A 72089-nucleotide genomic window follows, 5' to 3' on the forward strand; every position below is an offset into this window, starting at 1 on the left:
CTATTCAGTGTTTATATTGTCAGTACATTGTGTACTGTATCTATTCAGTGTATATATTATCAGTACATTGTGTCCTGTATTTATTCAGTGTTTATATTGTCAGTACATTGTGTCCAGTATCTATTCAGTGTTTATATTGTCAGTACATTGTGTACTGTATTTATTTAGTGTTTATATTGTCAGTACATTGTGTCCAGTATCTATTCAGTGTATATATTGTCAGTACATTGTGTCCTGTATTTATTCAGTGTTTATATTATCAGTACATTGTGTCCTGTATTTATTCAGTGTTTATATTGTCAGTACATTGTGTCCAGTATCTATTCAGTGTATATATTGTCAGTACATTGTGTACTGTATTTATTAAGTGTTTATATTGTCAATACATTGTGTACTGTATTTATTCAGTGTTTATGTTGTCAGTACACTCCACTCACTAAACAAGCATCATGCTTCCTCTACAGTCGACTCTCACTGCCACACTGTCGGACAGGGTATAATAGATGACAAGAACCGTAGTTATTCACGTGACATTTATTGCTAGATGTAGGGTATGTGCAAAAATGTTCAACTCTGTGAACAGGGTAGAAGACCAGAGCGGGGCGCGGCATTGGGTAGAAAGGGCGATTGGTGTCATAGTGGAGTAGTGAGCAGGGTAGTGGTCGGGGTGAGAGATAGAGTTCAGGGGAATGGGCGGGGCGAGGTTGTTGTTCAGGATAGTGGGCGGGGTGAGGGTGTTGTTCAGGATAGTAGGGCGGGGTTAGTGTTGGTGGTTTAGGATAGTTGGCGGCGTGAGAAATGTTGTTCAGGATAATGGGTGGAGCGAGGGTGTTGTTCAGGATAGTGAACAGAGTAAGGGTGTTGTTCAGGATAGTGGGCGGAGCGAGGGTGTTGTTCAGAATAGTGAGCAGAGTGAGGGTGTTATTCAGGATAGTGGTCGGGGTGAGAGATGTTGTTCAGGATAGTGGACGGGGTGAGATATGTTGTTCAGTATAGTGGGTGGGGTGAGAGATGTTGTTCAGGATAGTGGACGGGGTGAGATATGTTGTTCAGTATAGTGGGTGGGGTGAGAGATGTTGTTCGGGATAGTGGGTGGGGTGAGAGATGTTGTTCAGGATAGTGGGTGGGGTGAGAGATGTTGTTCAGGATAGTGGGTGGGGTGAGAGATGTTCATGATAGTGGGCGGGGTGAGAGATGTTGTTCAGGATAGTGGGCGGGGTGAGAGATGTTGTTCAGGATAGTGAACGGGGTGACATAAGTTGTTCAGGATAGTGGGCGGATAGAGATATGTTGTTCAGGATAGTGGGCGGGGTGAGAGATGTTGTTCAGGATAGTGGGCGGGGTAAGAGATGTTGTTCAGGATAGTGGGCAGGGTGAGAGATGTTGTTCATGATAGTGGGCGGGGTGAAAGGTGTGGTTGAGGATAGTGGGCGGGGTGAGATATGTGGGAAGACAGGGAAGTTCAGAACCGAAGACTGAAATCGACGAAGGTGGGAATGTGGCAGGGACATGGCTGTTGGTGCACAGATAAGAGGGTCTGTGTTGAGTGAACAAGTTGAATGAGAGGAGTTATTGCAGGCGGAGTCGTCCTATTGCACGAGTTCCCGGGAAGGGGCTAAAGTGGCGATATCTAAGGTGATTCTGTCCTACTGGGTCAGATCTGCTGGAATAACTGTACTAATCAACTCCGATGTGATGGACAATCACAAAACCGAGGGCAGTCATTATGTCAGTGCCGGCGTGTCCCCACGAGGGTCATCAAATGTATTACAACGCGGCCGCCACAGCATTTCATCAGCGGGTGAGATAATGTGAAAATATGGTGCCAGTTTATGTGACAAGATCAGTCCGTGTCGCCCTCTTGCGGATGTTTGTTGAGTCTCACTACCAGACACGAGGCCGCATTAAACACTACTGACAGAGCAGCTAACTCTGAGTCTACATCCAAAGAATGTTCACAGCACTAGGTTTTCAAAAATGCACAAACGCAAAGGTGGGAGAAGTCTCATCTGAAGCCTATCTGTCCACGCCTACCTACACCTGGTGACAGCGTTCAACCCACACAGGGAGCTAGTACATGGAGTTCCCATCAGATACAGATGAAGGTACATCCATTGGTTGGGTGAATCAGGATATAGGGCTACCTATCTTAACGTTAAAGCTGCTTCTTTCCGAAAGGATCGGGAGGAAGTCCTTGAAATGCACGTGTCAGCGCATGCGCGGAGTAGTACATGCCAACAGTTCCACAAAGAACACCTAGTATTATAATAGTCACATCCAACGCACGGTCAACCCGCGACAAAGTCGTCCATTTTATTTTGAGATGAAAGTAGCAGGGCCACACGAAGGACAGCATGGTTCCCGTGAAGCTCCCGATCAGGCCCATGAGGAGGGCGAAGTGTGGGATGAAGATGGCGAGCACTGTCGTCACCAGGACCAGACCAAGCCGGAGACCCAGGGCCCACACCTTCAGCTGAAAGTTGTCGTCGATGCACGGCGAGAAGGGCGTGGTCGACTTGCCTTGGAACATGGACGTCTGGATAAGATCGACGGCTGCGAAGTATGGTAGGGGGTAAGATAACATCGCCTTCGCCACGAGGATGAGGTTGACCACGATCTTGAAGGACTGGGTGGGAAGGTTGTTGGTGATGACTTCTTTGGTGGCAAAGCCCCACGTCAAGAATCCGACGTAGGAAAATATGACTTTAAAGATGGCCGCTGCCACGTGGGTCCAGTGCATCATGCAGCTAAACTTGGATCTGTCCGTCAGGTTGCCTTCCAGCGTCGGGAGGAATATTTGTGAGGTGTAACTAAAGACGACCACGCCAAGAGAAATGGGGAAGGTCCAGATATCGATACGAACCTGGACATCGCTCCAGCGCCACTCGCGGACCCGCGTCAAGCAGTACAACAGGATCATAGCATTGATGAGCATATGGGCCACGGAGCACCAGAAGCTCAGCCAGGACACCCGTCGGAGACTCTGGAGGAACGCACACGCGAGCAGAGGCACTGTGCTGACCATGATCCACGAGCTGAGGTCCAGAGGGCTATCCGGGAAGCTTCCGACAATCAGATCTCCGCATAGCAGGACGTACAGGATACACGTCATCAACAGCTCAATGATCTGGGCACAGTTGACAAGACGGGCGCCATAGCGGGCACCCCACACGTGCTTGGCGATGTCCACGTAGCTGTGTCGCACCCGCACACGTCGACCCTGTTCGTCTTCTTCGTACAAGCAGTTGACGAGGATCTTGCCTGTGTGGCAGCAGATGTATGCTATCACAACCATGGCAACTAGCGCCCAGTACCCTCCCTGCAGTACGGCATAGGGGAAACTCACGATGAACATGCCCTGTAAGAGGAAACAGAGTGTATATAATACATTATTACATTTACATATTATATCTGTATTTTCATTGGTTGATAAGGGACCTTCCTTAAAGTGAGTGAGTATGGTTTTACGCCGCTTTTAGCAATATTCCAGCAATATCACGGCGGGGGACACCAGAAATGGGCTTCACACATTGTACCCATGTCGGGAATCGAACCCGGGTCTTCGGCGTGACGAGCGAACGCTTAAGCCACCAGGCTACCCGACCGCCCCCAACCCCCCCCCCCCCCCCCCCCCCCCCCCCCTTCCTTAAAACACGGTATTGCCCTGAGACCCACACTGACGCCCAGCGAGCAAAAGAGTAATTTAACCATTGGACTCAAAGGAGATATGTTCTCAACCAATCAGGGAGAGCGTAACACCTTGTTATGCCTCATCTCCTGTGACTTCCCGTATAATCTGATTGTTGAATTTGAAATATTCTTGTTTTTAAATTATGTAATAAAACAATTATTGACCACAATTCGTGCAATATAATATTTAATGGACCCAATAAACTGATATTGATTTCGGCTGTTGGGCCGATAAAACAAGGTATTGCCCCCAAGAATGGTCAATAATTGATAAAAATATAGAAAATGCGACGAGATTACCTTACAATGAACGACTGTGATGCTTTGCTAATATGGTGTACATAGCTTTGAGACACATTTACACCTAAAATACGTTTGTTTGTTGTTGAACGCCGCGCTCAGCAATATTCCAGCTATATGACGGCGGCCGTAAATAATCGAGTCTGGACCAGACAATCCATAATTGACATCATGAGCATCGATCTACACAATTGGGATACGATGATATGCATTAACCAAGTAAGCGAGACCAGTTTTAATCCAGATCTTCACGGGTTCAGAAAAAAACGTGATTCTATATACCTTAAGCACTGAATCATCTCGAAGTGACGCTTAGAAATTCCCGGCTATTGTAGTGTATATAGTTTACGATAAAATGCGTAGAAGTGTTTACCGTAAGCCCTGAATCACTTCGCAGTGGCAGGGGCGGTTGGGTAGCCAAGTGGTTAAAGCGTTGAATCATCATACGCATGGCCCTCGATCAATTTCCCCATATGAGTACAATGTGAAGCCACTTTCTTGTGTCCCCCGCCGTGATACTGATGGAATATTGTTAAAAGCGGCGTAAAACCATACTCACTCACTTTTCAGTTGTAATACTGAACACATTGGTAGGTAAGACATGCACATTTCTTATGATATTATTTGATTATTTGATTATTTAATTGCTATGACATATTACCCTCTCCTCCATACTACTCGAATATATCGGTAACTGAAACACAGAATGATGGAAGTAACCCATTCTATACATCATAATGATGTCGCAGATCAGTGAAGTTGGGAACCATCATAAATATTAATGGCAATATGGCAACATGCGCGTTATCGGTAGGAACGAAAAAAACGCTCAGCAGGCCCTGGATAAATCATCTGCGCAGAAAAATGAAATAGGATTGTTTGCGCGCATCAACATGAATGAGGTATGATATGTGAAGTGGCATGTTAACCATATCTTGCAGCCGAGCCAAATATACAAAATTGTGAGTAAACAAGTGCGAGTCTAGTCTTCAAAAGTAATTTAAGGCCTGTTCCAAAGTATTCATGTTGCTCGTGACTCTACTTTCAGATATACTGGTAAGGGTGGGAGGATTATATTTTATAAGTTTTATTTCTAAAGTAGGTAAACAATTTTGAAAAGTAATCTTTATTCCTATGTGAACTCTTTTGGTCGCATCCCTTGCGGCTCCAAGTGTCCACGGGCATGGTTACTACGACTAGATTCCCCTGTTATTCATCCACATTGAACACAAGTTCAAGGTGAACACAAATAAAGAACAGACTATAATCCTCCAGCCCTAATCTCCCTATAGTGCAAATATGAAATCTGAGTTGCAAAAGTATCTTAACAGAGCCACATAAATATTAAAAACATGTTATGGGAGGGGGCAATTTTAGAGGCACCCGTGAAGATCCGGGGTAGAATAGGTCTTCGGCAATCCATGCTTGCCGTAAAAGGCGACTGTGCTTGTTGTAAGAGGCGACTAACGGGATCGGGTGGTCAGGTTCGCTGACTTGATTGATGCATGTCATCATATCCCAAAGGCGTGGATCGATGTTCATGACGCCAATCACTGGATTGACTGGTCCAGACTCGATTATGTACAGACCGCCGTCATGTAGCTACAATATTGCTGAGTGCGGCGCCAAACAACAAATAAACAAACAATTTTAGAGGCGAGCGGGTCATAAGAAACAAAAAATTCTTAACGTTTTGTATACTTTTTTTCATTATTGATGTGTGAGCGTCTGTGTTGTAAAGCATGTAGTTTTGATGCTGGGGATGCTGGATATGCTATTGGGGATGTCGTGCTGAACCTACCTGAATGGCGTTTGTGACGTTCCAACCCGCCTGCCACTCGGAGATCTTGTTGCGCGGGTGGGAGGATACCTCCACCTCGTCCGCCTGCTCCATATCATCCTCTCCCCCCTCCCTGCTGTATCCCCTCCCCAGGGACGCCAGATTGTGACCGGTCCCGTTCTCCAACACCGACATCTCTCGCTCCGACTCGGAACACTTGGCGAAGTTGACTGTCTCCTCGGTCGTCCGCGCACGACGTGGAAGGAGTGAGCGAGCAGACTGCACGAGACCCAGCGTCCGGTTCCGCCATCCTCCGGACTCCATACTCCCCCCGCCCCTCTCCGCACTCGTCAACGTGTTCAACGACACCAACTTCATGCTGTACTTCTGCAAGACAGAAACAGAACGTCTACATTTATAAAAATGACAAATGAGTGAGTGAGGGAGTTGTATTTAACGTCACTTTGAACAGTATACCAGTCATATTACGGCGTGTCAGCTTGACGTGGGAGGAAGAAAGTCCGCAGTGATGCAGGTCTCAGACGTTAACCACTTTGGTCAAGCCCACGAGCACGGGTATGGTGCTGAAAACCCCAGAAAGATAATCTGGGCGAACCGGGATTCGAACCCACCATCATAGGTTTCTGGCATGTCCAAGGGACCCGATTCAAATTGGGCACAGCAAATTGGGCGCCTTAGACGCCTTATTGATAAATGTTACGACATAAGATGTGATACCAAACTCAAATAGCAATACAGTTTTAAAGAGCAGCATGGCGTGAAGTGTAGACGCGTGCAAGGTGAATGTAAATAATCCGCGAAGTTTTATTTCTGTTTAACACATCAAATGAGTTCCTTATATTACTGTTACACGCTTACACTCGTAGACTTGCCTAATCATTCTATATTTGAGTCGGACTCCTTATATAAATTAATTCCCTGTGGTCTAGGAGACAGACTACGTCGTCATGCACTATTTGGGTTAATTCATGTAATTTTTGAAGATGAGTTGATGAGTTTCTGGTTTAGGTCCAGACACTTCCGGTTAAACGACCTTCACCTCAGCGCATCAAATCTTGGTAGCCCGTGAATGTAATTATTGCTATGCGTGAAATGATGACAGATTAAAGTAGATCGTAAAACTAGGCTCCAGCTGATTAGCAGTCTCAGCAAGATTGATTGAAATCATTGAAAACAAACCACATCCATTCATCTTGTATAGTGCATGTCAAGCAGGTGCGACTACACGAAAACACAACGGAAAAAAGTCCGCTTCACACAGACAAAGGAAAAAGCCTCTACCGAGAATAATTAAATCTATTAAGATCCGAATTATGATACCCTCCAATGGTTGATATGTTGATAGGCAAAAGATATCTTTCACATATAGAGGTGGTACCTGACCCTCCTCCCATGAATCCTGAATTCATCCAATTTTCAAGTCTCATCCCTGCATCCCGAATACGACTTAACACAAATGTCAAAAGCATTGGGAAAAGGGTGCGATTTGAAGTAAAATTCCTGAAATAACTATCGAATAAATAAATATTTATAACAGATACTTTATAGTACACCATAGATATGTAATACATGTTGAATCTGCGTATCAAATACGATTTTCTTTCCGTCCCAAGTGCACCAAGTCTAAAAAGACCCCTGAATCCCGCGTACAAAAATGGGGGTGGCAGCCTCATATATGATATGGGCTTAAGAAATAGAAACTGACTTTGTCTGTTTAATGCATATAGGTATTTGACGTATTGTCTATGTATCTGGAAATGACTGAAAGGAATGAGAAACAGTGTATCCCGTCAGTCTGGTATCCTATTCCACGTGATCGCGCGCAGCAAGAACACCATCCATCATGATGCCAACTGGCTACTCAAGCTGGATATTTGTTGAGACATCACGGGCATCGAGCCAAGAGTCTGGCTGCCTGACTGACAAGGCTACATGTACGACATACTTGCTTTATAAATAGTGGTGTGTGGTATAAAGGGAATAACAGAAATCATGGTGGCTTTATCGTTAATGATGTTATTTCACTCGAGAATGTCGACATCTCATATTTGACAACAAATCATACTCCTTTGGTTTATGTGCTGTACGCCTCGTGTTGCGCAATAAACTAGGCCTGTGATCTGTCATTATACAGGCTATTATCTGTTTAATGGTAACAATAGATTTTACGGCAAGACAATATGTTGCGACAGGTTTAACAACGAGAGGAAATTGAATACCACTGCTAACATGGCAAAATACTCAGATAACATTTTAAGCAGAAATATGTAAAAATAAAAATGAAATAACTATTGACCAGATGTCTTCACAAAAAACAGTAAACAAAGTAAAGAAATGTGTTTTTATAACTGAAAAAAAAACAATAAAAAGATCATGATCAACTTCGGGTTTCATCTTCCACAGCAAGATGGATGTTCCACATGCTTTGCAACCCCTTTAACCAACAGAGCTTATAACACATGTTATATACCCCCCCCCCCCAAAAAAAAAAAAAAATTAAAAAGAAAAGAAAAGTGGGGGGATATCCGAAAATAACAGATGATTGCAGAAATATAAAGAGGTATCGAGTGATGGTAATGGTGGATACGAACATGAAAGGAGTAGGCGATCAAGAGAACATGTTGGTGGTGTATTGTCAGGGTGCAAACAACCAAGAAAGACGACAAGGGTGTGTAGTAAAAAAAATCAACGTTTGAGATGAACTGATCAATAATGGGTTATGCCCTCACGATTGGTCAAACATTCGTTTATACGGCGTGGCATGGTCCTAATCAATCTCAAAATGATAATTTGAGAGAGCCTTGTCCACTCTTCGTAGTGCGTGGCCTTTGACGTCGACGTACACGTCCCCGATCATGTCCATGACGTTCTCCGTGGTGGAAAGGTCAGGACTCATGGCTAGCCATTACGTTCTGTTTTGCTGCTGGAGGCAGACAGTTATACCTGAAAGGTGGGCACAAGCGTTTCGCCTTGAAAGACAAAACGTTGACCAGCATGGCGCTCAAACGCCACAACTATTGGCACCAGTATGTTGTCTCTTTAGTACTGTCAAATGATCCTATGATCAATATGAAGTATGAAGTTCTGGCAGCCATAGGGATCCTAAATCTGCCATGTTGCCTAACGTTGACGTTCGCATGTCATGACTGACGGAAGCCCAACGCAACAACGCCATCGGCGGAGAACCATCTTCAGCTTTAGCCAGGTTTTAACACGCAGCACCAAACATTATTACAAAACTGTGGAACCGTTATCAGACACACGGGACAACATGGGACCTACCCAGATCCAGTCGACCACGTGTCATTACTAGAGCACAGGACTGATTCATACGGATACGTCACTTACATTAAAGAACCACCACAGCCACCTATACAACTTCGGCATTACCACGATTGCGTAGGATATCAGCACAGACAGTAAGGAATCGTTTATGCGCTGAAGGTATTCGCGCTAGGCGACCAGTTCGAGGTGTCATTTTACGGACCTGCATCGTCGGCTGCGACGTCAATGGTGTCAAGGTCACAGAGTATCGCCACCACTGCAATGGGCACAAGTTTAGTTTAGTGAGTCATGTTCTATGCTTCGCTGCGTGGGTGGTAGAATATAACTGGTATACTGGTATAACCGTGATATAACTGGAATACTGTTAATAGCGGCGTTAAACCCAACTCACTCACTCACTCTACAGGAACACAGACATTGTGTACAGACCGATTCCTATCAATAATGCCTTCTGCAGTAGTACACACATTGTCCACGGAACGATACCTGCCCATGCTGCCTTCTACAGGAACACAAACTTTGTCCACGGAACGATACCTGTCCATGATGCCTTCTAGAGGAACTCAAACATTGTCTACAGAACCATGCCTGTCCATGATGCCTTCTACAGGAACTCAGAAATTGTCTACAGAACCACGCCTGTCCATGATGCCTTCTACAGGAACTCAAACATTGTCTACAGAACCATGCCTGTCCATGATGCCTTCTACAGGAACTCAAACATTGTCCACGGAACGATAAATGTCCATGATGCCTTCTACAGGAACTCAAACATTGTCTACAGAACCATGCCTGTCCATGATGCCTTCTACAGGAACTCAAACATTGTCTACAGAACCATGCCTGTCCATGATGCCTTCTACAGGAACTCAAACATTGTCTACAGGACCATGCCTGTCCATGATGCCTTCTACAGGAACTCAAACATTGTCTACAGGACCATGCCTGTCCATGATGCCTTCTACAGGAACTCAAACATTGTCTACAGAACCATGCCTGTCCATGATGCCTTCTACAGGAACTCAAACATTGTCTACAGGACCATGCCTGTCCATGATGCCTTCTACAGGAACTCAAACATTGTCTACAGAACCATGCCTGTCCATGATGCCTTCTACAGGAACTCAAACATTGTCTACAGGACCATGCCTGTCCATGATGCCTTCTACAGGAACTCAAACATTGTCTACAGGACCATGCCTGTCCATGATGCCTTCTACAGGAACTCAAACATTGTCTACAGGACCATGCCTGTCCATGATGCCTTCTACAGGAACTCAAACATTGTCTACAGGACCATGCCTGTCCATGATGCCTTCTACAGGAACTCAAACATTGTCTACAGGACCATGCCTGTCCATGATGCCTTCTACAGGAACTCAAACATTGTCTACAGGACCATGCCTGTCCATGATGCCTTCTACAGGAACTCAAACATTGTCTACAGGACCATGCCTGTCAATAATGACTTATACAGGAACACAAACATTGTGTACAGACCGATTCCTATCAATAATGCCTTCTGCAGTGATACACACATTGTCCACGGAACGATACCTGCCCATGCTGCCTTCTACAGGAACTCAAACATTGTCTACAGAACCATGCCTGTCCATGCTGCCTTATTCAAGAACACATACATTGTCTACAGAACTTTTCCTGTCAATAATGTCTTCTACAGGAACACAAACATTGTGTACAGAAGGATGTATGGTGGCACCGCCTACTATGTACACGCCCTCGGAAGCTGACGGGGCTGAACAATTCCACATACTGTGGCGGAGGTTCCCTGTTTCTTGTGGAATACCTGATACGATTACAAATGATCAATATTTGTTTCACATCTAAGCTGTATGTTGTGTGAGCGTGCGGCGGAAGCTTATCTAGAATGAACTTTACAGAGGCAGGGTTAGTGCATATTAGTGGTTCAAATGTTGCAGTGGTGTGTGGAGAGGGACGTTTTGCTGTAAGGATATATAACTATGTCAGTGATAATTCCTACACTCTTTGTCCTAGATGTGTCTTTCCACTTACAGTTGTCTGATGTGTAGCTAATGTGTGTGTAGCTAGTGTGTATCCGTTGTGTGTGTCACTTATGTGTGTAGCTAGTGTGTATCCGTTGTGTGTGTCACTTATGTGTGTACCTAGTGTGTAGCAGATATGTGTGTGTCAAGTATATGTGTCACTTATTTTAGTAGATAGTGTGTAGCTGATATGTGTGTCACTTATGTGTGTAGCTAGTGTGTAGCAGATATGTGTGTGTGAATTATGTGTGTCACTTATGTCAATTATGTGAGCAGATAGTGAGAGCAGATAGTGTGTGAGAGACAACACCTGATATGTGACATAATAGAATGAGAGATAAGACCTGATATGTGACATAACAGAGTGAGAGACACCTGATATGTGACATAATAGAGTGACAGACAACACCTGATATGTGACATAATAGAGTGAGAGACACCTGATATGTGACATGATAGAGTGAGAGACAACACCTGATATGTGACACAACAGAGTGAGAGACACCTGATATGTGACATCACAGAGTGAGAGACACCTGATATGTGACATGATAGAATGAGAGACAACACCTGATATGTGACATAATAGAGTGAGAGACACCTGATATGTGACATAATAGAGTGAGAGACAACATCTGATATGTGACATACCAGAGTGAGAGACACCTGATATGTGACATAATAGAGTGTCAGGCACCTGCTATGTGACATAACAGAGTGAGAGGCAACACCTGATATGTCACATAATAGAGTGAGAGACAACATCTGATATGTGACATAATAGAGTGACAGGCACCTGCTATGTGACATAACAGAGTGAGAGGCAACACCTGATATGTGACATAACAGAGTGAGAGACAACATCTGATATGTGACATAACAGAGTGAGAGACACCTGATATGTGACATAACAGAGTGAGAGACACCTGATATGTGACATAATAGAGTGAGAGACACCTGATATGTGACATAATAGAGTGAGAGACACCTGATATGTGACATAATAGAGTGAGAGGCATCTGATATGTGACATAACAGAGTGAGAGGCATCTGATATGTGACATAACAGAGTGAGAGACAACATCTGATATGTGACATAACAGAGTGAGAGACACCTGATATGTGACATAATAGAGTGAGAGACACCTGATATGTGACATAACAGAGTGAGAGACACCTGATATGTGACATAACAGAGTGAGAGACACCTGATATGTGTCATAACAGAGTGAGAGACAACATCTGATATGTGACATAACAGAGTGAGAGACACCTGATATGTGACATAATAGAGTGAGAGACACCTGATATGTGACATAACAGAGTGAGAGACACCTGATATGTGACATAACAGAGTGAGAGACACCTGATATGTGACATAACAGAGTGAGAGACAACATCTGATATGTGACATAACAGAGTGAGAGACACCTGATATGTGACATAACAGAGTGAGAGACAACATCTGATATGTGACATAACAGAGTGAGAGGCATCTGATATGTGACATAACAGAGTGAGAGACACCTGATATGTGACATAACAGAGTGAGAGGCATCTGATATGTGACATAACAGAGTGAGAGACAACACCTGATATGTGACATAATAGAGTGAGAGACACCTGATATGTGACATAACAGAGTGAGAGGCATCTGATATGTGACATAATAGAGTGAGAGACACCTGATATGTGACATAGCAGAGTGAGAGGCATCTGATATGTGACATAACAGAGTGAGAGACACCTGATATGTGACATAATAGAGTGAGAGACACCTGATATGTCACATAATAGAGTGAGAGACAACACCTGATATGTGACATAACAGAGTGAGAGACAACATCTGATATGTGACATAACAGAGTGAGAGACACCTGATATGTGACATAATAGAGTGAGAGACACCTGATATGTGACATAACAGAGTGAGAGACATCTGATATGTGACATAACAGAGTGAGAGACACCTGATATGTGACATAACAGAGTGAGAGGCATCTGATATGTGACATAACAGAGTGAGAGACAACATCTGATATGTGACATAACAGAGTGAGAGACACCTGATATGTGACATAACAGAGTGAGAGACACCTGATATGTGACATAACAGAGTGAGAGACACCTGATATGTGACATAATAGAGTGAGAGACACCTGATATGTGACATAATAGAGTGAGAGACACCTGATATGTGACATAATAGAGTGAGAGGCATCTGATATGTGACATAACAGAGTGAGAGGCATCTGATATGTGACATAACAGAGTGAGAGACAACATCTGATATGTGACATAACAGAGTGAGAGACACCTGATATGTGACATAATAGAGTGAGAGACACCTGATATGTGACATAACAGAGTGAGAGACACCTGATATGTGACATAACAGAGTTAGAGGCATCTGATATGTGACATAACAGAGTGAGAGACAACATCTGATATGTGACATAACAGAGTGAGAGACACCTGATATGTGACATAACAGAGTGAGAGACACCTGATATGTGACATAACAGAGTGAGAGACAACACCTGATATGTGACATGATAGAGTGAGAGACACCTGATATGTGACATAACAGAGTGAGAGGCATCTGATATGTGACATAATAGAGTGAGAGACACCTGATATGTGACATAACAGAGTGAGAGGCATCTGTTATGTGACATAACAGAGTGAGAGACACCTGATATGTGACATAATAGAGTGAGAGACACCTGATATGTCACATAATAGAGTGAGAGACAACATCTGATATGTGACATAACAGAGTGAGAGACAACATCTGATATGTGACATAACAGAGTGAGAGACACCTGATATGTGACATAATAGAGTGAGAGACACCTGATATGTGACATAACAGAGTGAGAGACATCTGATATGTGACATAACAGAGTGAGAGACACCTGATATGTGACATAACAGAGTGAGAGGCATCTGATATGTGACATAACAGAGTGAGAGACAACATCTGATATGTGACATAACAGAGTGAGAGACACCTGATATGTGACATAACAGAGTGAGAGACACCTGATATGTGACATAACAGAGTGAGAGACAACATCTGATATGTGACATAACAGAGTGAGAGGCATCTGATATGTGACATAACAGAGTGAGAGACACCTGATATGTGACATAACAGAGTGAGAGGCATCTGATATGTGACATAACAGAGTGAGAGACAACACCTGATATGTGACATGATAGAGTGAGAGACACCTGATATGTGACATAACAGAGTGAGAGGCATCTGATATGTGACATAATAGAGTGAGAGACACCTGATATGTGACATAACAGAGTGAGAGGCATCTGTTATGTGACATAACAGAGTGAGAGACACCTGATATGTGACATAACAGAGTGAGAGACAACACCTGATATGTGACATGATAGAGTGAGAGACACCTGATATGTGACATAATAGAGTGAGAGGCATCTGATATGTGACATAATAGAGTGAGAGACACCTGATATGTGACATAACAGAGTGAGAGGCATCTGATATGTGACATAACAGAGTGAGAGGCAACGCCTGATATGTGACATAATAGAGTGACAGACAACACCTGATATGTGACATAATAGAGTGAGAAACACCTGATATGTGACATAAATAGAATGAGACAAGAGAAATCAACATTAAAAATTCAAATAGTTTTGCATAGGAACGGTTATTCGTGGACGAAAACCAAAAACACAGCCATATCCTGAAGCTGAAACGATTGAAATTGAAACACTCACATATAAATCATTTTTACGAAATTGCGGGTAAAGTCTCTTTGCTACTTAACACACAATAGGTGTCACTGCCAGCAACATCGTAGGGTTAGAAAATCCAATGAGCATCACAGCAGTACAGCAGTTTTGACATTTATGGTCACAATGGCCGTTTTTAATAAATTGAATGAGTAGAATATTGCAGGTGAGGTGAAATGGGGTTTAACGTCGCGTCCAAGATTATTGCACTTATATAGCGACGTGCATGGACGTGTGTGTGCTTCTGTGGCTGCTTGTACTAGTCCGGACTGATGCCGATTTATAGTGCTAGCTCACTGAGATACCATGCCGCGGTTTAACATGAATACCCCACTCAGACACAGTATACTGACTCCGAGCCGACCACACCTTGTTTTAGCCCCTTAATGCCGAGCGCCAGACAGGGTAACAACATGTACTATCTTTAAACGTCTTTTGGTGTGACACGGCCGGGGATCGAACCCCGGACCTTCCGCTCTCCGGGCGGACGCTCTACCATTAGACCACGGAGGCGGTCGTAGAATATGGAAATTATCATTGACTTTATATTAATAAATCAGAGTGTGGCCCTGCCGTCGAAGAGGTTGTAATTCGCTGTGCAGAGTTGCGTCCCATTTGCACGCCAGAGTTCTATGATTGTAGGTTCGAATCCCGGTTCGCCCCGATTATGTTTCTAGGTTTTTCAGCACCATACACGCGCTCGATGGTTTCACCAAAATGCTAAACGTTTTAGAACTGCATCACTTCGGGCTTCCCCCCACATTAAACTGACACGCCGTGAAATAACTGTTCAAAGCGGCGGTAAATCCAACTGACTAACTCACTCATATTTCGGAAATGTCGGCATGTACCAAGGGATCTTTTCTGTAAAAGAGATGACTGATACATGACGCCAGTCTTGTCAATCGGGTTCATTCAGAAATGTGTACCAGAATCAAGCAAATGTCAAGAGTTTCGAGAGAAGATTTTGTCTATATGTAAGCGTTCTGCATATCAACATTATGTTTACACAACATGCGTATGTCCAAGCTAAAAAGACAAAAATGTAAGAACAAATCAAAGTAAAGTAAATTGCGGAAACTACAGCCAAACATTAAGAGGAACGTGATTAGGCTGTTCGTGTCTTTGATTATGGTGCAAGGTGAATCTTGCTCCCCGTTTATCTTGAATCGGGAGATAATTGACGTCAATCTGATCTAGATGTAATGGATGCGAGCATTAGCCCTGGAACTCGGGACTTACCGTCGATGGAGTCACAGAGCTGTTGTTGCCATCGTCGTGATTGAGCCGGAGTTTGCGATGACCGACCGTTCGCCGGCGAGTCTGTGGTGTCCTGTGCCTCAGCAAGTGGCAAGTGAAAAGTGGGTGACCTCTAGATGTGATTGAGAAACTGACGGGCAGCGATGGAGAAAGTTGTAGTCCAGATCGATGCCGAACCACCCTCTCCCTGGCTCCCAGCGCTCCTCTCAGTGCTAGTAATTACCACCAGTCTTGACGAAGAGACGTCGCCAGCTGCACGGCTCCGTATTGGAGCTCCTGATATTGCCCTTGCTCTGACGCGGGCTCAACCGTATCGACCGTACCATTCCAATAAACTCACGACAAAGTTGTCGTCCAAAAATTGACGACTAGGGGTTTAAAGAATGGGTTGCAATGTCAATTAAGCGAGAAGAATTGACGTGGTTCGATTAAATAGTTGTTAATAATGATAGCTCGGATGCTGGGGCTGTCAGACTGCGGTGAGGTATGCACACTCTGGCGTCTTGGTTGCGGGCTGGTCGTATAATGACATCATGTGTCACAACATCGGTGGTACCATGTATTGGAGATGCGTGGGTGGCGCGGAATAAGTACGTGTGTGGTGGTGGGGGTGTGGTGGGGGTGTGGTGAGGGTGTGGTGGACCGGGGCTGTGGGTGGGCTGTTGGGGATGGGATGGTTCTCAGGATGGTTGATTGTTGTCAGTTGTGGAGATAGAGGATGGGTTGTGAAGACGGAGGGTGGGCTGTGAAGACGGAGGATAGGTTGCGAAGGCGGGGGATAGGTTCTGAAGGCAGGGGATGGGTTGTGAAGACGGGGGGGTTGGTTGTGAAGACGGCAGATGGGTTGTGAAGGCGGTGGATGAGTTGTGGAGATAGAGGATGGGTTGTGAAGACGGGGGATGGGTTGTGACGACGGAGGATGGGTTGTGAAGGCGGTGGATAGGTTGTGAAGACGGGGGATGAGTTGTGGAGACGGCGGATAGGTTGTGAAGACGGGGGATGAGTTGTGGAGATAGAGGATGGGTTGCTAAGACGGAGGATGGGCTGTGAAGACAGGGGGTGGGTTGTAAAGGCGGGGGCTAGGTTGCGAAAACAGGGGATAGGTTGTGAAGACCGGGGATTGGTTGTGAAGACAGGGGATAGGTTGTGAAGGCGGGGGCTAGGTTGCGAAAACAGGGGATATGTTGTGAAGACAGGGGATTGGTTGTGAAGACAGGGGATAGGTTGTGAAGGCGGGGGCTAGGTTGCGAAAACAGGGGATTGGTTGTGAAGACAGGGGATAGGTTGTGAAGGCGGGGGCTAGGTTGCAAAAACGGGGGATGGGTTGTGAAGACGGGGGATGAGTTGTGGAGATAGAGGATGTGTTGTGAAGACGGAGGATGGGTTGTGAAGGCAGGGGATTAGTTGTGGAGACGGGGATGGGTTGTGAAGACGGGGGATGAGTTGTGGAGGCGGAGGATTGGTTTGAAGACGGGGGATGGGATGTGAAGACGGGGGATGAGTTGTGTAGACGGAGGATTGGTTTGAAGACGGGGGATGGGTTGTGAAGACGGGGGATAGGTTGTGAAGACGGGGTGGGTTGTGAAGACGGGGAATGGGTTGTGAAGACGGGGATGGGTTGTGAAGACGGGGGATGACTTGTGGAGACGGAGGATTGGTTTGAAGACGGGGGATGGGTTGTGAAGACGGGGGATGAGTTGTGGAGACGGGGTGGGTTGTGAAGACGGGGGATGAGTTGTGGAGACGGGGATGGGTTGTGAAGACGGGGGATGAGTTGTGGAGACGGAGGATTGGTTTGAAGACGGGGGATGGGTTGTGAAGACGGGGGATTAGTTGTGGAGACGGGGTGGGTTGTGAAGACGGGGGATGAGTTGTGGAGACGGAGGATTGGTTTGAAGACGGGGGATGGGTTGTGAAGACGGGGTGGGTTGTGAAGACGGAGGATAGGGTGTGAAGACGGGGATGGGTTGTGGAGACGGGGGGTGGGGTGTGAAGACGGGGGATGAGTTGTGGCGATAGAGGATGGGATGTGAAGACGGGGAATGGGTTGTGAAGACGGGGGATGTGTTGTTGAGACAGAGGATGGGGTGTGAAGACGGGGGGTGAGTTGTGGAGACAGAGGATGGGTTGTGAAGATGGATAATGTGTTGTGCGGATTGAACATAGGTTGTAGAAATGGCTGACAGTTCGATGCAAAAACTGGCCGTGTAAATCTGAGATACGAGGTAACCTGGGATAAATTTAACATCGTGCAAGCAATTTAATGTACCCGAAGACTTGAGTTTGTAGAAATCATAGATTTATTGGGGACAAAACTGTAAATTTCTGGACAGTTGAAGAATCGAAACAAGAAGTACAAATAGTGCACTGTGCCTCCATGCACTGGGAACAACTTGGGCAGCTCGAGACTGTGGTGACGCCACGTGGCATATTCCGATATGGAGATGTCAACCTTCTCCGCCACGACAGTGTCTTCGGCGCCTGCACCGCTGTAACGAGTTACGACCGCTTCTACACCGGCGCCGCTTCCTGGTATCAGAGCCACGACCGTGAACTCTCCTTCTCCCGCGCTCCCTCCGCCGCTTCCTACCGTCACGCCACTTCCGCTTATGTCGCTTCCGGCGCCGACAGGAATCTGCAATGTTGGAACTCTGGGTCAGCGGGACATATGTCAGTATATGAGCGCTAGTCAGCGGGACATATGTCAGTATATGAGCCCTAGTCAGCGGGACATATGTCAGTATATCAGCGCTAGTCAGCGGGACATATGTCAGTATATCAGCGCTAGTCAGCGGGACATATGTCAGTATATTAGCGCTAGTCAGCGGGACATATGTCAGTATATGAGTCAGCGGGACATTCATTCATATATCAGTACTAATCAGCGGGACATATATCAGTATATCAGTACTACCGGGGCATATGTTGAGGATTCATCAGTGTTTTTTTTCAATATAGGAAATACCAACCGAGTCTGACTTAATCTGTATTAGGCAAGTTTGGTTTGATTTGGTTTGTTTGTTGCTTTACGCCGCACTCAGCAATATTCCAGCTATATGACGGCTATATGGCGGCGGTCTGTAAATAATCGAGTCTGGACCAGACGATTCAGTGAAACTTGTGAAACGTGAAACAGATGCCGTTTGACTGGAACTTGACTTGGAGGTATAAAAAGATTAATCGTTATTAGACAGTGACCTAACCAAATACCATGCTGACACCACACGCAAAATGGATAATTTGTGATGGCTGACTGTTGCCTCCTGGTGGTTTGAACATCACACATACCGTACAATGGCCATTACTGTGAGACTCCGGAGTTTCAGGAACAAATCAAGCTTGTGTGTTACTGTGTTCAATGCGTCTAATGGAATGCTTCCTGAAACTCTCTTGGATGTTTGTTTGTGCTGATCAGTATTGATGTGACAGTAATTATATATTCACAGAATGGTTGTTCTTGTAACAGGCATCTGTGTGTTTTGATTTGATGGAACATTGTTTCCGGCAGTAATTTGCTTACTTATATCATTGGGTATGACATATATGTTTTTATGTTATGTTGACTGATGTGGTCACTATTTGACGATGTTGACTGATGTGGTTACTATTTGTCGATGTTGACTGATGTGGTCACTATTTGACGATGTAGGCTGATGTGGTCACTATTAGACGATGTTGACTGATGTGGTCACTATTTCACGATGTTGACTGATGTGGTCACTATTTGATATTGTTGACTGAGATGGTCACTATTTGATGATGTTGACTGAGATGGTCACTATTTGATGATGTAACGGAGATGGTCACTATTAGACGATGTTGACTGATGTGGTAATTATTAGACGATGTTGACTGAGATGGTCACTATTTGACGATGTTGACTGATGTGGTCATTATTAGACGATGTTAACTGATGTGGTCATTATTTGACGATGTTGACTGATGGGGTCACTATTAGACGATGTTGACTGATGTGGTCACTATTTGACGATGTTGACTGATGTGGTCACTATTTGACGATGTTGACTGATGTGGTCACTATTTGACGATGTTGACTGATGTGGTCATTATTAGATGATGTTGACCTGCCTTTGCTTGTGTTTGTGACGGGTGCCTCCGGTGGGGCAAGATAAGCTCATCTTTGATAGTGATCAATAAACATATGGTCATGATATACTAGTAGTCGGTATTGTACCGAGGACTCTAGTTTTTAGCATAGATTTCTTATGATCATTGACATATGTATATTTTTCGTCGCTTTTATTTGCATTCCCAGTTTTATCTGAGTTTCTTCTGTTATTCCTTGGGATATCTAGTGGTTAAAGCGTTCGCTCGTCACGCTGAAGACCCGGGTTCGATTCCCCACATGGGAACAATGTGTGAAGCCCATTTCTGGTGTCCCTTGCCGTGATATTGCTGGAATATTGATAAAAGCGACGTAAAATCCAACTCACTCACTCACTCACTGACTGATATTCCTTATGTACAGATGGTATAAAGATATCAACATCTTTGGGGTAGTTTCGTATTAAAATACAAGAAGGTGACTAAGGGGGGCTAACCTCTGCAAGCTGCGCGCGCACCTTGGCACCCGCGTCGCTCTCGAAGAGGGGGACACGCTGTTCCCCCATTGGGTGATGGAGACTCTAGGATGCTCCTGGACCGGACTCGGAAGCGCCGTCGGCGTCCGCATCTACGTGGTCTGCATGCGCCCCACGCTGTCCACGGCCCTACGAGACAGTCCACTATGGGAGGAAAGGACATACAATGATGTAGTGTGAGTGAGTGAGTGTGTGAGTAAGATTTATAGTCGCATCGGCAAAATTTGACCCACAATATGATAAAGGAGACACAAAACAACATGAGCATGTGAAAGCGACTCCCTCGCGTGTTAAGACTGATAGTAAATATCTTCATGTACATATAGTGTGCTACATATGTTTTATCGCCGTAATGCCGAGCGCCAGGCAAAATGACAGCAAGTACCACCTTTTAACGTCTTGACACGGCCAGAGGATCGCACTACCGACATTCCGCTATCCTGCCAAACGCACTACGGTATCTTCACGAGGCAGGGGAGTTAACTGACTATAAAAGTCCAGTTTCCACTCTTGCCGAACTAGGCTAGAATTATAGAGTTGTATTTTGGCTGGACTAACGGGTCAATGCATAGTGCAATCAACATCGCTTAACGATTCGTTCGTAAACTGCCGTGCAGACTTCAGTCGATTGCAGGATTTGCAAAGCATATGTACCGCCAAGTCGGCGTCAACAGATATTTTCCAAATATTTGTTTGTAATCAAGGTGCTCATGTGATTGATGCACTTCGTGAAGTAAGACCTGTTATATCACAATATATAAATTGATTACCGATCAGATCGTCTTGCCTGGGCGCCGCCATTTTGTTTGACGCAAATGCAAGTGATATGAGAGGCGGAATCTGTATGGTCAATAGGAGGGGCATAGAAGGGACATAACTCGATGCCAAGAAATTCCAGCCGAGTTCGGCAAGGGTGAACACTAGACTTTTACAGCCAGTGAACTCCCTTGCCTCGGGAAGATGCAACACGGAGGCGGTTTGAACCGGTAGGGAACATTATTGTGCACTGACTGACTGACTGACTCACCTCTACTTCTACACTCAGACGAGTAGTTGGCGAGGTGCAGGCCGGTGGGGCAGGAGTCGATGCAGTCGCCCCTGTGGGCTATGCGTGGGCGGTAACATCGCGTGCAGTACTGGCGTGTGAAGCAGGTCCGGCAAAAACTCACTTGACATTCTGAGAAAACAAAATCATACCCAGCAAAGTCGATCTCAAGTCCGACAGGTGACAGGTGGACTTTTAGATACACACAGGTGGACCTCCGGGTACATACAGGTGGACCTTAAGATACACACAGGAGGACCTTCAGATACATACAAGTAGACCTTCAGATACATACAGATGGACCTTCAGATACATACAGGTGGACCTCACATCCAGGTGGACCTTAAGATACACACAGGTGGACCTTCAGATACATACAGACAGACCTTCAGACACATACAGGTGGACCTTCACATGAAGATACATTTTGGTTTCAAAGGTATTCTGGTACATGTAGGTTAATTCACAGGTTCATATAGATTGAGTTACAGGTACATACATGTTGATTTACAGGTACATAGAGGTTGATTTACAGGGGAAGATACATCCAGGTTGATTTACAGGTTCGGGTACAAAGATAGTGATTTACAGGTACAAAGGTGACTTAAAGGTGCTTAGAGGTTGATTTACAGGTACATACGGGTTGGTTTACAGGTACATACAGGTTGATTTACAGGTACATTCAGACCTCAAGGCAGATATAGGTTAGCTTGAAATTATCTCCAGGTAGGTTTCCACTGATTCTCCTACGAGCAAGAGGCAACTTACTGACGCATCTGTTGTGGAAGTGTTGGCGGACTCCGAAGTACCCTGGAGGACAGCTGGGCGTGCACATCCCCGTCTGGCGCATGTTCCGGCGGTACAGGAACAGGAAGTAACGTCTCTCGCATGTCACACAGCCGTTGACAGCGGAACACGACGTGCATCCACGAGGACACATTGGATAGGGCCCGACCACAGCTGAAACACACAGAGATCATCAGGATACATATCCAAGCTCCTACCAAATGCCAACTGATATTCAATAACGATTTTCTTGTTGCAATAGGGGCATGGATGGGCCAGTCGTCTGAAGGCGCTGTAATTCGCTATGCAGAGTTGCGTCCCTTGGGAGGTCAGAAACCTATGATCATGGGTTCGAATCCCGGTTCTCCCTAAATATGTTGCTTGGTTTGTCAGCACCATACCCGTGCTCATGGGTTTCACCGAAGTGGTAAACATCTGAGACCTACACCACTTCCGTCTTTCCTCCCACATTAAGCTGACGCAACGTTATATAACTGGAATACTGTTAAAAGCGGCGTTAAACAAAAACTCACTCACTCATCTTGTAAAAATGTGACAAAATCTGTACACGAAACAAATAGAGCTGAAATAAACATGAACAAACGATAAATCCCAACATATTTATGAACAAATTGCAATCCGGGATAAAAGCTTAAAATACGCGTGGTCATGACACAAAGATTACTTAATTTACAGTTTCATAGAGACCCATTTTAAATATATACTCTTTTTGGTGGTCAGTTTTATAGTCAAAACATGAAATGGCATACAGTAAACTACAGTAATGACGAACTCAAAGTGACCACTTATAGGTTCTATATAACTGTACTTTGTTATTAGCATTTCGACTGTGAGACATCTTGGATCAGTCACGTTTCCTCACAAACATGCTCGTTCCGTTATATCTTGTAAAATGTATGACAAATAGTCGGGACCTAAAAACCCTGTTCGTTATATTCGTCAGTTCGTTGTAAGTGTGTTCGTTATAAACGTAGTTTACTGTATATAGAGGGAATAACCTGCAGTGGCATACTGGCTTGGAACACATATAACATTATTGAATATGACCCCTTTTTCCAAATGTTGCCCTAAGCTAACTTAAAATACATTTCATTTGATTTGTATGGGGGTGGGTAGGGTTTATATTCTAGATGTATCCAACCAAGTATTTATTTACTGAGCACCATCAAACAATTTTAACGTTTGAGCGTTTTTCACTGAACAAACACTTAATCCTTTTACCACTGCCAACAAACTATTCATTTTGGGCATATTTCTGAACAATTCACCCCCACCCCACTACCCCCACCCCATCTCTCATCAAGGAACCAAATGGATCTAAAACGTTGTGGTGAAACCCACGAGTACGGGTAGGGTTCTGACAAACCTAGAAACATAATCGGGGCGAACCGTGAAGTAAATGAACACTGAGCTAAACTATATAGGCCATGAAAATACCACTAGACATAAGAACATTATTCTTATCCCTTTTAACAAAATGAGTGTCATGAGGGGGGTAAAATAACGCTAAATCTATGTTTTAAAACATTGCCAGGAAGTACAATGATGAATGAACGAGAAGAGGCCAGCTTTAGTGTGGTCTGTGATTAGTCCAGACTTGATACTGAAGCTAAAACCCATGAGGTTCCCATAACCTATAAAACCGAGTTGACACAAATGACCCCGCATACATCGTTCTATAACCTATAACTGCCAAGTTGAGTCAAATGACCCCGCATACATCGTTCTATAACTTATAAAAACCGAGTTGAGTCAAATGACCCCGCAGACATCGTTCTATAACCTATAACTGCCGAGTTGAGTCAAATGACCCCGCAGACATCGTTCTATAACCTATAAAAACCGAGTTGAGTCAAATGACCCCGCAGACATCGTTCTATAACCTATAACTGCCGAGTTGAGTCAAATGACCCCGCAGACATCGTTCTATAACCTATTACTGCTGAGTTTGGTCAAATGACCCCGCAGACATTATCGTTCATTGTCAATTAAATCAAATTTTACAGAAAACTGTGTTTTGAGGATGTAAAAACATTTTCAACGGTCCAATTGACAACAGTTATATTTATTGATATTCATTATTGCGTCGTACAGTCAACCGCCTATTTTGTTTGTTAGATTACAGTTGACTGATTCCGTTAGTAGTTTCAGTAGGGCATTGTACATACAGCCTTACAGATCAGAATGCATAGGTGAAGTTGCAACATACTCCTGTGTACAATCCTATGGCCTTGTCATGCCAGTCTGGTTCATGTGAGAATATTACCAGTCAAAATGATTTTGTAATGTAGGTTTTTAAATTAGAGGTATAATTGATCTTGATGTTAATAGAGTTTCTATGTTTGACCCTCCTACAAAGATTCATCATTGTAAATAGGAAGTAGTGAAAAGTCAAAGTATTCATAAAAGCCAGAAGTATTCCAAGGCACAGACGTGGGCTGTTTCTAATAAGAGTACACATCTTACACCTACTGGGAGCATACAGTCGCGGGGCCAAGGGTGCATGGTCGAACCACAGTGCACGTCGTGACTCATTTCTGAAATATCGGTTGAAACACTCAACTGGCGTTAACACTTAAGTGGTTTTAAAACTTGAACCTTGTATTTGGGATTTGGGGATGCAGAACTGTTTTAACCTTTTTATTATACTTTCTGAAATTTTTTTAACACACAACCGCAGCAACATCACTGATACAACACCTAAACTTTGTATATACAGAGGTGTTCTGACTTCATCTGACCTGACACACCATATATACAGAGATGTCCTGACTTCATCTGACCTGACACAATATATATACAGAGATGTCCTGGCTTCATCTGACCTGACACTCCATATATACAGAGATGTTTTGACTTCATCTGACCTGACACTCCATATATACAGAGATGTCCTGACTTCATCTGACCTGACAAACCATATATACAGAGATGTCCTGACTTCATCTGACCTGACACAATATATATACAGAGATATGTTGGCTTCATCTGACCTGACACACCATATATACAGAGATATCTTGACTTCATCTGACCTGTCACACCATATATACAGAGATATCCTGACTTCATCTGACCTGACACACCGTATATACAGAGATATGTTGGCTTCATCTGACCTGACACTCCATATATACAGAGATGCCCTGACTTCATCTGACCTGTCACAATATATATACATACAGATATTTACTTACTTCGCCTTGATCTAGCTTTTGGAGCGCCTGCCTTAAGGATTTTCGTACTCAGGCCCAGATCTGTAAGTCTCACTGACTGGTGTCCAGTTGTAAATGTCCACGTTGGGTCTGCCATCATGTCTGTAAAAATGTCTTGGTCGACAACTATGTGTGTGTCTCTCCTCGCTCGGGGCAAAATTACCCTATTTGATTTAGACTTAACTTGGATCATTAGATGTCCCAAAGTCTGCCCCTCCTGAACCAGATGTCCCAGTGGTCCTGTATGTGCCTCATGTACCAGATGTCCCAGTTGTCCTGTCTGTCCCTCCTGTACCAGATGTCCCAGTGAGCTTGTCTGTCCCTCCCCTACCGGATGTCCCAGTGGTCCTGTATGTGCCTCATGTACCAGATGTCCCAGTGGTCCTGTCAGTCCCTCCTCTACAAGATGTCCCAGTGGTCCTGTCAGTCCCTCCTCTACAAGATGTCCCAGTGAGCTTGTCTGTCCCTCCCCTACCGGATGTCCCAGTGGTCCTGTCTGCCCCTCCGCTACCAGATGTCCCAGTGAGCCTGTCTGCCCCTCCTGTTCCAGATGTCCCTGTGGGCCTCTTTGTCCCTCCTCTACCAGATGTCCCAGTGGTCCTCTCTGTCCCTCAGATACAAGACGTCCCAATGGGCCTCTTTGTCCCTCGGCTTCCAAATGTTCCAGTGGGCCTCTCTGTCCCTCGGCTGCCAGATGTCCCAGTGGTCCTGTCTGTCCCTCCTGTACCAGATGTCCCAGTGGTCCTGTCTGTCCCTCCTGTACCAGATGTCCCAGAGAGCCTGGCTTCCCCCTCTCTACCAGATGTCCCACCGGGCCTGTCTGCCCCTCCTCTACAAGATGTTCCAGTGGTCCTGTCTGTGCCTCCTGTACCAGATGTCCCAGTGGTCCTGTCTGTGCCTCCTGTACCAGATGTCCTACTGGGCCTGTCTGTCCCTCCTCTACAAGATGTTCCAGTGGGCCTGTCTGTTCCTCCACTCCCAGATGTCCCAGTGGGTCTGTCTGTCCCTCCTCTGCCATATGTCCCAGTGGTCCTGTCTGTGCCTCCTGTACCAGATGTCCCAGTGGGCCTGTCTGTCCTTCTATTTCCAAAAGTCCCGATGTGTCTGCCTGTCCCAGAACGGTCAGATGTACACACACGACAGCTAGAAGCAAGTGCATAACGAGATCCTAGGATCACTCGCAGCCCATGGGTCGGGCCGCACACTCCTAATTTCTCAGGGCATTTACTTCTCTTCAAACTCCAAACAGGTACGCTAGGCACATCACGGTTATGACATCAACTGTAGCGTGTGAAATGATACACTAGTCGTACACATAATCACCCTCAGCTTCACGGCTCTAAGTGCGCCAGCAGGGAGGTCGGCAAACCAGATTGACTGTGACAGCCCGCATACCCGACTAACGTCGTCACTCTTGCTTTTAGCATTTTCCACATAAGACATATTTATAATCGACACATCTTTCATGCACGATCGCAGATGGGATAACTCGAACCTTGTCCCGTATTTAAAGGTAAGACAATTGGTTACAGGCAGTGTGAGTGGAGGTATGTTGAGGGTTAAGGTGATGTGTTGAAGTGATGTGTTGTAGTGATGTGTTGTAGTGATGTGTTGTAGTGATGTGTTGTAGTGATGTGTTGAAGTGATGTGTTGTAGTGATGTGTTGTAGTGATGTGTTGTAGTGATGTGTTGTAGTGATGTGTTGAAGTGATGTGTTGTAGTGATGTGTTGTAGTGATGTGTTGTAGTGATGTGTTGTAGTGATGTGTTGAAGTGATGTGTTGTAGTGATGTGTTGTAGTGATGTGTTGAAGTGATGTGTTGTAGTGATGTGTTGAAGTGATGTGTTGTAGTGATGTGTTGTAGTGATGTGTTGTAGTGATGTGTTGTAGTGATGTGTTGAAGTGATGTGTTGTAGTGATGTGTTGTAGTGATGTGTTGTAGTGATGTGTTGAAGTGATGTGTTGTAGTGATGTGTTGTAGTGATGTGTTGTAGTGATGTGTTGAAGTGATGTGTTGTAGTGATGTGTTGTAGTGATGTGTTGTAGTGATGTGTTGTAGTGATGTGTTGTAGTGATGTGTTGTAGTGATGTGTTGTAGTGATGTGTTGAAGTGATGTGTTGTAGTGATGTGTTGTAGTGATGTGTTGTAGTGATGTGTTGAAGTGATGTGTTGTAGTGATGTGTTGTAGTGATGTGTTGAAGTGATGTGTTGTAGTGATGTGTTGAAGTGATGTGTTGAAGTGAGGTGTTGTAGTGATGTGTTGTAGTGATGTGTTGAAGTGATGTGTTGTAGTGATGTGTTGAAGTGATGTGTTGTAGTGATGTGTTGTAGTGATGTGTTGTAGTGATGTGTTGAAGTGATGTGTTGAAGTGATATGTTGTAGTGATGTGTTGTAGTGATGTGTTGTAGTGATGTGTTGTAGTGATGTGTTGTAGTGATGTGTTGTAGTGATATGTTGTAGTGATGTGTTGTAGTGATGTGTTGTAGTGATGTGTTGAAGTGATGTGTTGTAGTGATGTGTTGTAGTGATGTGTTGTAGTGATGTGTTGTAGTGATGTGTTGTAGTGATGTGTTGTAGTGATGTGTTGAAGTGATGTGTTGTAGTGATGTGTTGTAGTGATGTGTTGAAGTGATGTGTTGTAGTGATGTGTTGAAGTGATGTGTTGTAGTGATGTGTTGTAGTGATGTGTTGAAGTGATGTGTTGTAGTGATGTGTTGAAGTGATGTGTTGTAGTGATGTGTTGTAGTGATGTGTTGTAGTGATGTGTTGAAGTGATGTGTTGTAGTGATGTGTTGTAGTGATGTGTTGTAGTGATGTGTTGTAGTGATGTGTTGTAGTGATGTGTTGTAGTGATGTGTTGAAGTGATGTGTTGTAGTGATGTGTTGTAGTGATGTGTTGTAGTGATGTGTTGTAGTGATGTGTTGAAGTGATGTGTTGTAGTAATGTGTTGTAGTGATGTGTTGAAGTGATGTGTTGTAGTGATGTGTTGTAGTGATGTGTTGTAGTGATGTGTTGTAGTGATGTGTTGAAGTGATGTGTTGAAGTGATGTGTTGTAGTGATGTGTTGTAGTGATGTGTTGTAGTGATGTGTTGTAGTGATGTGTTGTAGTGATGTGTTGTAGTGATGTGTTGTAGTGATGTGTTGAAGTGATGTGTTGAAGTGATGTGTTGTAGTGATGTGTTGTAGTGATGTGTTGTAGTGATGTGTTGTAGTGATGTGTTGTAGTGATGTGTTGTAGTGATGTGTTGTAGTGATGGGTTGTAGTGATGTGTTGTAGTGATGTGTTGAAGTGATGTGTTGTAGTGATGTGTTGTAGTGATGTGTTGTAGTGATGTGTTGAAGTGATGTGTTGTAGTGATGTGTTGAAGTGATGTGTTGTAGTGATGTGTTGAAGTGATGTGTTGTAGTGATGTGTTGTAGTGATGTGTTGTAGTGATGTGTTGTAGTGATGTGTTGTAGTGATGTGTTGAAGTGATGTGTTGTAGTGATGTGTTGAAGTGATGTGTTGTAGTGATGTGTTGAAGTGATGTGTTGTAGTGATGTGTTGAAGTGATGTGTTGTAGTGATGTGTTGTAGTGATGTGTTGAAGTGATGTGTTGTAGTGATGTGTTGTAGTGATGTGTTGTAGTGATGTGTTGTAGTGATGTGTTGTAGTGATGTGTTGTAGTGATGTGTTGTAGTGATGTGTTGAAGTGATGTGTTGTAGTGATGTGTTGTAGTGATGTGTTGTAGTGATGTGTTGAAGTGATGTGTTGTAGTGATGTGTTGTAGTGATGTGTTGTAGTGATGTGTTGTAGTGATGTGTTGTAGTGATGTGTTGAAGTGATGTGTTGTAGTGATGTGTTGTAGTGATGTGTTGAAGTGATGTGTTGTAGTGATGTGTTGTAGTGATGTGTTGTAGTGATGTGTTGTAGTGATGTGTTGTAGTGATGTGTTGAAGTGATGTGTTGTAGTGATGTGTTGTAGTGATGTGTTGTAGTGATGTGTTGTAGTGATGTGTTGTAGTGATGTGTTGTAGTGATGTGTTGAAGTGATGTGTTGTAGTGATGTGTTGTAGTGATGTGTTGTAGTGATGTGTTGTAGTGATGTGTTGTAGTGATGTGTTGAAGTGATGTGTTGTAGTGATGTGTTGTAGTGATGTGTTGTAGTGATGTGTTGTAGTGATGTGTTGTAGTGATGTGTTGTAGTGATGTGTTGTAGTGATGTGTTGAAGTGATGTGTTGTAGTGATGTGTTGTAGTGATGTGTTGTAGTGATGTGTTGTAGTGAGGTGTTGTAGTGATGTGTTGTAGTGAGGTGTTGTAGTGATGTGTTGTAGTGATGTGTTGTAGTGATGTGTTGTAGTGATGTGTTGTAGTGATGTGTTGTAGTGAGGTGTTGTAGTGATGTGTTGTAGTGATGTGTTGTAGTGATGTGTTGAAGTGATGTGTTGTAGTGATGTGTTGTAGTGATGTGTTGTAGTGATGTGTTGTAGTGATGTGTTGTAGTGATGTGTTGTAGTGATGTGTTGAAGTGATGTGTTGTAGTGATGTGTTGTAGTGATGTGTTGTAGTGATGTGTTGAAGTGATGTGTTGTAGTGATGTGTTGTAGTGATGTGTTGTAGTGATGTGTTGTAGTGATGTGTTGTAGTGATGTGTTGAAGTGATGTGTTGTAGTGATGTGTTGTAGTGATGTGTTGAAGTGATGTGTTGTAGTGATGTGTTGTAGTGATGTGTTGTAGTGATGTGTTGTAGTGATGTGTTGTAGTGATGTGTTGTAGTGATGTGTTGTAGTGATGTGTTGAAGTGATGTGTTGTAGTGATGTGTTGTAGTGATGTGTTGTAGTGATGTGTTGTAGTGAGGTGTTGTAGTGATGTGTTGTAGTGAGGTGTTGTAGTGATGTGTTGTAGTGATGTGTTGTAGTGATGTGTTGTAGTGATGTGTTGTAGTGATGTGTTGTAGTGATGTGTTGAAGTGATGTGTTGTAGTGATGTGTTGTAGTGATGTGTTGTAGTGATGTGTTGTAGTGAGGTGTTGTAGTGATGTGTTGTAGTGAGGTGTTGTAGTGATGTGTTGTAGTGATGTGTTGTAGTGATGTGTTGTAGTGATGTGTTGTAGTGATGTGTTGTAGTGAGGTGTTGTAGTGATGTGTTGTAGTGATGTGTTGTAGTGATGTGTTGAAGTGATGTGTTGTAGTGATGTGTTGTAGTGATGTGTTGTAGTGATGTGTTGTAGTGATGTGTTGTAGTGATGTGTTGTAGTGATGTGTTGTAGTGATGTGTTGAAGTGATGTGTTGTAGTGATGTGTTGTAGTGATGTGTTGTAGTGATGTGTTGTAGTGAGGTGTTGTAGTGATGTGTTGTAGTGAGGTGTTGTAGTGATGTGTTGTAGTGATGTGTTGTAGTGATGTGTTGTAGTGAGGTGTTGTAGTGATGTGTTGTAGTGAGGTGAGGCTGTTGGTGGAACCCAAGCTTAGAAAGGCATAACCGGGTGTGGGATTGTTCAGAACTTGATGATGAGTAGGGATTCCCCTTTGGGGATAATTGTGGGTTGTAGCGGCTTTGGGGAAAATCGAGAAGTTGTAAAAGTTGTAAAAGTTTGGAATCTGACTTGACAGGCGAGGGTGATGCAATCACTTAATTCCCTGAGGCCAGTTCTCTGAGCACATACCAACAGGCACAGCGTCCTGTAGGGTCTCTTTTAGTCGCAGAGATTGTCTCTGCTGTCTTGTGGCATCCAGATATATACTACTCAAAAGAAGTTAAAGAACACCCGATCCTTTCATATAACTATTGTTAATCTGACATGGAATAAAGGATTAACTATAGTAATTTGAAAGAATCGTGTTTTCTTTAACTTCTTTTGAGTAGTATATATTTGACTGATTAAGAATACGGGTGTGTTGTGTCATGAGGTATCCAGATACGGGTGTGTTGTTTAATGGTGTATCCGGATACGAGTGTGTTGTGTTATGGGGCATCAAGATACGGATGTGTTGTGTTATGGGGTATCCGGATACGGATGTGTTGTGTTATAGGGTATTCGGATACGGATGTGTTGTGTGATGGAGCATCAAAATACGGGTGTGTTGTGTCATAAGGTATCCAGATATGAGTGTGTTGTGTTATAGGGTATCCAAATACGGATGTGTTGTGTTACGGGTCATCAAGATTGGGGAGTGTTGTGTCATGAGGTATCCAGATACGTGTGTGTTGTGTTATGGGTATCCAGATATCCAGATGTTGTGTTATTGAGTGTCCAGTTACAAATATTATATTATTTTCTATTTTCGGCAGTAGACACAGACCAGCAAGTATATACCTCCAGTAGCCGCGGGCACGAGGTTGTAGATGGGCGGTAATAACGCGCTTATCTGATGTCGTCTCAAGTCTCGCCTGTACACCAGCTCACACACGCCCCCCAGGCAGGTAAACACACAGAGTCATTAAACAACATGGTTGGAATAAAGTGATCAGTGTAGTAGCCATGTTTATTAACACTACACTGTTAGGAGATGTTCGAGACAATTACAGTCTTCGTTACATATTGGTTCAACACAGACACCTCGTTTCAGTTGCTGTGTACATGGCGTAACTCCTTAAGTCACAGCGGCTATGTACAAGATGTAACATCTTAAGTCTCAGTTGCTGTGTACATGGTATAACATCTTAAGTCTCAGTTGCTGTGTACATGGCGTAACTCCTTAAGTCACAGTGGCTATGTACAAGGTATAAAACCTTAAGTCTCAGTTGCTGTGTACATGGTATAACATCTTAAGTCTCAGTGGCTATGTACAAGATGTAACATCTTAAGTCTCAGTTGCTGTGTTCAAAGTATAATATGTACAATGTACGAGGTATAACACCTTAGTCTCAATGGATATGTAGTACAAGGAAATAAGTCTTGTTTCAGTGGCAGTACAATACAATGTAAATGTACATAATATAACACAATGGTCTCTGAGACTATGTAACATACATCATATTACACCCTGGTCTCTGATACTATGTAATATACATCATTTAACACACTGGTCTCTGTGACTATGTAACATGCATCATATTACACACTGGTCTCTGAGACTATGTAACAAACATCATATTACACCCTTGTATCTGAGACTATGTAACATTCATTATATTACACCTTGGTCACTGTGACTATGTAACATACATTATGTTAACACTGGTCTCTGTGACCATGTAACATACATCATATTACACCCTGGTATCTGAGACTATGTAACATACATCATTTAACACCCTGGTCTCTGTGACTATGTAACATACATCATATTAACACTGGTCTCTGTGACTATGTAACATACATCATATCACACAGTGGTCTCTGAGACTATGTAACATAGATCATATTACACAGTGGTCTCTGAGACTATGTAACTTACATTATATCACACACTGGTCTCTGTGACTATGTAACATACATCATATTACACCCTGATCTCTGCGACCAGGTAACATACATCATATTACACTCTGGTCTCTGAGACTATGTAATATACATCATTTAACACACTGGTCTCTGTGACTATGTAACATTCATCATATTACACACTGGTCTCTGAGACTATGTAACAAACATCATATTACACCTTAGTATCTGAGACTATGTAACATTCATTATATTACACCTTGGTCACTGTGACTATGTAACATACATTATATTAACACTGGTGTCTGTGACCATGTAACATACATCATATTACACCCTGGTATATGTGACTATGTAACATACATCATATTACACCCTGGACTCTGTGACTTTGTAACATACATCATATTACACACTGGTCTCTGAGACTATGTAACATACATCATATCACACACTGGTCTCTACGACCATGTAACTTACATTATATCACAACCTGGTCTCTGTGACTATGTAACATACATCATATTACACCTGATCTCTGCGACCATGTAACATACATTATATTACACCCTGATCTCTGTGACTATCTAACATACATCACATTACACACTGGTTTCTGTGACTATGTAACATACATCATATTACACACTGGTCCCCGAGACTATGTAACATACATTATATTACACCCTGATCTCTGCAACCATGTAACATACATTATATTACACCCTGGTCTCTGTGACTATCTAACATACATCACATTACACACTGGTTTCTGTGACTATGTAACATACATCATATTACACACTGGTCCCCGAGACTATGTAACATACATCATATTACACCCTGATCTCTGCGACCATGTAACATACATTATATTACACCTGATCTCTGCGACCATGTAACATACATCATATTACACACTGGTCTCTGAGACTATGTAACATACATCATATTACACCCTGATCTCTGCGACCATGTAACATACATTATATTACACCCTGGTCTCTGCGACCATGTAACATACATTATATTACACCCTGGTCTCTGCGACCATGTAACATACATTATATTACACCCTGATCTCTGCGACCATGTAACATACATTATATTACACCCTGGTCTCTGTGACTATCTAACATACATCACATTACACACTGGTTTCTGTGACTATGTAACATACATCATATTACACACTGGTCCCCGAGACTATGTAACATACATTATATTACACCCTGGTCTCTGTGACTATGTAACATACATCATATTACACCCTGGTATCTGAGACTATGTAACATTCATCATATTACACACTGGTCTTTGTGACTATGTAACATACATCATATTACATTTTGGTCTCTGAGACTATGTAACATACATCATATCACACACTGGTCTCTTAGACTATGTAACATACATCATATTACACCCTGGTCTCTGAGACTATATTACATACATCATATTACACACTGGTCTCTGATACTATGTAACATACATCATATTACACACTGGTCTCTGTGACTATGTAACATACATCATATTACACAGTGGTCTCTTAGACTATGTAACATACATCATATTAAGCACTGGTCTCTGAGACTATGTAACATACATCATATAACACCCGGGTGTCTTAGACTATTTATCATACATCATATTACATTTTGGTCTCTGAGACTATGTAACACATATCATATCACACCCTGGTCTCTAAGACTATGTAACATACATTCTATTACACCCTGGTCTCTGAGACTGTGTAACATACATCATATCACACACTGGTCTCTGAGACTATGTAACATACATCATATTACACACTGGTCTCTGAGACTATGTTACATACATCATATTACACACTGGTCTCTGAGACTATGTAACATACGTCATATTACACACTGGTCTCTTAGACTATGTAACATACATCCTATTACACAGTGGTCTCTTAGACTATGTAACATACATCATATTAAGCACTGGTCTCTGGGACTATGTAACATACATCATATAACACCCTGGTCTCTGAGACTATTTATCATACATCATATTACATTTTGGTCTCTGAGACTATGTAACACACATCATATCACACCCTGGTCTCTAAGACTATGTAGCACACGTCAAATTACATCTGGTCTCTAAGACTATGCAGAACACGTCATATTACATCTGGTCTCTAAGACTACGCAGAACACGTCATATTACATCTGGTCTCTAAGACTATGTAGAACACGTCATATTACATCTGGTCTCTAAGACTTTGTAGAACACGTCATATTACATCTGGTCTCTTAGACTATGTAGAACACGTCATATTACATCTGGTCTCTAAGACTATGTAGCACACGTCATATTACATCTGGTCTCTTAGACTATGTAGAACATGTCATATTACATCTGGTCTCTAAGACTATGTAGAACACGTCATATTACATCTGGTCTCTAAGACTATGTAGAACACGTCATATTACACCCTATTCTATAAGTCTATGTAACATACATCATATTACACCCTGGTCTCTGATACTATTTATCATAGATCATATTACATCCTGGTCTCTAAAACTATGTAACACACATAATATTACACCCTGGTCTCTAAGACTATGTAGCACATATCACATTACACCTCGGTCTCTATATCTGTGAAGCACACATCATATTACACATTGGCCTATTATATCCTGATCTCAGGCGGGAACTATTCCACCCTCTATGTGATAATGGCCTGATATTAATCTGTCTGGTTCGCTTTTATTTCTACCTATTTCCTCACCAACAATTGCACACGACTCTGGTGTCCGTTTGTGTTTAGATTGAACTAAGTTTGGCATTGTTGTTGACTGTAATTACAGTATCAACGCGGTGTCACGGTGTAGGGAAGAGAGGTGCGTGTTTATGTAACCTACTTGGGGGGTTCTTCACAAAGCACCTCTCAACTTCGGGGAACGCAGATTGGAGGTAGCAAAACGACAGATCATACTCAAAGGAAACAATAATTGTGATCGTGTTCCTAGTTTTCAGATTTATATTTTGAAGCAAACATCAGCGCATCTTTATGCAGTGTTTAAAGCATTGTATTGTGTAGAAGATGGGTTCCATAAACTTTCAAAAGATTTTCTTATTATTGTAAAAATTACAATTGAATCAAATATGTATATAAATTCTCAGAAATTCTTCTTCTTCTGACTGTAGATGATTGGCGGTTAATACAGTTTGGGGGAAAGGGAATATACGGGTAGCAGGAATGACGGTTAACAAAGTTTTGGGTAGGGAATATAAGGGTAGCAAGACTGACGCTTAACACAGTTTAGGGTAGAGGTAATATAGGGGTAGCAAGACTGACGGTTAACATAGTTTGGGGGAGTGGTAATATACGGGTAGCTTGACCGACGGTTAACACAGTTTGGGGAAGAGGGAGTATAGGGGTAGCAAGACTGACGGTTAACACAGTTCGGGGGAGAGGGAATATAGGGGTAGCAAGATTGACAAGTAACACAGCTTGAGGTGTTGGGAATATAGGGGTAGCAAGACCGACGGTTAACACAGTTTGGGGGAGAGGGAATATAGGGGTAGCAAGACTGACGGTTAACACAGTTTGAGGTGTTGGGAATATAGGGGTAGCAAGACTGACGGTTGACACAGTTTGGAGGAGAGGGAATATAGGGGTAGCAAGACTGACGGTTGACACAGTTGGGGGAGAGGGAATATAGGGGTAGCAAGATTGACAAGTAACACAGTTTGAGGTGTTGGGAATATAGGGGTAGCAAGACTGACGGTTGACACAGTTTGGGGGAGAGGGAATATAGGGGTAGCAAGACTGACGGTTGACACAGTTGGGGGAGAGGGAATATAAGGGTAGCAAGATTGACAAGTAACACAGTTTGAGGTGTTGGGAATATAGGGTTAGCAAGACTGACCGTTGACACAGTTTAGGGTAGAGGGAATATAGGGGCAGCAAGATTGACAAGTAACACAGTTTGAGGTGTTGGGAATATAGGGGTAGCAAGACTGACCGTTGACACAGTTTGGGGGAGAGGGAATATAGGGGTAGCAAGATTGACGGTTGACACAGTTGGGGGAGAGGGAATATAGGGGTAGCAAGACTGACGGTTGACACAGTTTGGGGGAGAGGGAATATAGCGGTAGCAAGACTGACGGTTGACACAGTTGGGGGAGAGGGAATATAGGGGTAGCAAGATTGACAAGTAACACAGTTTGAGGTTGTGGGAATATAGGGGTAGCAAGACTGACGGTTAACATAGTTTGGGGGAGTGGTAATGTAGGGGTAGCAAGACTAACGGTTAAAACAGTTGGGGGAGAGGGAATATAGGGGTAGCAAGACTGACGGTTGACACAGTTTAGGGTAGAGGGAATATAGGGGTAGCAAGACTGACGGTTGACACAGTTTGGGGGAGAGGGAATATAGGGGTAGCAAGACTGACGGTTAACACAGTTTGGGGGAGAGGATAGGGGTAGCAAGACTGACGGTTGACACAGTTTGGGGGAGAGGGAATATAGGAGTAGCAAAATTAATGGGGTGATATAATTTGTGGGGTATATTTATAGGTGTAGCATATGTAAGAGGAATGAATGAACCTGCCGACGTCGAATATTCCAGCTAGGGACACACATCCTAACTGGATTCTCATATTAGACGTGAGAGGGCACTTACAAGATGGAATACGTTATCTATAGCAGGTCAACACTCTTGAGGTCGACATACCAAGGGCCGGTCGTCCACGTGTGACATCACGTCAACAAGACAACCATATTCGGTTAGTGCAACTAGGGAATCGGCACAAAACTGCCACTTTAACGGCTCGGACATTTCCTAGGTTGAGACCAATTAGTGGCAGAACCGAGCGAGCACAACATCCGGCCCCGACGTCCAGCGATACGCACAATTTCGCTTCCGCGCCAGGCACACGTAGCTTGGTATGGACAGCATCCGAGGTACAGAAGACAAGACTGGGATAATATGCTGTTCACAGACAAGTCAAGGTTTCATATAGACAGCTCTGAAGGACGTGCAAGGAGTCCAGGAGAATTATTTTGCTACTCTTGTGAGACTGAACGTCGTCAGTTCAGGGGGTGGAAGTATAACGGTATTCCCCGTGGTAACATGTTTGGGAAGAGATGGCCGACGCGTACAACAGGACCAGAACCAGTCGGTAACGCTAGGACAGTTGGGCCAATCTTTGTTTGACATTTGTAACAACATGCTCTCGGCTGTGTTCAATGCCCTGCCGTAGACTAACATCTAGTCTCTGAAATGAACATATGGAACAGAAAAAAACAGTTGTAAAATTATATTTTAAAAAAATAATGAAAAGGAGCCAAGACCTGATACTGCAGAAATCTAGACTGCCAAACAAACATTATAGACTTGCATGGGCTGTGTTTGATATATTTGTATCAGGGTCTGTAAGACAGACTAGCCCTGCCGCTGCCTCGCCTTGATCAACGCAAATGGTGGTCACGTTCGATTTTGACACTTATTTGAGTTGTTACACATCCTTCTTTAAGGGCGAGTCGCTGTCTCCCGTTACCAGATATCGGTTATGTCACTTAATTTGTTATGATAAGACATTACGTTATTTTCAATAACATAAAATTTACACTTTATATGACGCAGTTGCGTATTTTGGCTTGTTTATACCACTGTATAAGGTCTTTTTGAAGAACATACCATAATTAAAAATTACCTCACGAACATATACTGTTTGTAAATGGGGTAAATTTGACTTAACGTCGCATAAAGCACTTTAGAATGTATGCAATGAAAATACATTTTTTACAGGTGGATGTAATAATTGTCACATGACAAGAGTTAAGGTGACTTTGTACCACAGTTCCCGTGTTTGTTCATGTGAACACTTGACTTGATTTGCATTTATTTGTGATGGGTGAAGCAGGATATGCTCACCTTTGCAAACACCTGTTGTCGTGACTATATGATACGGTCCATAAACACTTGAAAATGGAAAATGTTTTGTTTAGTTTATTGTTAACATCCTCCTAAAGGTATTTAACTGTTTTAGGCAACATGCCTGCAACATGGTGGCTTGTACTAGTTCAGTCTAGGTTTTATAGGGTTATCCTCGGAGATACCACCAGACTTTTGGTATGAGGTGGGCAGGGGATCGATTCAATTACTTCCCACTCCTCCTTCAGACCCTCCAGGGAGGCAGTCGGAAAAGCAGAGGGTGGAATTAAACTTGTATTTTTAACTAACATGTTCCGCAGCAGTAATTCAGATGTTTGTCACCTGTGACATGAATCAAGAATATGAATACATATTTTCAGCTATTTTTGTGAAGGAAATCATTACACAGACGTTGGTTAAAACCAACCCAGGGATGAGCACACATGGACATTAGGATAAACACCATTCAGCTTTGATTATTTTATTTCTTGATGAGACCAGATCATAAATAACATGTACTGATGGTAAATGTGAATCGTAATCTTACAATGTAATGCAACTAAAATGTTTAACAAAAAATGTATATATTATATATGGTGAAAAAGTGGACGGTATCTATCACAGTCATACACAAAAACACATGGCTCGGACAACCTGCACCCAGTTCTGACAGAAAACACTATCAGTGAAGGATTTGAGTGTAAATATTGACAGCAAGTCATAGAATACATGGTCATTAGTAACAGTAATAGCATTGTCAATGGTCACAATGACAGCAATGTCAGTGTTCACAGCTACCCAGTGTGAATTGACCAGTGATGTCAATGGTAGCAGCAACTACATCAATGGGCAGTGACATCAATGTTGGAGGTCACTGCTACTCCGATGCCAATGGACCAGGATGTCAATGGTAACAGCAACAGCAACCAGTGATGTCAATGGTAACAGCAACAGCAACCAGTGATGTCAATGGTAACAGCAACAGCAACCAGTGATGTCAATGGTAACAGCAACAGCAATCAGTGATGTCAATGGTAACATCAACTACTACATCAATGGTCACCATGACATCAATGTTGGACGTCACTGCTACTCCAGTGTCAATTGACCAGTGATGTCAATGGACCAGTGAAGTCAACGGTTGCAGTAACACGAGAGTCACTGGCTGCAGTTACATGAAAGTCACCGGTTACACAAACCATTGCCAGGACAGTGATGCACACACAGAACACACATAACAAACACTTCATACATATGTGAACAAATAGTACCTAGGTACTGCAGCTCACCCTTCTCTTTGGAATGTCCCACCTACTTGTCCTGCCGTAATACTTTGTGAATGTCTCTACATGAAGCAGCCTAACGATGTCTGGTAGCATTATACTGTATATTATCCACTGACAAGTGATATACTACATCAATGCTAACTAATGGCATAAAAATACTCTACAACCGCCTGGCATCCCAAATTTCATTTCTTTCCTTTAAACATTCTATCAACTTCACAATGCCTAACAGCCAGACACAATTGTAAACAACTTTATCCATATAGAGAAGGCTACTAGCAAAGGGACCACATGGTTGATCACCATTTAAGAGTTATTAATTGAACACTTAATTTTTGTGTGTGCTCTATGAGTGAAAAAACAATTAATTGACAAGGCAGTACATCATCTGTTTCAAAGCTATTCAGTTCATTATTTTGGATATTTTGGAGGGATGACAATGTAGATTATGAATCCAGTCAATACCGACCAGGTGGCCCTTTACTGGTAGCCTTCCCCATATGTTCTTGCTCTTAACTTGCTGAACTTTTCACCACAGTCAATTCCCTGGCATCCATAAGTTTGTTTCTTTCAGTTAAACATTTGACCACTTCACAATGCCTAACAGCCAGACACATACTATTGAAACAAACTTGCTCCATATGTTCTTGCTCTTCTATTTCACCAATGCAATGTTGATTTGAATAAACTGAACTAGCAGCTACCCAGGTTCTATTGGATTCACTACCATGAACATCATCATAAATACTATATGGCGATGCAACACAGCCAGATGTGGTCGTCCAGTTGAAGTATACATAAAAAAAAGTGGTACATGCTTAAGTTTTTTGGAAAATTAAAAATGCTGTTGGATAAGTTGCCTTCCTTTTCTGTATCGGACGAATGACTGTCACCTTCTGTGCTTAAGACCAATAGTCCCCAGGAGCATTTGGACACTACATGACTATCCTACAGCCTGTTCAGCCATGTTATGACATAACTGTAGAATGGGTGAGCTTGTTGGATTTAACGCTGCTTACAGTATTTCAGTTATATCACCAGATGTCAGCTCATGTGAGAGGAAAGCCTGAAGTGATGTAGGTATCAGACGTTTACCACTTTGTTAAAATCCTCGACCGCAGGTATGATGATGACAAACCTAGAAACATAATCAGGGCAAACGAGGATCCGAACCCACTATTATAGATTTCTGGCGAGCCAAAGGGACGTAACTCTGCACAGCAAATTATGGTGCCTTAGACAACTGAGCATCCCGTGCCCTCAAGAAGGTTGTTGAGGTGTTGCAGGTACCGCTAACTTGACACACAACACACATATAATCATGTGTTTACTCGTTTGGCCGATAGATGTGTGCTTTTTGTGATACTACATAAACAGATCATTGTGGGCCCATGCAATGACATACACAGGGCTTTGTGGGCAGGTTACATTAGATTCACATATGGGGCACCTGCTACAAAATACATTATATACACAGAGCTTTGTGGGCATATGCCATTACATTGACAAACAGGGCACTGCCATATAATACATTATACATACAGTACTTTGTGGGCACGTGCCATTAAATTCACATACAGGGCACAGCCACAAAATACATTATATATACAGAATTTGTGATCATGTGCTTCCATATACCTTCCCTCAGCCTTTCGGCCTGAGAGATGTTAATAAAAGTAAAGACAATAGTAATACTGTTCCTAAGCCTTGTCTCACACCAGCGAAGACAAATTATTGGCTTGTGGTCCAACACATGCAATACACAGACATACGAGCACATGTCCAGGACACTAGCATCATCTGTACAGCTGGAATGTAATCAGACTCAAATGCAACACAGGAATAAATATTTTAGTCAGTGACTGTGAATGTTGCAACGGTTGGTCACATGCTGACAGTGACTGGTGGTGCCCTTGTTGGTGACACATGCAGATGATGACTGGCGACAGGGTGACATCCCTGCAGATATCTAGGAATCAGGACGTCACTATTCCTTGTAAAACAGCGAACCTTACTTAAAACTTAATAAGACTAAAAACAACTCAACACCAAATGAATCAATGAATAAATAAAAACATGTATTTCATGGTATGCTTTCGAAAGGAATGATGCGTTTAAAAAGGTTCCCTGGCAATCGAACCAATTCCTTGGCAATAGAACCAATTTTAGATCACAGCCAGGTCTCTGGTCAGACGTGTAACTGAGGTTTGGTCAGGTTTCAGTGTAAATAGTCACACACATGACAGTAGGTGTCCCCTTGCCTCCCCGCATTATGTACAAATACAAGTGATATCCTGGCATCACTGCGCTTCAGATGGTGCTCTGCTGAACAACACACAGTGAACATGATGATCTTCCTATGTACAAAGGTTGCAGTCTGAGTCGACTCCTTTGCCTGCTTGCTCCCTCACTGACTCCATCACTGGCTCCCTGCTGGCTCCATCTATGTACACACAGCGTGTCAGACACTCAAGTCTTTTTACTCTGAATGGCTGCCAGCCCACTGGCACTTATGGTTCCGAATGACTGTGTGTAACTGCCGAAGCTAGCTTTGTGTGCTCCTGTAGATGGGTTATTGACGGCATTACTGAACTGCTTGCGTCCATACACAGGCTTGGGACGGGGGTTGGATGCTGATGAGGGGCGCTGTCCGGGGACCTGGGTACAAAGTCAGATAGATCAGTTTGTTGTTTGTTGTTTAATGCAACAATCAGAAATGTTTTACCTATATGATGTGGACCTGTAAATAATTGAGTCTGGACCATACAAACCAGTGATTAATATTATGAGCAACTGAGTGTACAAGCAACTTAGTCACCGAGCCTTAAGACAAAGTTATTAAAGTATGATCACAGTGGGTGGCAGATCCAGGGGATTGTGGGGTGGAGGGGTTTGTGGGTGTGTGTGGGGTGTGTGTGTGGGGTGTGGTGGGGTCACTGGGTTTCATGGCTCCCTTTTGAAAATAACAACATTTTTATGATGCCAACAGCCTTGATACTCAAATGTATTACATCTGCATTCAAGTTTGATAAATATACTAGATCCATTCACCATCATCATTTGTTTCCATTGCCCCTATCTCTCACTTAGCTCAGAATTTCATCTTGAATCCTTGCAAAAGTTATGATAAATGAGGTGAGCATTGGCTTTCATCTATTATGTATTATTTTGATAACATATTGATTTATGATACCTGCTTAATTCCCTTTTCACAAAAATAACAATCTAAAACTTAATCTTAAATTCCAATTCAAAGAATGTCCATTGATTCCACAATTTCAGTAGACTGCAGGAAAGAAACTTCAAAGTAATCGTTTGATAAATAGATGCCATCATCATTCAATTGGCAAAAAAGAATCATTCAAAATACAAATCTGTACACAACATTTACCAGAGATGTTGTAATATTTTAGGGGTGATTCAATCAACAATCAGCTCATTCAACACATTCTTGTGGCAGCCATTTTGAGTTTGGAATAGAATTTGTTGTATTGAAGAATCATATAAGCATCCAGCCAACACTTGAATACATCAATATGGTTTTGTTGACAGAGAGAAGGAAACAGTTCCACTATTCACTTGCTGATTCTCAAGTTTCAAGCTTTATTTCTGTAAGAGAGTTGCTTTTAATGTGATCGAAATTAAACATAAAAATCAAACTGTAGTTATCCCTATGTGAAAGGGTTAACATCAAGTGTGTCCCCAGATTCAAATGCCTTAGGAGAAGACCTAAAGAACCTCAGGACCCCTTAAGTTTCAGCACTGAACATTCTAGCACTTGGCTTCACACATTGTATAGTCTGGAAGGTAATTCAAGGTACTGACGTTTACTACAATATCTGAAAAACTATCGGACCTACTCCTGTCAAAGTTGGTATGAGATTATTAAACAGTCATACATAACTGGATATTAAATTTAAAGACAATCAGTGCATGAATAAAAAATCTGTCTATTTAGCTATAACTATATTTCATCAACAACCAGACCTCTTCGTCACGGGTGGAACGAGCATTCATTGAAACAGCCATCTGCATAATGCTACCCCTGCGGCCATATGACACAGTTGAACCAATCAATTCAACTCGAAAAGGTTGCACGGGAATCACGCACGCACGAATACGGTGTTAGCGTTGGGCGTCTCAACGTGCGTGATTCCTGTGCACCCTTTCGAGTTGAGTTGATTGGTTCAACTGTGTCATAATCAGGTCCAATCTGGCATGGGAAATGGATGTCACACTACACAGTTAAAGCCAAGCTAACTTACTCCTCAATTTCTTGTAAACAGGATAAAGTAAGATATAACAATTTTTGATTCAATCATAAATTGATGATTTGCTTTCCTACATTTACGACTTGACAAAATAGAACAAATTCTTACCATTCGTGAGCTTGTGACGGTCAAACCACCACCGCCACCCCCACTCCCCTGACGCTCATCCCCACCCCGGGTTATCACAGGGTTTCTGTAGGCACCAGATATTGGGCGGCCTTGACCCCGGGTCACTGCTGGGGCTGATGCTTGGCGGTTCTTCTGGTTTTGCTGGATTGGAGGATATGGGTCCTGTACAAACATCATAATTAATATAACTCCAATCTTTGCCTTAGGCTTTATCGTTTATAAACAAATTATTTCAGGTAACACATCCTTAGGAACCCTAAAATGTTACTCTGAAAATGTTTACTTTTTCAGAAAGGAAAACACACAAATGATAGGACCAGTGCATAAGAAGTTTCACCAACCCCAACACAAAGGAAGGGATTTTTGAACTGGCCTGATTTTTCTAGAATTTCACCTTGTTTTACCAGTGACTTTGATTCTGTTCACTTTCATAGTAAAATGATGATTAAAGCTGTTATGTATTGACCTGAAGTGTAAATCTCCTGGAAATATTTGTTGGATGCACCCCTACCCCCAAAATGACATAAAAATTTTGAACCGTTTCCAAACATGGTTAAATTTCTTAATTATTTCCCACCAACTATTTAAAACCTTACAAACAGAGGACCTATGCCTGTGGCGCTTGAGAGAGAGGGACTAAGTTGGTGGTTAGAGAGTGAGTGAGTGAGTGAGTGAGTGAGTGAGTGAGTGAGTGAGTGAGTGAGTGAGTGAGTGAGTGAGTGAGTGAGTGAGTGAGTGAGTGAGTGAGTGAGTGAGTGAGTGAGTGAGAGAGTGAGAGAGGACCTAAATTGGTTGGGAGTGAGTAAGTACCTACACTGGATTGATTGATTGATTGAGTATGGTTTTATGCCGCTTTTAGCAATATTCCAGCAACATCACGGCAGGGGACACCAGAAATGGGCTTCGCACATTGTACCCATGTCAGGTTTTGAAACCGGGTCTTCAGCGCGACGAGCAAATGCTATAACCACTAGGCTACCCAACCCCCCAGCCTACACTGGAGATTAGAGGGGACAGGAGGCTTATATTAGTGACTGTGTTTGAGAGAGAAAGGTGGGACTTACATTGGAGGCGAGCGAGTGTTGCTGCCCATTTAGGTAGTCCAGACTACGTTGCCTCATCAGGGCCTTCTGCTGAGCTTCATGGGTTGTTGTTCGACCAAATGCGACATCTGTAAAGGCAATTTGACATCAGTAAAGACATCAGTATCAAAACAGATACAAAATTGACAAAATGAAAAGGAAACAAACTATTCTACAATTGGAATGCTGTGTGCATAGACAGTAGAACACGAATATAATGAACATGGATATAGCGAACAAACGGTTACAACAAACTCTTAAAAAATCCCTGATTTATATCCTATATGATATCATATAAAATTTACGCATATAACGCACTCTCTACAGCGAACTAACAGATACAGCGAACTGATATCTGATCACCAGCAAGCCCATCTACCAATAATTAGTGACGTGTATAGTGAACTAAGAAATCTCACTCAGTGTCAAGTGTCACTGAAACAAGTCAATGCTGCAATTACATGTACCGTATTCGACGTAATAAGCGCCCAGAGCTCTCTCAAAATTAGAAAAAGCGGGCGAGTGCGTATTATACACGAATAAATACGTCTTGTGTACATTGATCAATAGGAAGGGGTGCTAATTGGGATTGTTCAATAGAAAATATATTAGCAAATATCGTCGTGGGCGCTTATTAGAGCGGGGCGCTTATTACGTCGAATACGGTATTGTGTTTTGTTTTATCCAAGATGGTGGACGTTTCTGAGACGAAAACATATATAACGAACAACGGATATAACAAACTGATTTCTCTGGTCCCTTGTAGTTTGATATATCCATGTTCTACCGTAGGAGGATATAGGAGGCATTGCTTTATTTGGTGAAGACTGGGGATACTTACTTGTGAAGGAGGAGTGGTGGCGGTTGTCAACGAGGCCTCCCCTGGATGCAGACTTGGGGGAGGGGCCTGACACGTTTTCCTTCATAGCGTGATCCTGGTGGGGAGGGGAGAGGTTGCTGCTGGAGTCTCCGGCGGCCATCAATGTTTGTTGCTGCTGCTGCAGTTGTCTCTGCTGCGCACTCCGTGACTCTTCCCGTCGGCGTCGACGACGTTCTGCTTTCTTTTGCATGATCATCTACAATGGCCAGGACGTGATGTCTCAAAATTGTATAAGAATTGAACACATTTCTTGGGTTGGAAAATTCCCTGTTTAGCAATGCTTTGAACAGTATTGCAGTTTTATCTTGGTGTCTCAGCTTAATGTGGGAGAAAAGCATGAAATGATGCAGGTCTCAGCAATTTGCACCTTTGGTTAAACCCACGAGCATGAGCATAGGTAGGGTGCTGACAAACCTAGAAACATAATCGGGGCGAACTGGGATTCGAACCCACAATCATAGGTTTCTTTTGTGCACGAGAGACACAACTCTGCACAGCGAATTGCGGTGCCCAAGATAACAGTGGCATCTGTGCCCCCTGTAATGATGGCAATTTGTATCATATTATATTGACATGGACTGAATGTTTTCCTAGACCATGTCAGACTCTAAACACTGCGTACTGTTCCTTTTGTTTGTTTGTTATTTTAACATTGCAGCCCCAGTCAGCAATATTTCAGCTATATCAAGGCAGCAAGTAAATAATCGAGTCTGGGTCAGACTGACCAGTAATTCACATTTAGACAAACATCCCACACCGATGGGGTATATGATTTGTTTGCTTGGTTTGTTTGTTGCTTAACGCAGCACTCAGCAATAGTCCAGCTATATGATGATAATCGAGTCTGGACCATACAATCCAGTGATTGATATCATGAGCATCGATCCACAAAATTAGCATTTGTTGACATGCATCAACCAAGTCAGCGAACCTGACCACCCGATCCCGTTAGTCGCCTCTTACGGCAAGCATGGTCGCCTTTCATGAAGTCCAGAAGCATTTAGCAATAGTGCTAGGTCCCAGAGCCCACTCCTCACCTCATACAGCATACTCCGATATTCATCTACGGAGCGCTGGACATCATCACTGAGTGGAGGGACCACATCATAACTCAGCGACAGCTCTTCTGACGTGTTGTGAAATCTAGGATGCAAGGCAAACAATTAGAGGCAGTTCAAAGGGTCCATATACAAATAATTAATTTTTAAGTTTTGAGACATACCCCGACATCCCAAATAAAAGGTGATTATGAAAATTCTCCCAAATGCAAACCAAAACTATTTGTGCATACAAGTCAAACATAAACTGCAAGACAAAAGATTGTGATCACTGGTGATAGGTTAAATGATGGTACATGTGTAAGTATCACTACATACATGATAACATATTTAGATAAGTTTCTGATAAAAAAATGCCAAATATTTGTTTCCACCTACTGACCTGGGCCCACTTGCACAATGCGATCTTAGTTCTACAACTATCTTAAGTCTAAGTTAGAGTATGGGAGTTACGATCCTCTGAAGTGCAAGTGGGTCCTGGATTTTCCATACAATATATCTGTAAACACACCTTTCTACATATGGGTGGCGGACTGCTTCATCTGCTGTGATGCGCTTGTCGGGGTTGAAGTGCAAGAGGCGACGCACAAGGTCAATGGCCTCTGGCGGGCTTTCTGGCAACATGTCCTCTAGCCTCCTTTTTGGTCTGCAACCATGGCAACACAGAAATAGTTAATTACAGAATACAAAACTGCAGACATCTAGGAAGCTTAAACAGTATCTGCCAATGATTTGCGGAGTTTGTTTATCGAGTGATTAACTGTGCACTTTTGAGACAGACCCAAGGGACACAACTCTGCACAACAAATTATGGCTGATCACTGAGGCCCTATGAGACCATCCATTTAGGATCTAATAGGACACTGAACATATCTTCCTCAGGATGAATAAACAGAACATTTGATTATCTTGGATCTAGGTATGTTCCTATAGCGTAAAGAAACTGAGCACCTATCAACTATTTGTCTGACTTGTTTGATGTTGAACACCACACTCAATATTCCAGCTATAGGATGGGTGTGTGTAAATAATCGAGTCTGGACTACATAATCCAGTGATTGACATCATGAACATCGATACATGCAATAGGAATATGATTACATGCATCAACCAAGTCAGTGAGCCTGTCCATCTGATCCTGTTAGTTGCATCTTATGACAAGCACGGGCTGCTGAAGACCAATTCTAACCCAGGCCTATCAGCTAGGATCCAAAGACAACAGTGTCCGAATGGATATGCTGTTCACAAAATCTTCAAGAAGATTGTGCAAAATAGTTTCACGCGAAATGTCAGAATCTCAAAATCTTGACTAGTTCAAATCAGGATTACTTCATCCAGAAAAATCTAAAGGATGCTAAAAGCAGGAAAATTGTTTGAGATCTGAGACACAGTGTTATATTCCCAGAACTAAGTGTAGCCTCACCTCATAGCAGCTTTCTCTAACACAGACGACCCGTAGGCGGACTTGATGCTCTCGATGTCTGGAAGGATAACATGAGAAGCATTACTACACCAGCATGTGTATCTCACCTCCTGGCTGGACTCCTGCCTCACTGTCATCAATGTCACACAAGTACATGCACTCTGAACACAATCAAACATTTCTGCTGAAAACAGCCCAATGAGGTGACCCGTAGTCAGTTTGGCCTGTTGACCTTGCTAGCATTTGACTGTCACGTGATGTAAACATCCTAATCAACAACCATGAACACCTTGTCAGATGCAGAAAGTTGCAGAAAAATGGTGATCTGGTAAAGGTAAATGATAGATCACTGATATTCTTTTTAGCAAATTCAATGACCGCTTGTAGTCAATGCTTGCCATGACCACTTGTACCCTCGTGCTTTTGTTTACAGTCCCCATGTTGAAACTATATTTTCAAAACCTTGTTGTATACAAGTGTCTTTTGATTATACAATAAGTACTTAAATGTGAATAAGTAGGGATTATAAAGGAGTTTGCTGACGTCTGGCAACACAACTTACCTCCCCTTGATGGTGCAGGGATAGAGGCCATGATCCTCTCGATCTGGTTGATGGTGGACGACCCTGGAAACAGAGGCTTGTTGATCAACATCTCCCCCAGGATACAGCCCAGACTCCACATGTCCACACCCTTGGTGTACCTGAAACATACAGGAGACATACAGCAGGCATACAGGAAACATGGACATAATACAGGTGACATCATGGACATAGGGAGCATACAAGTGAAATACACAGGTCATACAGGAGACATAGAGGGGTCATACAGGAGATACAGGGGACATACAGGGTTCTTACAGGAGACATACACAGGTCATACATACAGGGGTCATACAGGGGTCATACAGGGGATATAAAGAGGATATACATGAGACATACATGAGACACAGGGGTCATACAGCAGACACACAGGGGTCATACAGCAGACACAGGGGTCTTACAGGAGACATACACAGGTCATACAGGAGACATACAGGAGACACACAGGGGTCATACAGCAGACATACAGGGGTCACACAGGAGACATACAGGGGTCACACAGGAGACATAGGGGTCATACAGGTGACATACAGGAGACACGGTGGTCATACAGCAGACATACAGGGGTCACACAGGTGACATACAGGGATACAGGAGACATACAGGGGTCACACAGGGATCATACAGGGGTCACACAGGGATCATACAGGAGACACACAGGGGTCATACAGGGGACATTCAGGGGACATACCTGAGACATAGGGGTCATACAGGGGACATACAGGAGACATACAGGGGTCATACCAGAAACAGGGGACATACATGAGACATAGGGGTCATATTGGAGACATACAGGGGACATACAAGAGACATACAGGGGTCATACAGGAGACATACAGGGATCATACAGGGGTCACAAAGGGATCATACAGGAGACACATAGGGGTCATACAGGAGACATTCAGGGGACATACATGAGACACAGGGGTCATACAGGGGACATACAGGAGACACACAGGGGTGATACAGGAGACATTCAGGGGACATAATACATGAGACATAGGGGTCATACAGGGGACATACAGGAGACACAGGGGTGATACAGCAGACATACAGGGGTCACACAAGAGACATACTGGAATCATACAGGAGACATACAGGGGTCATACAGGAGACACACAGAGGTCATACAGGAGACACACAGGGGTCATACAAGAAACAGGGGACACACAGGAGACATAGGGGTAATACATGAGACATACATGGGACATACATGAGACATAGGGGTCATACAGGAGACATACAGCAGACATAGAGAAGGTGACATCGTGGATCTAGAAGCATACAAGTGAAATACACAGGTCATACAGCAGACATACAGGAGACATACACAGGTCATACAGCAGACATACAGGAGACATACACAGGTCATACAGCAGACATACAGGGGTCAGACAGGAGACATACAGAGGTCATAGAGCAGACATACATGAAACATGGACATGATATTGGTGATATCATGGACATAGGAAGCATACATGTGAAATACACAGGTCATACAGGAGACATACATGGGTCATACAGGAGACACAGGGGTCATACAGCAGACATACAGGGGTCATACAGGAGACACACAGGGGTCATGCAGGAGACACAGGGGTCATACAGGAGACACAGGGGTCATACAGCAGACATACAAGGGACATACAGGAGACACACAGGGGTCATACAGAAGACACACAGGGGGCATACAGGAGATACAGGGTAATACAGGTGACTACAGGACCTGTATATCAGAAACTTACAAAACACGACATCTTGTAAGCTGCAAAAGACACATTTCATGTTACCATGGTGATAAAACAGTTGGTTTACCTGTGTGATGCAAGCAGGATCTCAGGGGCTCTGTACCAGCGTGTGGCCACGTACTCTGTCAGATTGGGGTCCCCCGTTTCATCCATGCCGATCTGTGTGAGTGACCGTGCAAGACCAAAGTCACACAGCTTGACCACACACTCACTGTCCAGCAGAATGTTGGAAGGCTGCAGAAGATAATCTCAACATGCTCAAACAACGGGGTACAATAGGGACATGCAACTTTACTGCGTGCAGCTGGTGTGGGCCACATATTCATGATAATAATATGAACAAACAAAGCAATAGTGCCTTTGAATGAAAATCCCAGCTTCCAAGACCTATTGGTACATGACCAATTTTACAAAGTGAGTTAATTACTAATGATTCAGACCTGTGAAGATTCAGGTTAGAATAGGTCTTCAGCAGCCCATGTTTGTCGTAAAAGACGCTTATGCTTGTCGTAAGAGGGTAAGATCGGGTGGTCAGGCTCCGTGACTTGGTTAATATATGTCATCATATCCAAATTACTTAGACCAATGCTCATGATGTCAATCACTGGATTGTCCGGTCTGACCTTGATTATTTACAGACCGTCGTCAAATAGCAGGAATATTGCTGAGTGCAGCGTCAAACAACAAACAAACAAACTTATAGTTAAATTGAAAATTATTGACATTTGGAAACTTTAATGCTCAGATATGAAGGGCTGTTAACTGTTTTCAGTGACCAATGACATAATAAGGGACCACGTTATAGTTAGCACTATTTCGGGGACTTTTAGATAGTGGAGTCTAGACCAGGCAAACAAATGACTGAAGCATGAACAAGGAACCATGCCATAAGGGGACAACGACACAAAACTTGTCACTGAGCCTCTTACAAGCATGAGGTAGTGGGGACCCATTAAAACCAAGGAGCCATATATGGCCATGACCTTGACACAGGTTGTGTCAGAATGACTAAACTATTTGTTACCTTCTGATCTCGATGGATCACATTGCCTGAGTGAAGATACTTCGTAGACTTGAACAGCTGGTACATGATGTACCGTTTGTGAACATCCTTCAGAATGTTGCCTCTCTTGATCACATTGTGAAGGTCAGTTTCTGAAAAGAAATACAATCAAATACTTTAATATAATCAACTATCTTTTAGGCCTTCACATACAACCAAATCATTTAAGACATTCTGCTAGGTGCAAAATTGCTTACTTTAACATGTGTAAGATGTTTTTTCTAGGTGCATAGTCACCGCATGCAACCAAATACTTTAAGATGTTCTCCTAGATGCAAAGTCACTGTATACATGGCATACAACCACAAAAAGGAAGTTCAAACAATATGATTTACTGACCCATGAATTCAAAGACAAGATAGATATCCTTGTCATTTTCTGCCTTGATGACGTTATGAAGCTTAATGATGTTGGGATGGTCCCCAAACTCCTGGAGGAACATGATCTCTCGGAACGTCCTCTGTAACACACAAGACAAGGTCAGGACAAACACAATAACGAGACGGTTCGCGCAGTTCCAAAGAAAGTAAACATGTTTAAACGCGATGGCAAACGGGTGTGTGTTGGTGTGCGTGAAATAATTCATATATTTTGTAACTCTACGATGAATAAGCTTTTAGAAAATATTACATGTTAGTTTCTGAAAAATATGTACATAGGAGAAAATCGCTGTCAAAAACAGAACATTTTGCTCAATTTTTGCACATTTTTCTCCCAAATTGACCGTTTATTATTTTTCTTGTGACATTTTTTTTCATGTCATACCATAACTAGTATGATCAATGACTCTACGTAATTTTGTTTTATTATTTTCAGAAATAACACTTGTAGAGACATATTTGTGCAACATGCAGAAATCCATGGTCCACTGACAGACCGTCACGCTTACGAGTGACACCTCTCAGGTGGTCACTTGTACGGGAGACGGGAGACCCGTCTCGCATACACGTTATGTCCTCTACTGATAACATAGATCTGGTGTCATGTATATCAACACAATGAAACAGACCTCAGTGGAACGCTTAACAGTTTGTGCAATTGTTGTTTAATGCAACAGTCAGCAATATTCCAGCTATATCATGCTATATGACGTCTATACGTAATTGATTAAGTCTGGACCAGACGAAAAGTGATTGATGTTGTGCAGTGTTGTGCGAAACGTCCCACCCCATCGGGGATACCATGACATGTAATTGACCGAATCACTGAGAATGACCACCAGGTCTGTTTATTCACCTCTCATGTTGCTGGAAAACTATTCTTACCCAGCATCCCCATGGGGAGAAAATATTACATCCTTTATCATGTTTAGGTGGTGTGTCAGATCAGATAGCATCAATACGTTCCGACGAGGTATATCAACACCAAGATATAAGATAGTTATGCGATAAATCGCAAAGAAATATATAGAACATACATGGTTTATTTCACAAGAAAACATTGTTCTACAATGACGTCATTTCTGGAGATTCGAACATGTGCTCGCAACTTGATGACGTAAATTGGACAACATTATATCTTTGATTGAAGTGTCTAGTGAGTTGTTCCCCATAGATAAACGCAATGGCAGAACGATTGCATCCAAAAGGGGGAGAAAAATGACAATCGGTTTTGGGAAAAAAGGTACAGATAACTGAGGTGAAAATTGTGAGAATATGCAGGAAAGTCAAAATTTAACCCCCCTGTTCATAAAATGGACTTGTCTATTCTAGAGGAGTTATCAATATCTAAATATGAGTAAATATTTTAAACATGTTAAACATGTTAAAGCTTGTACATTTTATCAACATCCTTAAAGAGGCTGTACATAATATTGTTATCTCATGTAAGAAATAAACCACTTATGGTCATTGTTTATTGTACAATAAAACAGTGTTTTATTGTACACTTCATTGTACAATTATGAAACACTGCAGGGAGAATAAACCACACACGGCTGCCCTTGCTTGTTTATTCTTAAATATGGACTATGTAGGCCATGTAATGCATATCTAGAAAGTACAGTGATATTTACATCAGTGTGACTGTTATGCACATGTATCAATACACTAACAGGCTAAAGGATCAGTGTTATGTTCACATACAACAGACATTAACACAACACTACCATCATGATCATGAATGCTCAGGATAGAGGCATTAGTGTCATGTCTATATCAACACAATGAAATAAAGCAGTGTCATGTAGTATAAGCAGAATGTGTACATTAGGGCTAGGATTGGTAACTCGGGTCAGGTACCCACAGGACTACCCGGACCCATGGTTAGTCACAAAAATTATCTAAAATTATGGTTACACTACAATTCACTAATGTTCCCATTTCTTTCTGACTTTGCACCCATTCCTTCTGACTTTTATAGGTTTGAATAAAGATAAAAACTTTATTCAGTAAACTTCAGTGTTTGCATGACCAGATTGTTTTATACGTGTATCTAAATACATTTTGCTAGGGCAGACTTTTCCAAAACGGACATTTTGTACCTTTCTCATGAGACCTACAGCGGGTACCTGGGTAGGGTCGGGTAATATAGGGTTGGGCACCCGGGTAGTAAATTTGGACTTGTCCCTGCCCTAGTATACATGTATCAAGAGAATGATTCATGTTTGCCTATCAACAGAATGATATTAACATCAGTCTTGTGTAGTGATGGGACGATACACTGGTGAGTCGTGATTTTTTTACTTCTCGATACAAGTATCGATCACAGTTGCACATTGTTAGAGTAAACAATTTCGATTCTCATCTTAACTGTTTGCTTTGATAATTGTCACACTAATAAGTAGTGAAAATTAAAATAGAAAACGTAAATATTTTCATCCATTGTACGTTATTTAACACTGCCAACTGTAAATCGTTGTTGTACCAGATATTTGACCATCCTGTCTATGAAAAAGATGGCTTACATAACCACAGATAAGAGCACATGTAAGTACCATGATACGTATCGGGTCATGAGCAGGGTATTGTGATACATATTGGATCACACAGTTGGTGTATGATCCCAGCCATAGTGTTGTGTACATCAAGTTCATGTGTCAATATAATGTTTGTTTGTTTTTAACATGTTTAACACCATGAACACCGCACTCAGTAATATTCCAGCTATATGACGGTGGTCTGTAAATAATCAAGTATGGACCAGACAATCCAGTGATTGACATCACGAGCATCGATCTACGCAATTGGGATACGATGACATACATCAAACAAGTCAATGAGCCTGACCACTCGATCCCATTGGTCGCCTCTTACGACAAGCATAGCTGCCTCTAACAGCAAGCATGGGTTGCTGAAGACATATTCTCTACCCGGATCTTCACGGGTTGTCAGTATAATGATAGACTGATACATTATGTACCTGAGCATCTGTCTGGTTCCTGAATGCATCGAAAATCTTCTTGACCGCCACCACCTCCCCTGTGCGACGGTCAATCGCCTTCCATACGATGCCATATGCCTGCAATGACAAACAACATACAAATGATATGTGTTTAAATATAATCGTTTCATAAATGACAGCCAAGTCAATGTGTACCCTGGTCTGTTCAATGAAATTAACAATATTGAAAAAAATTGAAGTCAAAAAAATTCTTTTGGTGTAGTAAGCTCGGCTAATGATCATAATAATTGTGACTAGTCCATAAAAAATGACTACAATCTGCTCAAAGCATCTGCCAAATTTGGAGTGTCTTTGATACTTCAGAAGTCATGGTATTTATGCATAAAATTCCATTTACTTCACAAATGCACATAACTTGTACATGATGTATAGCCAGGTTTTGTTTATTCCTTGGTATAAAAAAGACATTTATCGTCCTTCAACAAGTTACCTAAACATGTTGTTGAGTGTGCAACGTTAGATAAGCTTGTCCCGTTGTCAACCTACTGTGACCTTTTTATCTTGCACTGAGTTGCACTTTTAACATTTTGCTTACATTTATTCTGTGTGATGATCTTGTAATCATGGTAAGTTTGCCTTTGGGGAACCTTTTTTGGTCTTTTCAGGTTTTTTATTTTTCCATTTTTGGTAGGTAAAATCATTTTCATGATTAAATAACTGTTACTTAAAAAACCTTGACAAATTAGAAATTACATCGATGAAAAGTGGAGTAGTACCATGGCTATCCCCTTACTTGATAACACATCCAACATGTACAGCGGCTGACATATGTTCATACCACAAATATTTGTGATGTATACCACATTGAATTTAAGTTACCCTCAACGATATTTCAGTGTCTTCAAACTATCTGTTGTAAATTTATTTGTGCACCATTAATGTATCATATTTATGAATATCTAATTTTTAAAGTCACATGTGGATAATTTTTAATGTATGACACATGCGCATATGGATTTAGTATGTTAGCACCTGTATCTTGACCACGTGGGTATTATGTTTTATATACTTGACATTAAGCACAAGCATGCCGCAAGTGAGTGAGTATGGTTTTACGCCGCTTTTAGCAATATTCCAGCAATATCATTTTGAGGGACACCAGAAATGGGCTTCAGACATTGTATCCGTGTTGGGAAGCGATCCCGGGTCTGCGGCGTGACGAGCGAACGCTTTAACCACTAGGCTACCCGACCACCCGATCAATAAGTGAAATTGCACGAGTGACTGAAATCTAAACATTTCTTAGAAGAGCTAAGACTGATGTGAATAAATATTGTTCAAATGAGTGAATGTTGTTTTTCACGGCAGACAGCAATGTTCTTGAGATAACAATCAATTTTCCGTCAAGTCTGGACCAGCTGCCAGTGGTATTAGCCTGGGTCCCCTGACAATGTGAATCAGCAACTCAGTCAGGCCGCAATAAATTTATTATTAGACTTTCCTCCATGCACAACTCACATCATTCCATGTCATCAAGACGAGAAAGTCACCATGTGTGTTCCATTCTTTTGCTACTTGATGGAATACAATATATGTATTGCTACTAACATTCAGGCTTTAACATGAATAAATGAATCATATCTGTCAACTGTTAATCTAAGCTGACACCTTGAATAGTCTTTTAACTGCTTAAATAAAATAAAATATTTGGATGAAAATCTAACAATAATTTTACTGTGGCCTTATTTGAACATATTGAGATGGGATTGTAATTGACTGAAAATTTTAACATTGATATATACATAAACATGATAAAATTAACAGGAATACAATCTTTACAGACGGGATGTTTTGCAAGTACAGTTGCTTCTTATATTCTTGCTGTTTCCACTTTAATTGTGTAACAGAATTGAATGAAGGGATGGTAACTAAAAGTAATAGTTAGACCTTTGTAGTATTTTGTTCCCAGGCACACTGGCATTTTATAAAAAGTGCTAGTTTATGAAAGCAATTTTATTTTCAATATATTTTTTATTTCATTTTTTTCTTAATCATGTTAATTCAAGTGGCTTAAACGATTATACAAGGGAACTAATATACATATTATTATTTTTCTTTTCTATTCATTAATTTACATTATATGCACAGGGATGAAGTTTATTAGGTATATTATAATGACACTGAACACATCGCCCGTGATAGGGGAGGGTACCCTGAACTCTATCCTTAGCCCTTGGATCCCCTAACGATAAATCACCTCTTAATGATCATTAGGGTTAGGTACCCGTTTAGTGGCTATCATAGATTCTATAGCGGCTCCAAATATTCATCACACAAAAAAGTCGAGAAAGCAGGATGAAATGGTTTAGTGTCGAATATTTTGGCTACTGGAAACTGTCCTGGAAATTCAGACAAGCCATATTCATCAGTTGTGTTTATTCAGTAATGATTCAAAAGCGGACTCACCCTTGTGGCGTCACTACACGTGCTTATTCCTCCCTCATTCCTTACTGTGATCCACATTATCCTTACAGTTTTCCCTACCTTACTTTTATGTCACAAAATCATGTAACAAATGAATAAATACCATGTAATGCATGCGTACCTGCGAGTTCGATGTCTGACACCTGGAACTGTTTTCAGTTTGCGACATATCGGCTCATTCCTCACCACTCAGTAACTTGTAGATGACGGAATGGGACAAGTGTGCCAAATGACATCGGGATCACTCGTAAGCGTCCGTAGACTAAAATCACAAGACCCCATGCCTACCCGTAACCTTTGTAAGTGTCCGTCACCTATTCGATCCATTCCGTTCAGTTTTACAGTGTTAACTTAGCTCAGTTGGTTAGCTATCGGGCTAACCATCTGAAAGTCACAAGTTCGCGCCTGATGCATTATCACAAAAACTGGTTGCTTGTCTTTGAGACATGTGACCTACGTCAGATATCCTCCTCATGAGAAGTTGTGGTACTGTATTCTAAAGGTGCTCCGATTATGATAAAGAAACGATGTCAAGTTCATTTGTGACAATGTACAAAATAAACCAGTGATAACCCAGGGTGAGTGAGTGAGATTTTATGCCACTTTTAGCAATATCACAGCATTGGGACATGAGAAATGGGCTTCACACACTGTACCCATGTGGGGAATTGAACCCGGGTCTTCGTCATGATGGGTGAGCACTTTAACCAGGTGGTTATACCACCAACCCCTAAACATGCTAAACCAGGAAAAACAACCATATATACTATCAATGACTGTAGGCTCCTGTATCCATTTGATTAGCTATTTAACAGGTATTAGTCAGCGTTAGAAATTGGCACTGGTCCTGTAGTCCTTGCCAAAATGCCCAATAGTTAAGGTATCATAAGGATGAGTAGACATTTGCCATTTGTAAGGGGTTTGCTATATGTTATCATTGTAAGGACTAGTAGACTAAACATGTTAGTTTCTACCCCTGTATTAGTTCTTTTGGAGGAAGTTTGGTTTACAGTTACCTCACGTTATTGCGGTTATAATTCATGTTTTTATAAGAAGCAGGCATCACTCGGATACATACATCAACTTATCACATATTTCTAACTGGGTAACTTATCATTAATTGTGCATCTATGACAGATCTATAAGATTCATTTTGCTACCCTACTAGTAGAACTGAAGCAAATAGCCCCCATGTGAATTCTTGGGCACTACTGGTCCCCAATATTGTTTCATTGGTTACACCAATCGGACATGAGCCCTTGAAGAGAATTAATGAACATACTTAAATATGATGGCAGAAGAGGAAAAAAAAAGTTGCAGTCATGAAAATTAATTTTACTCAGATAAACCTATCTGGATTAATATGGAAATCAGTGGGACATTGGCCAGATCACAAAGGCATAATGCCAATGACAGATATATTGCCAGTGCGTTCGAAGTTAGTAGTTATCTTTTCCCCTTATATGTCATCAGGACTCAGGTGACAGAAATTAAATGAAAGTTATTGCTGGTCTACACTGTCAGTGAAGAGGCCATCGATTTCTGGGCCGTCTCACGGTTGGACCCCTCAACTTGGGTCAATCCCAATCTCCACGACATTCCAGCAGACATGTTTTTTGTGACGGCTAAGAAATTGAACGACAACTTGATTTTAAAAATTCGGCATGATGTCCAGACTCGGTTTCTAATCAGTGACCGTGGTTTCAAGCAACGCCAAGGTCTCAATCGCAAGATCAAGTACGAACACATCGACTCTCTTGAATTTTGAAATAACACACATAGTTAAATCAGACATGGTACACCAAATTGCTATAATCACAATTAAAATAATTATCCCGTTACATACCCCTTTTCCAAGCCTCTTCTTTATTTCATACTTCTTTGTGATGTGAGGCTCTATTTCAGAATTCATATTTCCGAATATTCCGAGTCGAAGCGTCAACAGTCATGGATGCCGGAAGTCGCCATGATACAAATTACAGTAGGAGGTGAAGGTACAAAAAATAGTCCTTTCATAACATTAATTTTCTGCACCAAAATAGCACAAACCACCGATATCTCATTAAAAATGATTAATAACATATACTTTCATCCCGGATGTTATATTAAAAAATGAACTTGTATCGTACTTTAGATGTGCATTTTTCTGGGCGACGAAATACAGTGTGAAGTAAGTAGGTCCAACACACATTTTGCCTCGTCATCAAAATGTGTGCATTTATGTGCATAACCATAGCAATGACCATTCGATCGACCTCAAAACACTGGGGTACAATACTGAGACACGGAGCTTGGTGTGGCACACGCTCGCTTAATTAATATTGATGAAGAACATCTGGGGCAGATAAGATTGTAAATATTTGATAAGTACTTTAATTTGAATCCTATAATGCGGAATACGATGGATATTTTAATCTTAGAATCCGAATGTAACAGTATATCTAGTGTTGTGATATTTTGATGCCTACAGACGAATGTTGATCGATGTATAAATCAGAATATGCAAATAGAGGTTTTAGTTCTAAAAGTGTACATACATTACAGTATCATTTGTATAAATGTGTCCAGAGCATTAATTACACAGCGTTAACAAACAACTGTAATCTCAACGTTTATTTTCTAGAGCATGTTACGATATATGCTATCGCAAATTGCGATATGGTAGTAATAAATTGTTGTATTCATTGTCACTTATTGCTAACACTTTCTTAAATATTGCATACCATTTTTGAGTTACTTGTGCATCATCCCAGTAACTTTTGAGAAAATGATTTCATTATGAGTGAGTGAATTTGGGGCTGATGTGAGCGACGATGCAGCATAGAGAACGAGTGAGTGAGTGAATTGGGTTCAACGCCGCTTTAAACAGTAGGCCTATTCCAGTTATATCACGGCATTTCAGCTTAATGTGGAGAAAAGAGGTGATTCAGGTCTCAGACGTTTATCACTTTGGTGAAAATCATGAGCACGGTTATGGCGCTGACAAACCAAGAGACACAATCTAGGCGAACCGGGATTCGAACCCGCAATCATAGGCTTCTGGAGTGCCTTCAGGGACAGCTTCCCGTGGGTTCGAATCCCAGAATCTTTGGTCTGTCAGCACCACGTCCATGTCCGTTGTCCGATGTCTTCATCAAAGTGGTAAATTCCTAAGACCTGTTTCTCTTTGAACTTTGCTGTCACATTTCGCTGATACGTCGTGATATAACTATTACCCAGAGCATCGTCAAACCCAACTGCCTCCTATCTTAAAGAAGACCGCCTCCGTGGTCTAGCGGATATAGCGTCTGCCCGGGTAGTGGAAGGTCGGTGGTTCGATCCTCGGTCGCATCATACCAAAAGAGTGAGTTGGACTTAATTTCGCTTTGAACAGAATTCAAGTAAAATCACAGCATTTCAGCTTAATGTGAGAAAAAAGCTCGACTTGATGCAGGTCTCAGGCGTTTACCACTTCGGTGATACCCACGAGCCCGGGTATGGTGGTAACAAACCTAGAAACGTAATCGGGTCGAACCGGAATTCAAACCGAGCATATAGGTTTCTGGCATGCCCAAGAGACGCAACTCTTCACAGCGAATTTTGATGCCTTAGACGACTCGGCCACCCGTGCACACCACGTGATTGTTGAGGTTTTGCAGGTTCGGCGTCCTTGACACACAATGCACATATAAAAAATGTTAACTCGTTTGGTACTTCTTGTTACCCTGCCTGGCGCTCTTGGAAGTTACACTATAAAACTGGCATTATTCCGGACTATTACAAGCACACACACGCACGCATGCAGGTCGCTACATAAGGACATTAATCTTTATGCGGAGCTAAGCCCCATTTCACCTCACATTATCTATCTTAAAGTTTAGTAATGTATTGTTTTCTATGTGAGGTGAGGTGAAATGGGTTATAACGTCGCGTCCAAGATTATTGCACTTATATAGCGACGTGCATTGACGTGTGTGCGTGTGTGGCTGCTTGTACTAGTCGGGACTGATGCCGATTTATAGTGCTAGCTCACTGAGATACCATGCCGCACTTTAACATGAATACCCCACTCAGACACAGTATACTGACTCCGAGCCGTGCAGTCCTTGTTTTAGCCCCTTTATGCCGAGCGCCAGACAGGGTAACAACAAGTACCATCTTTTAACGTCTTTTGATATGACGCGGGCGGGGATCGAACCCCGGACCTTCCGCTCTCCGGGCGGACGCTCTACCACTAGACCACGGAGGCGGTCTTTTTGTTTTCTATGGAACTCAATGTACGTGTGTGATCCAGTGGCATATTCTGGTGCAGCATGGCTTGGACAGGTTTAGGATGCACTCCACATATTATTTCTCATCGTTACTGCTTCCTCAGATTACTTGGTAATCTTATGTCTGAATACTTATGCACTAAGAAATAGAATAGAACAGGGGCTGTAGTCATTAACATGCTCAGAATTATACAATTTAAGAGCAGAATTGTTTTAGAACGTTCATGAGGGATGGGGACGGAGTGGGAAAAGCAGTCAAAAGCTACAGGCCAGCAAGCCCCAGGCCAGCAAGCCCCATGCAGGTGCCGAGATCGTTTGACAGGGTTGTTATTCAGCCTCGGGTTGGTTGGTTGGTTTGTTGTTTAACGCCGCACTCAGCAATATTCCAGCTATATGACGACGGTCTGTAAATAATCTAGTCTGGACCAGACAGTCCAGTGATTGATATCATGAGCATCTATCCACGCAATTGGGATCGATGACATGCATCAACCGAGTCAGTGAGCCTGACCACCCAATCCCGTTAGTCGCCTCTTACGACAAGCATAGTCACCTTTTACGGCAAGCATGGGTTGCTGAAGACCTATTCTAAAGCGGGTCTCAGTCTTGGGACCAACAGTATTTAAAGGCCTTTACAGTGTTGCCACTACCCCTAGCGAACACATTGTACGAGTATGTGGTGGTCAGACTCGGTTGATTACATGTGTGGCATCATCCTCCCCTGACGGCGTTGGAGGTTGCTCATGATGTCAATCACAAGATTGTCTGGTCCAGACATGAATATACATGTTGCCGTCATATAGCTTGTAAAATCTAGAGTGGGGCATTAAACGACAAACACAATCCTTGTTACCTGCTCCATACAGGGTGAGTGAATATGGTTTTGCTATATTCCAGCAATATTACGGCGGGGGACATAAGAAAAGGTCTTCACACATTGAACCCATGGGACGAGCGAATGTTTGAACGACTTGGCGACCCCACCGCTCCATGCTTGACTTTCTAACAGTCTAGTGGTAGAGCGTCCGCCCGGAGAGCGGAAGGTCCGGGGTTCGATCCCCGGCCACGTCATACCAAAAGACGTTAAAAGATGGTACTTGTTGTTACCCTGTCTGGCGCTCGGCATTAAGGGGCTTAACCAAGGACTGGTCGGCTCGGAGTCAGTATACTGTGTCTGAGTGGGGTATTCATGTTAAACTGCGGCATGGTATCTCAGTGAGCTAGCACTATAAATCGGCATCAGTCCGGACTAGTACAAGCAGCCACACAAACACACACACACATGCACGTCGCTATATAAGTGCAATAATCTTGGACGCGACGTTGAACCCCATTTCACGTCACGTCACTTTCTTACAATCGACTTTCGCCGTTAAACCTTGATGTTTTAGGGATACAGACGTCACACACGCTTATTAAACCGTAGACACATTAATACACAGCTTATTGAGTGACTGAGTGAAGATTCTTTAACGCCGCACACAGCCATAACAGCCAATACCACGGCAGCCTGGAAATAATCGCGTCTGGACCAGCATGGGCAACGTTCTATGCAATAGGGCGGTCGGGTAGCCTAGTGGTTAAAACGTTCACTCGTCACGTCGAAGACCCGGGTTCGATTCACGACATGGGTACAGTGTGTGAAGCCCATTATTGGTGTCCCTCACAATGATATTGCTGGAATATTGCTAAAAGCGGCGTAAAACCATACTCACTCACTCACTTATTGATCACTTGCGGCATACTTGTGCTTATGGCAAGTATATAAAACATAATACCCACGTGGTGAAGATACAGGTGCTAAAATACTAAATCCATATGCGCATGTGTCATACATTCAAAATTATCCACATGTGACTTTAAAAATTACAGATATTCATAAATATGATACATTAATGGTGCACAAATAAATTTACAACAGATAGTTTGATGACACTGAAATATCGTTGAGGGTAACTTAAATTCAATGTGATACATCACAAATATTTGTGGTATGAACATATGTCAGTCGTTGTACATGTTGGATGTGTTATCAAGTAAGTGGATAGCCATGGTACTACTCCACTTTTCATCGATGTTATTTCTAATATTGCTAAAAGCCGCGTAAAACCATACTCGCTCCTATGCAATAGGGGACGACTCAATTACCGAGCCCGACCGCCCGATCTATTTTAGTCTCACGAGGTTACTTTGCAGCATCTGTATATCCTGGAATCCACAAGGAGATTAATATAAATAGAGCGGTGTTATATTGATTTTACGAAATACGAGTCAGACTTAATTGTATTTTCCGAGTACCATAATTAAATCAGCGTATATAATATCAATACACCGATTCCGAGTATGAACTCAAAATTACGCATGTTCTGAGTCTTATTAAGATTAACTTGAATACATGCGGCTGCTAAATTTTAATACTACCTACTGGGATACTGATCGGTAAGACTCACTTCCTAGTTCTTTGTTTTGATTGTTTACGGAACGGTCCTCAGTCTTTCATATATAGCAGAATGGAGAGCATGCAGCGTATCACGCACAGAGAACCAGGGCCCACTTGCACAAAGCGATCTTAGCGCTACAACTATTGTAAGCCTATGTTAAAGTATGGGAGTTACGATCATCTTAGCTCTAAGATCGCTTTGTGCAAGTGGGCCCAGGAACCAAGCAATGTTACGTCATAGCAGTGCATGACGAAAGTGGATCTGGTCAGAAGGGCAGATGTTCTATGCTCGTGCCATATGGTACCGGTCTTGAGTTAAGGAGTGGTTTGGAGTGAGTGGTTGTTGAATGGACTTATGTATATCTAACGAGCACGGAAACTAAACGAGCAAACAAATCTAAAAGCGTTACTCTTGCTGCGCGAACCAACAGTGGAACCAGTTTGGAAATTGTAGCATTCGTTATCACTTTCTGTAAGCTGCAAGAAGACTCGTCCCCATTCGTGACCACACCACTCGTCAGCAAACATCACCAACTCTCTCCATGCAGATCTGTGTATCCCGCAAGCTCACGCGCTCTGGTCCTATACTAAACAACGTCCGGGAGCGTCCGGGCAACGCCATGGAGCGTCCGAGAACGTCCGGGGTAAAGATGCTACCAAAGAAGTGTATTCTATATCATTGTGTTCTTGTATTAATTATAACAAATTGCCAAACCCCTCCTCCCTTGAATCACGAATACCATATAATTCTTTACTCTGAGTCTAATTGCTCACCTATGAATCCCGAATTCTATTTGACACACATCTCAAAAGCATTGAGAAAAGGGGTGCGATTTGAAGTTTGATGTTTTATTGACTGACTGAACTTCATTTTTTAACTCCCGAACGTCTGATGAAACCTCTCGGACGATTTCGGACGTTAAATAGTAGGACCCACGCACTCTGATCGGTATATCTCAATTCAGCGGAATGACGCAAGTCTATCTTGGAGTACCCAGTGTGTCATTTCTCCATTCTATTTACCAACATAGAATGGAGATATATTGCTCTCGATTGATGGGCAACTTGCTGGTGAACCTACTGGAATATAGGTAAAAACGGTCCAAAACAACACTCACTTACAAGAAAATACCTCAAGGCGGAAAATATGGTGGTCATTAAAGATATATTTTCTGGGAACATGTTCTACAATATTTGACCGATATATAATTCCCAGAAAATATATCTTATATATTACCAAGAACCTAGGCAAGTTTAGATCAAACTATTCCCAAGTGTATAATTTCCTTATGAAAACAGCGGAGGAGGAAATGTTCTTTTGAAAAAAATACAATTATTTTAAAGAATGTTTTCATAAACTATGTGTTCTTGTATACAGGCGATAACAATTATTAGTGTTTTTAGATTTGTAGGTATTGGAATTTGTAAAGTGAATGAGAGCGTGCTGCAATTTGCTTGGTTAGAAAACGTATACATGGTCTATACTTATTGTATATTTAAACAAAATATGGATGATAAACCCTCTAAGACTTTCTAGAAGGAAAAGTTTCAAATCCCAACAATATTTAATCAGTGGTGTACTAGAATCTGTCGGTTTAATTACAATAATAGCTAAATTAAAAATATGAAAACATTAAAGGACACATCGTTTTATACAAAAGAGTTTGTCCTCCTTATGCTGACACTGGCGAAAACCCCTCGGTACAAATGTGTCAAGGAACCATATACATGTATTATGTGTGCCCTTTGTTGTGACCAAGTCCTATATTTATTTATTACCTTAGGGAGGTTTTATACAGTCCACCAGTGCAGTTTTGTAACTTTACCGGTTTCTACCGGTGCTTCTGTTCTTTGTTCCCTGTATTTAAAGGCAGTCCCAACGGGAGTTGAGACCCAGTCGACGGAGATATTGCAGGTGCACGTGTGGAACGTGAGTCTAAGATTGTATGAAATATTGCCTGTCGTGTTTATTGCCTCGCAAGTCCGTTTCGCAGTTCAGTACAAACCCGTACTGAAAAAAAAGACGTTGTAAACAGCCTCTATGTTATTGTTGACTGAAAGCCGTGAGAGCGCTAGTCGGAATCCGCACTAGTCACAAATGGCGCTTTCCCAGTTGATTAGATATTTTATCTATGAGTATTTCGTGATATTGCTTGCATTCATTATTAATAAGACTAATAGATTAAACTATTGAGTGTTAATACGTTTCGCGATTTCTCAACAAAATATTTGTCAAGAATTGATGAAAAACTAATTGAAATTGATATGTTCTAGAATTACTAGTGTTTTCTTTAATGTAGACATTGATACGTGAATTCTTTTTGGGGGGCTTTAGTCAAATCCACAAATATTAAATAAAAGTAAAATAGTGAAATTAATATATGACAACAAAACCTAATATAACTATGATAATATACTAAAAAACCCCTGCAAAGGTGATTTTAGATGTATACTTTATATACCATATAAATAATCAACAGATGGTAATCAATCATTCAAAATTGGCGCACATCATTGTCATTGACATGGAACAGTAGATTTTCAAGGTGAAGGTCATCTGTTCTCAACATCTTGAATGGCCACCATAAGATGACTGGAAGTAGTCAGGTCCCAAATTGTGACCTGGGCAATGATCACATACTCTGCCTGCAGTGCTTGCTCCAACTTCGGAGGATCCGTGGTTGTTGATGATGTGCTCATAGTCATTGATCCAGTGCATCTCATAAATGAGACTATGACTATGCATATATAATGTTGACTGATGTTGTTGAAAAATGTGTTTCAGGTGATGGAGATCCAACTTCGAGATCGCAGTAACAAGGTACGCTATGAATTCCGACTGGTGGCCCGCGAGGTCACCCATGAGGTCTATGATGTCCCGGAGGACAATCAGGTCCTCTTTGCCTACCGATTTGAGCGCCAGACCCGAGGCCCTTCACACGTAGTGGAGCAGGCACAGCTGTCAGGAGGTGGTCGGAGACACCAGGTGGCATGTGGTGCCTTGTCCTTTAGCCTGGCTGATCGGTCCATGGATGAAGCAGGTTCCATGTTTGACAGCAGCTTCTACCACATGATCACTTTCCTGTTTGTCAAACCTGAGCACCAGAGGACAGGAGTAGGCCGACAGCTGATGCAGGCGGCCCTCAAACATATGGCAGCCCACGAGCCTAGAAGGCCAGTCAGAGTGGAGAGTGCGCTTGGAGCAGCCTACTTCTTCGAAAAACTTGGCTTTGTTCGAGTTGGTGAACCGTTTGAGACTGTGTGTTCGGGCTCCAGATTGTTCAGATCTATGGTTAATATGGAGCATGAAGCTCCAAGATGTGACCCTTGAACAGCATATGTTCACAGATGAAGAGATATTGAGATAGATGCCAATAGTGAAATGTTGCTCAAGACAGCATACAGTCATGGAGGAAGAGGCTGTGCGATGTTGCTCAGGACAGCATGCAGTCACGGAGGAAGAGGCTGTGCAATGTTGCTCAAGACAGCATGCTGTCATGGAGGAAGAGGCTGTGCGATGTTGCTCAGGACAGCATGCTCTCATGGAGGAAGAGGTTAGATGTTGCTCAAGACAGCATGCAGTCATGGAGGAAGAGGCTGTGCGATGTTGCTCAGGACAACATGCTGTCATGGAGGAAGAGGTTAGATGTTGCTCAAGACAGCATGCAGTCATGGAGGAAGAGGCTGTGAGATGTTGCTCAGGACAACATGCTGTCATGGAGGAAGAGGTTAGATGTTGCTCAAGATGGCATGCAGTTATGGAGGAAGAGGTTAGATATGATGTTGCTCAGGACAACATGTAGTCATGGAGGAAGAGGTTGTTAGATGTTGCTCAAGACAGCATGCTGTCATGGTAGGAAGAGGCTGTGCGATGTTGCTCAGGACAGCATGCAGTCATGGAGGAAGAGGTTGTTAGATGTTGCTCAAGACAGCATGCTGTCATGGAGGAAGAGGTTGTTAGATGTTGCTCAAGACAGCCTGCAGTCACGGAGGAAGAAGTTCTATGATCGCTGGAGACAGCATGAAGGCTGGATGTAGAGGTTGGTGTAGAGGACAGTGAGATTGTGGGATCACTGAGGGATAGTATGACGATGATGAGGAAGATGAGGCAGATGACGTCAGTGTAAGCATGGGGGGAACACTGATAAACTGTTATGTCCATAATAATGTTACTTCATCAAGGATTGGTGGAATGGTTTAAATCACATTGTGTGCTGTGACAAATATATTTTCAAACTGTTACGTACATGATGACACTGATGAAATGAATATTATCAAATTGCTTTGAAATACAGATTTTCATATTGCTGATGTTCTATAAACATGGTGGAAGTTTGTATATATATATGTTGGTCATTATTTCATTCATGTCTTATGACATAGATGCCTGGCATTGCCTGCACAAGTTTGTCATCCCTACCATGTGCAGCTGTCGTGATGGTGTCATCAGACTGTGCCCCTGTCTCGTGTGGGTGTTGGGGATGATGTCACCTCATCATCAGCATGTGCTCCCCCTTGTCATCAAGTCGAATAACTCGGTCACACATCTAAGCTCAAACCCAAATTGCACATAGAAGCTTCAGACCACAGTCACACATCCATGCTCCAGACCCCAGTCACACATACAAAGTCAAGACCACAGTCATGACCCATTAAGATCCGGGGTAGAATAGGTCTTCAGCCACACATTCTTGCAATAAACAGTGACTGTGCTTGTCTTAAGAGATCAGGTGGTCAGCTTCACTGACTTGGTTGATGCATGTCATCATATGCCAATTACGTAGATCGATGCTCATAATGTCAATCACTGGATTGTCAGGTCCAGACTCTATTATTTACAGACCGGCATCATATAGCTGGGAAATTGCTGAGTGTGGCGTTAAACAACAAACAAACAAGCAAACCACAATCACATGTACAAGCTCCAGACCACAGTTACAGACCCACGCTTGTGACCCCAGTCACAGACTCAAGCTTCAGCCCCGAGTCACAGACCCAAGTTTAAGACCCCAGTCACAGACTCAAGCTTCAGACCCCAGTCACAGACCAAAGCTTCAGACCCCTGTCACAGACCAAATTTTCAGACCCCAGTCACAGACCCAAGTTTAAGACCCCAGTCACAGACTCAAGTTTCAGACCCCAGTCACAGACCCTAGCTTCAGACCCCAGTCACAGACTCAAGCTTTAGACCCCAGTCACAGACCCAAGCTTCAGACCCCAGTCACAGACCAAATTTTCAGACCCCAGTCACAGACTCAAGCTTCAGACCCCAGTCACAGACCAAAGTTTCAGACCCCAGCCACACATACAAGCTTCAGACCCCAGTCAAAGACTAAAGCGTCAGACCACAGCCACATGTCCAAGCTCCAGACCCCAGTCACAGACCCCAGTCACAGACCCCAGTCACAGACTCAAGCTTCAGACCCCAGTCACACATACAAGCTTCAGACCCCAGTCACACATACAAGCTCTAGACCCCAGCCACACATACAAGCTTCAGACCCCAGTCACAGACTAAAGCGTCAGACCACAGCCACATGTCCAAGCTCTAGACCCCAGTCACACATACAAGCTCTAGACCCCAGTCACAGACTCAAGCTTCAGACCCGAGTCACACGTCCAAGCTTCAGACCCCAGTCACAGACTCGAGCTTCAGACCCGTCACACATACAAGCTCCAGACCCCAGTCACAGACTAAAGCGTCAGACCACAGCCACATGTCCAAGCTCCAGACCCCAGTCACAGACCCCAGTCACAGACACCAGTCACAGACTCAAGCTTCAGACCCCAGTCACAGACCCAAGCTTCAGACCCCAGTCACACATACAAGCTTCAGACCCGAGTCACACATACAAGCTTCAGACCCCAGTCACAGACTAAAGCGTCAGACCACAGCCACATGTCCAAGCCTCAGACGCCAGTCACAGACTCAAGCTTCAGACCCCAGTCACAGACTCAAGCTTTAGACCCCAGTCACAGACTCAAGCTTAAGACCCCAGTCACACGTCCAAGCCTCAGACGCCAGTCACAGACTCAAGCTTCAGACGCCAGTCACAGACTCAAGCTTCAGACGCCAGTCACACATACAAGCTCCAGTCCCCAGTCACAGACTAAAGCGTCAGACCACAGCCACATGTCCAAGCTCCAGACCCCAGTCACAGACATCAGTCACAGACTCAAGCTTCAGACGCCAGTCACAGACTCAAGCTTCAGACGCCAGTCACAGACCCAAGCTTCAGACGCCAGTCACAGACCCAAGGTTCAGACGCCAGTCACAGACTCAAGCTTCAGACGCCAGTCACCCGTCCAAACTTCAGACCCCAGTCACTGAGTCACTTTCCGTTTATCATCCAAAAGCAGTCTTCGAACTTTTTAAGTTTGCAAACAGTAATAACCGGTGCTAAGTGTTAAAAAACTTCAGTTGCAGAGAACGTGGGAAAGAGAACCAACGAAGAGGCGGGCGAAGAGAAAGATGGGGTGTTGGATGGAGAGGTTTGTTTGTTTGTTTGTTGTTTAACGCCGCACACAGCAATATTCCAGGTATATGACGGCTGTCTGTAAATAATCGAATCTAAATAACCAGACAGTCCTGTGATTGACATCATGAAAATCGATCCACGCAATTGGGATACGATGACATGCATCAACCAAGATAGCGAGCCTGACCATCAGATCCCGTTAGTCGCCTCTTATGAACTGCATATATAGTCGCCTTTTACGAGTGGAGAGGTAGACGTGTGAGAGAGGACACAGGCGCGCAGAGGCGGGCAGAGGGAGAATGAGGCACACATCTGAGAGGACACGGGCGTAGAGGCGGATAGAGGGAGAAAGGGGTACACGCCCAAGGGAGAAGACGGGCGTAGAGACAGGTAGAAGGAGAAAGAGGCACACATCTGAGAGAAGACACGGGCGTAGAGGCGGGTAGA

At 42.7% G+C, this 72089-nt stretch overlaps 6 protein-coding genes across 6 annotated transcripts; 2 read left to right on the forward strand and 4 right to left on the reverse strand.

Moving 5' to 3' along the window:
* Nucleotides 1-537: 537 nt before the first annotated feature.
* On the reverse strand, nt 538-16437 carry LOC139478709 (vesicular inhibitory amino acid transporter-like). The gene is made up of 3 exons (XM_071261295.1): nt 16120-16437; nt 5792-6157; nt 538-3358 (listed from the first exon to the last, which is right to left on the reverse strand). The coding sequence occupies exons 2-3, from the start codon at nt 6146-6148 to the stop codon at nt 2156-2158; spliced, it is 1560 nt and encodes a 519-aa protein (XP_071117396.1). The 5' UTR covers nt 6149-6157; nt 16120-16437; the 3' UTR covers nt 538-2155.
* An 859-nt stretch (nt 16438-17296) lies between these two features.
* Nucleotides 17297-18385, reverse strand: LOC139479497 (uncharacterized). The gene has a single exon (XM_071262343.1). The coding sequence runs from the start codon at nt 18383-18385 to the stop codon at nt 17297-17299; it is 1089 nt and encodes a 362-aa protein (XP_071118444.1).
* A 199-nt stretch (nt 18386-18584) lies between these two features.
* LOC139480167 (uncharacterized) lies at nt 18585-27007 on the reverse strand. Its single transcript, XM_071263200.1, has 5 exons — nt 25788-27007; nt 22552-22743; nt 21766-21915; nt 20700-20882; nt 18585-18772 (listed from the first exon to the last, which is right to left on the reverse strand). The coding sequence occupies exons 1-5, from the start codon at nt 26962-26964 to the stop codon at nt 18585-18587; spliced, it is 1890 nt and encodes a 629-aa protein (XP_071119301.1). The 5' UTR covers nt 26965-27007.
* A 12602-nt stretch (nt 27008-39609) lies between these two features.
* On the reverse strand, nt 39610-60425 carry LOC139479896 (extracellular signal-regulated kinase 2-like). Its single transcript, XM_071262813.1, has 13 exons — nt 60320-60425; nt 56008-56106; nt 52987-53107; nt 52609-52739; nt 51652-51818; nt 49798-49937; nt 49236-49293; nt 48324-48458; nt 47792-47897; nt 46716-46950; nt 45857-45963; nt 44772-44954; nt 39610-43050 (listed from the first exon to the last, which is right to left on the reverse strand). Exons 1-13 carry the CDS (start codon nt 60383-60385, stop codon nt 42862-42864), a joined length of 1737 nt encoding a protein of 578 aa, XP_071118914.1. The 5' UTR covers nt 60386-60425; the 3' UTR covers nt 39610-42861.
* A 6603-nt stretch (nt 60426-67028) lies between these two features.
* On the forward strand, nt 67029-68515 carry LOC139480354 (uncharacterized). Its single transcript, XM_071263417.1, has 2 exons — nt 67029-67093; nt 67949-68515. The coding sequence occupies exon 2, from the start codon at nt 67952-67954 to the stop codon at nt 68492-68494; it is 543 nt and encodes a 180-aa protein (XP_071119518.1). The 5' UTR covers nt 67029-67093; nt 67949-67951; the 3' UTR covers nt 68495-68515.
* A 2547-nt stretch (nt 68516-71062) lies between these two features.
* LOC139479498 (uncharacterized) lies at nt 71063-71494 on the forward strand. Its single transcript, XM_071262345.1, has one exon. It carries the CDS (start codon nt 71063-71065, stop codon nt 71492-71494), a length of 432 nt encoding a protein of 143 aa, XP_071118446.1.
* Nucleotides 71495-72089: the final 595 nt, after the last annotated feature.

This window comes from Haliotis cracherodii, unplaced genomic scaffold (assembly GCF_022045235.1).
Source record: "Haliotis cracherodii isolate W230 unplaced genomic scaffold, xgHalCrac1.p SCAF_4, whole genome shotgun sequence".
Lineage (NCBI taxonomy): Eukaryota > Metazoa > Mollusca > Gastropoda > Lepetellida > Haliotidae > Haliotis > Haliotis cracherodii.

Excerpts from the sequence above, each read along its gene's own strand:
- LOC139478709 (XM_071261295.1), bottom strand. The coding sequence starts at position 6,148 with ATGAAGTTGGTGTCGTTGAACACGTTGACGAGTGCGGAGAGGGGCGGG. Across the intron at positions 3,359-5,791 it reads ACGTCACAAACGCCATTCAG|GGCATGTTCATCGTGAGTTT; the intron begins GTAGGTTCAGCA and ends TTCCTCTTACAG.
- LOC139479497 (XM_071262343.1), bottom strand. The coding sequence starts at position 18,385 with ATGTTAAATTTATCCCAGGTTACCTCGTATCTCAGATTTACACGGCCA.
- LOC139480167 (XM_071263200.1), bottom strand. The coding sequence starts at position 26,964 with ATGCACTTGCTTCTAGCTGTCGTGTGTGTACATCTGACCGTTCTGGGA. Across the intron at positions 22,744-25,787 it reads AAAAGCTAGATCAAGGCGAA|CTGTGGTCGGGCCCTATCCA; the intron begins GTAAGTAAATAT and ends TGTGTGTTTCAG. Across the intron at positions 18,773-20,699 it reads TGCGCGCGCAGCTTGCAGAG|ATTCCTGTCGGCGCCGGAAG; the intron begins GTTAGCCCCCCT and ends CCAACATTGCAG.
- LOC139479896 (XM_071262813.1), bottom strand. The coding sequence starts at position 60,385 with ATGAATTCTGAAATAGAGCCTCACATCACAAAGAAGTATGAAATAAAG. Across the intron at positions 51,819-52,608 it reads TGATCCATCGAGATCAGAAG|CCTTCCAACATTCTGCTGGA; the intron begins GTAACAAATAGT and ends TATCTTCTGCAG. Across the intron at positions 46,951-47,791 it reads ATCGGAGTATGCTGTATGAG|ATGATCATGCAAAAGAAAGC; the intron begins GTGAGGAGTGGG and ends TGGCCATTGTAG.
- LOC139480354 (XM_071263417.1), top strand. The coding sequence starts at position 67,952 with ATGGAGATCCAACTTCGAGATCGCAGTAACAAGGTACGCTATGAATTC.
- LOC139479498 (XM_071262345.1), top strand. The coding sequence starts at position 71,063 with ATGTCCAAGCCTCAGACGCCAGTCACAGACTCAAGCTTCAGACCCCAG.